The sequence below is a fragment of the Rosa chinensis genome, chromosome 1 (genome assembly GCF_002994745.2).
Source record: "Rosa chinensis cultivar Old Blush chromosome 1, RchiOBHm-V2, whole genome shotgun sequence".
In the NCBI taxonomy this organism is placed as follows: domain Eukaryota; kingdom Viridiplantae; phylum Streptophyta; class Magnoliopsida; order Rosales; family Rosaceae; genus Rosa; species Rosa chinensis.
In genome coordinates, this window is record NC_037088.1 from 23756592 (window position 1) to 23828680 (window position 72089).

At 41.0% G+C, this 72089-nt stretch overlaps 1 long non-coding RNA gene and 3 pseudogenes across 3 annotated transcripts; 1 reads left to right on the forward strand and 3 right to left on the reverse strand.

The window, feature by feature from the left end:
• The window catches only part of LOC112203861, a 3717-nt pseudogene extending 3237 nt beyond the window's left edge, over positions 1–480 (reverse strand).
• Positions 481–4928: 4448 nt separating this feature from the next.
• Positions 4929–8896, reverse strand: LOC112198041. Of its 3 annotated transcripts, none has more exons than XR_005804626.1 (9): positions 8826–8896; positions 8500–8542; positions 8114–8188; positions 7792–7953; positions 7531–7609; positions 7342–7450; positions 6943–7081; positions 6316–6403; positions 4929–5308 (listed from the first exon to the last, which is right to left on the reverse strand). It is a non-coding gene; the product is annotated as an uncharacterized LOC112198041 (long non-coding RNA). The 3 variants fall into 3 exon arrangements; XR_002935832.2 differs by having other exon boundaries at positions 4929–5313; XR_002935833.2 differs by having other exon boundaries at positions 4929–5313; positions 7342–7460.
• A 1985-nt stretch (positions 8897–10881) lies between these two features.
• LOC112198032 lies at positions 10882–15241 on the forward strand (annotated as a pseudogene).
• Positions 15242–15347: 106 nt separating this feature from the next.
• Positions 15348–28054, reverse strand: LOC112203869 (annotated as a pseudogene).
• Positions 28055–72089: the final 44035 nt, after the last annotated feature.

Below are 72089 nucleotides of genomic sequence, written 5' to 3' on the forward strand. Positions count from 1 at the left end.
CTAGTGTAAAAGGCAAGGAGAAAATTTAAGTTTTTATGTTTTAAATTTTGCCTATTTGCTTTGCTTTTCTTGCTTAGTACATAGGCTCTCTGAAATAAGTGAGCATGACAATATTCAGATGCGTAGGTTTAGTCTATGTATCATTGTGGCTTGTCCACAGACTTTTTGTCTATCCATTGTCGGTAGAGGGAGAATATGTAATGACCTATTCTGGCTTGAGAAATTTATATAATATTGACATGATATTTATTAAAAAAAAAAAAAACACACACACGCGAGCTTTTTGATGAGGCCTAACTGTTCCTCAGCACTGTTCGTATCAATAGTAAAATGACGCTTTTGTCCATGAGGTGAATATGCAGGGAGAAAAGGGTCAGTGTATTTTGCACGTTCAGGAATCCTCCATCGATTGTAGCTATCAAGCTATGAGATACAGGCGTAGAAGCGTAGCAACATCGACTGTCCAATCTCACTGCCCATCTTTTCTTCTGCTATTTCCAATCAAAACCCGTTTAAGAGAGAATCAGGCAGACAAGGTAGCCTTCGAAAAACCCTACCATCGATCGCTTATTTTGATTGAAATCACTATCGTTATCATTATTATCTGGTTCAAATAGTTTTTATTTTTCGGATTGTTTTCATTTGCTACGGCTTTATCTTCAATCTGTTTTGAGGGATTTGATTGTGTGTGGAGTGGAGCTCTGTTTGGTTAGTGGCTAAATGAAGGAATAGAAATATGGGTTCCAATGATATGTAGGGGGTGTATTGTATATGGAATTAGTGGAACTTTTTAAAAAATCTATGGAATTTAAAAGTCTGGGTGTATTCAATATAGACTTTCAGTAGTCCATGAAAGTCTTGGGGTGTTCAATTAGGATTTTTAAAGACTTTATAAATTCTACCAAAATCTAGAGGTATTCATTTAAGACTTTTAAAAATGAATAAAAATTCAAAGGTATTCAAAATTTCATTCATACTTATGGAATTAGAAAATCAAGGATAATCATGGACTTTGTAGTGTTAACTGTACATACCAAATTCCAATAATTTTTTAGCCACTAGACCAAAGATTTGAAAATGTCTATCAAAGAATTTTTTTATTTTTTTTAAATCTATCAAAGTTTTCTCTCTGTGCGCAAAGAGGTTGGTTATTTATCATCTCTCTATCTTATTTCTTCTTATCTTTTCTCTAATCTTACATGATATCAATATTTTTTGATACCCAACATGTTCATTGTAGAATGTGATTTTTTTTTTTTTTTGTTCAATTGTGATACTTGGAACCCTAATAGCAATAAAAAATGATTTATGAAACCCTAATATTGTGGTCGACCCCTAAAATCTTGAATCGTGTTGCTATGAAATACTAGGTTTTGTCTTATTAATTATTCTCATCGATTTGAATTTATATCATGGTTCAAGGAAACCTTGAACAATTGAATTTTGATTGATTGATTATAGATCAAGACATTGATCAATATTTTTATGATATATGTTAATAGGTGAAAACAAAATTGATGAGAATAATTAACCATAAACATCAAGTGATCTATATTATATCTTTAAGTTGATTGGGAGATTAGAAATGAGAACAAACTAGCTAGACAAAGTAATAATCATTCATTTGAGTCAAGTTCTACTAGAAGAAACTTGACCATTGAAGAGGCAACGAGTTATTATCTTGCTTTGCATTTAGACTGCATTGGTTGTGTTTTTTGTTTTTTATTTTTATTTACTAGAAAATCTATAGAAGCCATTCATAATAAATTATATAGATTTTCAAGAATCAATAAAAAGTCTGTTGCTAAAATCAATGGTTTTAAGAAATCAATAGCAGTCTATCAACTTTTTAAAAAGTCTGTGGACTTTTCAAAAAAAGCCTATCATTTAAAAAAGTCTTCCCAAATCCAAATACAATACACCCCCTGTAGTAGAGGAATGAAAGCAGGGGCGGATCCAGCCATGTTTGGGTTGGGCTCAAGCCCCACCAAGCTTTTTGGGCCCAAAAAAAATAAATTAGGTTAATTAATTAATTAAATTTTTTTTGGAATGGTTCTTTCCTCTCAAGCCCCACCGAAGTCGGGGTTGGAGCCCTAAACCCGAACACAGCAACCCAACTGCGCCGTTTCTGACTCCCTCCGTGTCTCCGTCTCTGCCGTTTCTGACTCTCTCCGTCCTCGCCTCTCCGGTCTCCCGTCTCCGAGCTTCAGGTATCTCTCTCTCCGTCTTCTTCTTCTTCTTAATCTGATTGAATCATGAATCACCCATTTGAAATTGAAATTGAAATTGAATTCCTCAAGAGTAATGAAATTGTGTGTATGAATGTATCCTGATAATCTGAATATGTTGGTCTGGCCCAGATTGGAGCTACTTTCATTGCTTGATTTGCTTCGGTCAATCTCGACCAGATGACCACGGACCACCTCAATGAAAATTGAAATCGTAAGTTATTTCTTTTTGTAGAATTCTAGTTGTTGAATGTTGAATTGAAGATGTGTTGATGAGATATATATTTATATAGATTATATAATATTTGTGCTATTGCCGATTTACCGATTATATTTACACCTTACAATGAGATTGGCTATTTACAATGCTATTTCGATAATTGTATATTTGTAGATTGGCATAATGGCCGATATAAGTGTTATCTATGTGATATATGTGGCATAATGGCCGATATAAATGTTATTTATGTGGCAATTGGCATTGCTCTCTGTAATTTTAGGTGATATAATTGTGTGAACTATATATGTGTTATCTAATATAAGTTGTCTCAATTTTGTTATATTGATTGCACGTTTATTTTATTGTTGAGTTTGTTCTTTAATTTTGTATACGCATTTGAGGGGTAAGGCTCATTATGTCCTCCGCTGACTAGGTGTATATTTTTTTTCAATTAATAAAATTCTCTCGCACCGTCGAGATTCTCTACTATTTAAAAATTTCCTTTATTAAGAAGTTCAAGCCCCGCCGAGCTTGTAATCCTGGATCTACCCCTAAATGAAAGTGTTAGCTACCCAAACCAAGTTTGCTCCTTTTCCATGATAAACTTGGAGGATGAACTTGCTTATTTGCTTTTGGTTGTCGAGCTACCAAACTGGCCTTTAGGGTTCAGTCTTCAATCATTTGTACTTCTGGCTTTTGATTATTTTGGAATTTTTTTAATTCTATGTTACCTGAAACTATGTCCCCATTTTGTGAAATTTTGAGGCCGTTTCTGTTTATTCGTGTTAAGCAAGTTGTCGTTGTTCTATGAAATTGGTTATTGAAATTTTGATGTGCCATGGTCTGTAATTGCTTAGAATTGCCCATCATGTGTTTGCTGAAATGGTTCTATTAAAAAAGCACATGCATATGCAAAGTGTATAACAGAGTTAACTTTATTCTTTCCGGATTGTTAAGTGCATTATTTTGTTTTGTGGAAGATACTTTTGTTGCTGGACTGCTGGCACATTTTGTGACATTGATTACCTTAAGTTTATGAGTAACTATATAGGGGAATTGAACTTAGCTATAAAGGTTTTAGGTTTTCGTTTTGTTTTGTTGGGGTATTCGTTTGATTTAGGTACTTTGCTAAAACATAAATTAGTTAGTCTTAGTATGAGACTGGTTTAATGTGTTATTGTGATTCCTGTTCTGATTAGTGTTTCCAAGTAGATGTGGTGAATGGTGGTTCTGTATATCACGTATAATTGTTACTTTCATAATTTTGTTTATTTACATCTTGATTTTGGATGCTGGTGGTTGTCTCCTAGGTTATGGACCATCAGATAGCAATGACTCAAACCCTAAACCCTTCATTTTCAGTTTCTCATTTATATCAGAGTCAAATATATTGCCTCCTCAATTTACACCTTTCAAATACCAAACTTCATTTTGTGTTCAAATTTCAATGTGAAGATACAGATCCTAATCGTTTATTATTGCTTTACCAGAAACTATGGCTTTTTATTGTCAACTGTTTTCTTTGAAGGTGCAAACTTGATTTCATGTCCTTAGTAGGTTCTTTGAATTTCTTTTATTTCCTGTATTTGGTTAGGTTTGCTGTAATGAGTTTTTGATTATGGTGCTTCATTTTTCTTTTTTAAAACGAAATTCTTTCTCTTATGCAGTATTATCAATTGAATTCAGAAAGTGATGTATTTGATTGTATACACTATGCCAAAAAAGCAATCAGACGACAGAGGAGATCTGTCGTCTGATGAAAAAAATTTATGTTGTCTAGTACGGTGCCGTCTCTTGGGGCATCAGACGACAGATTTCCTCTGTCGTCTTATTTATCAGACAACAGAAATTTGTTAGGTCTTCTGTTGTCTGATGAAATCAAGACATGTGCTAACTGTTTGTACTAGTGAATTCAAACGACAGATAAATGTCGTGTGATCTGGAAACAAATAACAGTTCCTTATAATTTGTATGATCTAATGCTTATTCCAAAGACAGAAAAATGGTCATTTCTGTGGTTTGAATGCACCAAAGTAGAAGATATGAAATCCTATCTGTTGTCTGAATGGAATTATAATAACAGTTTAATGTTGTTTTATTCAAATTCCAATAACAGTTAACTGTTATTAGCATTCAGCTCAGATTACATTTATCTATCGTCTTTAGTAGCCTACAATAACATTTGTCTGTTGTTTTAGTGCACAAGTAACAACATATTTTTTCTTGTATCTGTTGTTCTTAGACATGTCCAACAACATATTTGGATTTCATTTTGTTGTTGCTTTTTATTTCAAACAACAATTTTCTGTTGTTTGAGTGCACAAGTAACAACATATTTTTTCTTGTTTCTATTGTTCTTAGATATGTCCAACAACATATTTGGATTTCATTTTGTTGTTGCTTTCTAATTCAGATGACATTTGTATTCTCGTTGTGCCACAATTATGTAAATCTGGAAACTACCCAATGCATTCATCAAATATGGAATCCATTCATAAAAATACCAACATTCATAATGGAGCTAAACTTAGTAAACATCAGTTCAATAACCCATAGCAGTTGGCATGATCAACAAATGGAACCCAAAAAACACTGATATCTCATACTATTGATCATGTTTGGTGAAGGCAGATTTGAACTTGAAGCAACTCTGGCAGATCAGCACATCTTGGTGCAGCAAAACACACACTGGATATTGCTTCTTTCAAGTGTAGGGGGCACTCCTTATATCAGATCAAAGTTTAATTCTTAAATATCTAAAGATTGGGAAGTAATCAATAGCCTCCAAAAAGCAACAAAATTTACAGCAACTGAAACCATGGTTAAATCGACCATGCGGCAATGATTAATGATACCACATCTGTCCTGCAGAGTAAAAAGTAAATCAATATTTCTGCTACAGAGACTTTTGAAGATCAAAGCAATTATCCCATATATGCCACAGCGTAATCTTCTGTTAACCTTTTAGAACAAGATCACACCATATAATGCACAACTGAACAAAAAGCATGCTAGCTGAAAACAATGGTATTTGAAATCTCCCTTGTAAAACAAAGAGCGCCATTCTAAAATAGAAATTAAATTTCAAACAGCACTAAACAGCGGTATATATTGCCATAGGTAAAAACAATTTTAGGATGATTTTGAAGGCCTCTAGTCAATTGATGACCCCAAAGTAACAACCAATGCAAATCCAGAATCTCGTCCTTGAGAAGCTAAAAACAGAAGTTGTAATTTTAGTGTGAAGGAAGAAACATAGCAATAATCTTCTAAAGTTGAGGAGTGCAGGCTATGCAGCAAACAATAATGTCAGTAATTGCTCCTTGTGTCTATTTAGAAGGTAAAGATTAACAAGTTGAAGATAATTTGATTAAAAAGTTGAAGATAATATGATCATGTATGCATTGTATCCATATATGCTAGTGTTAATCAGCTCAAAAAGGTACTATATATGCATTAGGTGATTTTTTTTTCCTCCAAAGCAAAAGAGAAAGTTCATTGACGTTGTCTTTGATGGTTGTTATACATGGATGAGCTACCATCGAAATGCATTTGTTTTTTCCAATATATATATGATAAAAATTTCATTATGTTTTTCCTAGTTGGGACGTATTTCGGGATCTCCTGCAAGTGTGGTGTTCACTCCCATTTTTTCTCACATTACTCAATTTTTGACATGTTTGAAACATCAAAATATCATTATGAATGGAGTTGGAAAATTTATAGAATAGCATTAATCAATTACAGTTTTAATTATTCTTTGACTAATATCTAAACTTGGGATTATCAACTTCTACGGTTGTCTATGAAAAAGTTCTTAACCTCCTTAAGCATCAAAATTCTAAGAGAGGTAGAAAGAAATAGTACCAGCAGTATCCCAGAGACCCAGATTCACAGTCTGCCCATCAACCAAAACATTAGCACTGAAGTTGTCAAATACAGTTGGAACATAATCCTGTCAAGAAAAAGAAAAAGTGAATGAAAACAGAAAGAACAAAGATCCTTCAGGAATTAAAACAATGAAGAAAACAACAATAAGGGAAAAGACATGAAGGAAAGAAACACAGTGCCATTAACAGAAATGACAGGACTGGGATTTATATGGGAGTTGAAGGTGAGAAACTTTATACAGTAGGAAAAGTGTTGCTAGTGTAAGAGATGAGAAGGCAAGTCTTTCCAACAGCACCATCTCCAACTGTGACACTGGATATTGAAAAAGCAGAGAGCAGATATTTTGACAAATTCTCTTTTCAGTGTGCCACATAAGTTTACTAGTCAAACATATAACAAAGATGTTTAAGTACAAGTATTCAATTGCCCCCCTACTATATATATATATATATATATATATATATATATATATATTAATCTTAGTGCATTTGCAAGATTTGTGTCATCAAGATCATAACATTTTCTTTGGATATTCCAGCATGTATTCAAATAACTCTCTAAACTGACTATTGTAATTAAGGGTATATAACACCAGAATAATACCTTTAAAATCCTAAACCCCCAAATCTTCATCCCAAAGGAATATGTAATCATATCCTAAACCCCCAAATCTTCATCCCAAAGGAATATGTAATCATAAATGGACACAACATCTGGATGTAGAAATCGTTTTGCAAACCACCTACAAAGACCCAAAAAGAAGAGAAATGAGAAAATCCAAGAACAGCAAAAGTAGGACCTGCTCTTTGATAACTCCAACTGTAAGAGGAGACAAATTGCATTATTTTTAGATACATTACCACATTTCACCAAGATGATTCACACTTGAAATATTCAGACTGCTGCTAAACTTCAGATAAAACTAATATATATAAAGAATAAAAAGAATAGTTGCTTAATGCCAGAGAATTTCACAGAATCATGTTGCAACTGCTAACATACCACTTTGTTTGGTTGTGGGCAACTATGTGTATGGCCTGGTTACTCCACTCAAGATCCCACCACCCTTTAACATTCCCATCATAATGGAATAGTATAATCGTAAAGTTTTCTGGAAGAAACTGAAATTGGTAAATTTAGGTCAAGCATGTCTCTTGATAGCATTTTAAACAGTGTAGAAAAATCTATTACCTTTTGCACAATATCATCAACACTATGTTTCTGCTTAATACCAGCTGCATAGCCAGTAAATTGTGATTGCTTAATCAACCTGAATCATTATAACCACCCCAAAATCAAAGAAGTGTCATCATCAGCACAATAATTACAATAAAGAAATTTCTGTTTATCCATTAAAGCCTACCAATCTAGCAATTATCTACTGGTGTTCAATTAAAGAGAGTACGCAGACATGCAAGAAAAAACATAAAAACAAGACAATTAGAGTATTACCGTTAACTTTGAACTAGTCAGCCATAAAGGCCTCTAGATCCGACCTAGCTTGTATTATGCCACGAGGCAAACCGTCCAACTTTCTGGAGCTCAAAAGAATTTCCTGAAGGCAAGCATCAGAAGCACCTTAGAATATAATGAAGACAGACATACATCCAACATCTGATCGACATCCAAGAATTGTAATTGGTCTAGTTATTGCAGTGATTTGATATATAAGTCAATGATGAATAACTAATGAAGCCTTACTTTAAGGTGTTACAAAACACAGATGAAACGAAGCAAGAAAAATTGATTTGCATACAAGGATTTGAGCATTTACCTGATTAAAGGGATGCATTCTTTCTTCCATCCAATTCAGCAATGCTATAACAAGCAACAACACAAATCTGAATCCCTGAATTCATAAACCACAGCACCAAATCCATAAATTCAAAAACAACAAATTTCACTACCAAGACAAAACCCGAACACCTTAATCTATTTCAATATCCCCCAACCCAAATCAAAGAAAGACACCTAACAACTAAATGGAATTTTAGGAAACCCCAAATCAATTTCCAAAAAAAACCCTAAAATAGAAGATTGAACCCAACCAAAAATCCATGCTCGCATAAAATCTCCTTGATAAAGATTGTAGACTTAAAAATTCTATTGCTAATTTCACAAAGAAACTCATATAAAACAACAAAATCGCAACAGCCATACCTAAAAGTTAACAATGTTTTCCGCTACGATACTCAAACTTTTCCTGCAAAAGCAACATAAGAACAAACATAAATTACAAACCAAGCTAAAGTAGACAGGAAGACCCACCTTACCAAATGAAAGTGAGCAGAAATACCATAATACAGAAAGCAGTGACCATAATACCATAACACTTTCTAAATCTTACGTTTATCTGTCTGCAACATCCATTGCACACAAAGGTTTTCAATAGGCTTTGAACTTTCTCAAAGTTATTGCACCCATTCAAGCCATAAAACGTAGAAGCCAAAATCTAAAAAACATAAGAACCTACATACCGAGATTACCTTTTAATTCAAATATTGCAGCCGCTATTGCAGTGTTGGGCTCCAAGATCCGCAAACATAAACTGATAAAGACACCCAAATTTGCCCAAATCCGCACTGTAATCATGAGAAGAAGAAAGAATCGCAAAAACATTAACTCAGAACAAAAACAAAAGCAAAAAACTGAAAACCCAAACTTCTAGATGAAAATCTAATTTCGAAAATCCCTCACCTTGACACTGTTGAATAATTGATGATGCGAATTGATGGTCTGATATGATTTCCGAACACTCGATGCTTGGATAGTTGATGTCGCTCTACCTGGTTTTGGCTTACCAATAACCCAAACGAAAAAATAATAGTCAAGCCTCCTCTAATCTCCTGAGTCGCTGGTGGAGATCGAATTCCATTAAGCCAGACGCAAATGGAAACAGCAAGTATGTCGGGGTTGAGGGAGAGACTAGATTTGGGTAAGGATTCTCAGATTTGAGAGATGGCCGAGTTTTGAGAGATATCGATGGCTGAGTTTTCCTCGAGACACCGTGAGCTTCGAGTTTTTGGTTGATGAGAGAGTTTTAGACAGAGTTAATGTTTGTGGGAATGAAAAACACGAAGGTTTTGTGTTTTGCCAAAAGAGACTTAAAATCAAAACAGTCAAACTCACCTCATTCAGACAACACAATTTCTTAGATGTGTTGTCTGAATATCACCCATTGACTAGTCAGCTATAGAGTTTGGGCAATTGAGAGGGAAAAAACTTTAATTTGTTGGAGGGAAATCTAAAATTTTTGCTAGGGTTCATTTTAGAAAATTTCCATCTTTTCAGACAACACATAAGTGTTGTCTGAATCTAACCATATATTTGAAATGGAACAAGTATGGTTTCTCATTGTATTCAGACAACACATTTAATTTATGTGTCGTCTGAATGTCGTCTGAAAAACTCAAACGACAGAAAATGACCATTCTGTCATCTGAGCTCTGTTGTCTGATAGCATTTTTGGCATAGTGATAGATTCTTAAGATGACAATACTGCTTCTCAAAATTGCAAAGTTTGAGCATTTCTCAGTAATCGATTTGTCAAATTGTGTATATGTGTGTGACTTTAGATTTAAGATTCTTAATGGCAGGTCCCCTATATGTATTTTGGTTTGAGATAACATGTCTAATCACTTCTCCTTCCTTCAAATTGGTTTGAGATAACATGTCTAATCACTTCTGCTTCCTTATAACTGGTTTGAGATAATGCAGTGAGTCATTTAGCTGGTATTCCTTGAGCTGCAACTTTTGATTTGCCATAAACGTTTATTGGAGGAATTGGTTGGGATTGTTTTAATTGGGGTGTTACTTAATAATGGCCAATTAAGAAACCAGCCTTATGACAAATTTAGATCAACTATTTTTGTATCTTGCATTATTTACTATACAACTAATTGTAGACAATTAAGTCTTCTGAATTTTGATCAAATACGACTAAATGGATCAAACATATTTAAAATTTTGATATATTTGTTAGTTTATGATCATTTCAGAACCCCCAACATATTGCTTTCTTTGTTTGTTTTTCAATATAACAGTGTTCTTTAACGAAAAGTGCATATAACTTTTACTTACTAATATGGAGTAAGTAAAAGTTATATGTACTTTGTGTTGAGCATATTTGTTGAGCATTTTGTCCTCAATATGGAGGAATTTCAGCCTCAACATGTAAAAGAGATGTGATGTAACAGTTTACTAAGGGCAAAAATGAGCTTTTGAGTCTTGTTGAACATACTAAGGGCAAAAAAGAGATGGAAAAATTTGTTTGATTTCAGATGTTTGGTCATTGCGTCAGAAAATGAGTTACATGTCACTTACTGCACATTGCATTGATAGTCACTTACAAATCATATATTAGAAGAATAGTTGTCTTGACATATTTATAATAAAATATTTTCCATCTCTTTTAGAGCCACAGTCAATATATACTGTTTTTGTTTCTTTGCTTTTCGATAGCAAAAGCTCTAATTTTGAGCTGCATTCGTTTCTCTCCAATAGAATTCAAATTGTGTGAGAGTGCCATTTTGATCCTTGGCCATGAAACGAGGCTACTCAGAATCGTCCTCAATCGAGGTTCAAAGCCAACCCAGAAGGTAATATTTACATACCCTTTTGCTCCTTGGTTCAGATTTGTAAGCTTCATGTGGTAAAGTTTTGATCTTTTTGGTTAGTTTGAGGGGTTTTGGATCTGGGTCTTGTAGTTTTTTAGTCTGCTCTATATTGGGTTGCTGGGAAAGTGAGGGAAAGGGAGAAAGATGAAAGCTTTGAAGTGTTTTTCTGTTAATATTTTCGATTAGTGATTTATAGGTGTAGCATTGTTATGCTGATAACATCGAGCTGAGATTCTTAGTTTCCCACCTTGCATTGTTGGTAACTTAATTATCCAATTGGTACTCTTTATTGTTACTCCTTTTCTGAATCAACTACACTTTCTTGTTGTTAGAACAAAGCAAAAGAAAAAGGATATGTTAATAGACAAATGATGAAGAATCTGAATTTAAAAGCTTCATTTGTATTTCCTACAACACGTGCAATATGGTGAATGCAAGCATTTTGTTAGGGTTTTGTGTTAACCACAGTGTCATACATTGTGCTTTTAGAGGATTCAAATTTCTTGGAAGATGAGAGCACAAAGATTTTTGCACGAAAAGTGGCCGATCATTATAGTGCAAGGACAAATCAAACTCTGGAAGAACGAGAAGCTAGTCCGATCATCCATTTAAAAAAACTTAACAACTGGGTTGGTCTTTTAGTCCTCCATGTACTTGAATGGTATGATCACACTCTATACTTTTGTTGTTGATATGGTTCCTTCTCTTATCGAGCAGATTAAGAGTGTCTTAATTCAGCTCTATGCTCGCCGAGGAGATGCTGTTCTTGATCTTGCATGCGGCAAGGTATTGGTGGTCCATTTATCTCCCCCTCCCTTTTTGTTTCACTAAATAATTTCTAATATCTTATTTCGGTAGGGAGGTGATCTCATCAAATGGGACAAGGCCAAAATTGGGTACTATGTTGGTATTGATATTGCTGAAGGCTCTGTAAGTGCTGAAATCTTATTATAATTAACTCATTGGCTGACATTCTTTTTATAGATGATGTTTACAGTGATTGAATTATTTTTCATTGCCCATCTCTTCATCATAGTTTGTCTTTTTTTGTTTTTGAGTCCAGAATTTGATTGTAGAATAATTTTTCATTGTTTTGCCACGGCATTGCTGACATTTGTCTCAGAAGGTGTATATTTGTAATAATACTTGTAGATTTCTAGTTGGCATAAGTTAATAGCTATGATGAAGTATGTTGTATTCAGTTCTCTAGTTTGTGTCCTTGGTCAATATTGTAGAGTGCTTATTAGTTTCTGCTTTGGTGCGGTTTAAAAGTCTGTTTTTTTTGTGAAATAAGGAATGGGGTTGGGAGAACTATAACTTGTAGAAAATTCTAGTCATTAGTTTTAGTCATTAGGATGATAGTCAAATGATTTCTGGAGTCCTGAGTTGAGAAGTTCATAGAGGTGTTAACAGATCCTTATTGTTTAATATTAGAATTTGATCTTCCCCTCATGGAGGGTACTATTTTCTGAACTTTACTAATTTTGTTTGCTTGTTTGTTATTCACTTGTTTTCTTTTTTTGTCAACCTCATAATGTGCCAATACATCGCAGATCTCTTTGTAGCAGTAAATGATTTTAATTCTTCTCAGTACCACCCTTCCCAATTTCTTGTTTCCAAGTGTGGCATTTTGATTTCCTGAGGACAAACCAATAATTTATGACACCTCAGTGCTCAAGTCCTCATCAAGACATGCTGAAGCCTTTTTTATTTTTTATTTATTTTATATTTTTAAATGTGTCATTGACGATCTTATTATCATCCCTTAAACTGTTTACAGATAGAAGATTGTCGTACCCGTTACAATGGTGATGCTGATCATCATCAACGCCGTAAAAAGTTTACATTTCCTGCACGCCTTATCTGTGGAGACTGCTATGAGGTAATGGCTGTTTGCTAAACCAATATTTTTTCTCTAATGAGGTTGCCTATGCTTCACTCAGTCAACCATTAGCTATTAAGCAGTGTATGTGGACATGAATCCTAAGACTTGTTCTTTTCCCTATAAATATTAATGTCATGTTCATGTTTTCAGGTTCAACTGGATAAAGCCCTAGCAGATGATGCACCCTTTGATATTTGCAGTTGCCAGGTAATCTTTCATGCAACAATAGAATACATTTATATTTGCAACTAATTAAAATAGAAAGTGAGGATAGCCTTTGAAACGGAACCATCATAAGCCAAATCACATTTTATCGTGCAGTTTGCCTTGCATTATTCCTGGTCCACTGAAGCACGAGCACGGAGAGCCTTGGCTAATGTTTCAGCCTTACTTCGCCCAGGTGGAACTTTCATTGGAACAATGCCAGACGCTAATGTGATTATCAAAAAGCTGAGAGAAGGTAATTTCACACCTTAGAGCTTATGTTTTAGAGTGATGCTAAAGAAAGAAATGTTGCATCCATGGAAAAAGAAATCATGCTCTGGATTTAGAAATGGAACTCCTGAAGTTGAATGCAAGACATTTAGTTGAAAGGCCAAGAGGGAAGGCAGGGAGGCACATGGAAAGACCTGGTTGTGACTGGAGGATTGTTCTAACAAAAATCCGACTATTTCCTTTTCCTGTTATGTTCTGTATACTTCTGTTTAGTTATGTCTTACAAGCAAAATATTGTATATGATCACCTGATGAAGCTAATGGGAGCATTTTCTCCCTTGTATTTGCGCATAACATTTTTGAGTATCATACAAAATAATTTGTACATTTTTCCTTTTGGTCATTATTGATTGGTGAAGCTACTTTGTCTTTGATTGTTTAGCTGAAGGCTTATTCTTTGGAAATAGTGTCTACTGGATTTGACGAAGAATTTTTGGAAAAGGTATCTAAACTAATATTTCAATTATACGCTCTTTGATTTTCAATATTTAGTTCTTATCCAATCTGAGACATGATATTATAATTTTTTACCTTCTGCTCAGAAATTTAAGTCGTCAAGCCCCTTTGGTATCAAGTACAAGTTTCATCTTGAGGTATCTAACTTCTTTCTTTTTATCTCTTGCTAATTTTGGTTGTATATAAAATGTTATTCTAGATCATTATGTTTGAATTCTTTTCTTTGCAGGATGCTGCTGATTGCCCTGAATGGATCGTCCCTTTTCATGTATTCAAATCATTGGTAGAAGAGGTATAACTTCTTTTGAAATGGTTTTGATGTTTATCTCAAGAAAATGATCGTTATGCTGCTTAGCACATAAAAGAAGATTGAAGTGCATTCAGCTATTGACTTGCTTTTTAAGTCGGTTATAGTTCAAATTTGATGTTGTTGATACTTTAGGTGTTGCGCTCTCTTAGTCTTCTAATATGCATACAACTTTAAAATGTATTGACCTCTCGCAGTATGATATGGAGTTAATTTTTGTGAAGAACTCTCATGAATTTGTGCACGAGTATATGAAAAGACCCGAGTACGTAGAGTTAATGCGGAGGCTTGGTGCATTAGGTGATGGTAACCAATATCAGAGTATGTTCTTTACTCGTACTTGTTTGGCCCTTAACATTTATCACCATCATGATGTCTTAGATCAGTTTCGGTATTGATACATTTTTTGTTCTTGCTTTGTGATATCCAGGTACACTATCACAAGATGAATGGGAAGTAGCCTATTTGTACTTGTCATTTGTTTTGAGGAAGGTGAGTGCACATTGGTGCAAAATAACCAAATATAAATATAATTTTAGTTGCTGTCACCATTCTTATATGCATGTAACAATGAATCTGTGTTATTTTCAGCGGGGCCAACCTGATCGGACTCAACCAAATGGTAGAAGAGATAAAGGGAAGATGCATATATCAAAAGAGGACATGTTGAACATTGAACATTAGTATATTGTACAGCGAATATGTTCAAAGTTGAATATTAGGGTATTTGAACACTCACGTTCTTAATAATGATTGATTCAACAATGAATTTATCTGCACAAGAATGCTATGATCAGAGACACCACAGTTCAGTTTGATTCATTGCAATTGAGTTCTTTGTACATGCCGTAGTTGACTGATTCATTAAACGATAAGAAAATGAGTCAGCTGTCTGTGCGAGTCACCTTCTTTTAGGCTTCGCTGAACATGCTTTACACGTTAGTGACAACTCCAGCACTGCAAGAGGGGACTTTGATCGCGACAGGTTTGGGCATTTTGTCAGATACCAAAGAACTATTTAGATGCAATATGCAAAAGAAAAAACCAGAGTATTGGGTGTAATTGTAATCATGAGCATATGTAAATACACATCAGGATTGTATATAATAGAGGGGTTACAGGTTGTTCCATTTTGAAATATCATTGAATGGAGAAATTTTTTTTTATCTCAAATTTGTTAATCTTGCATGCAAGAGGCACCAACAGACCAAGAACAGGTTCCTCAAACAGGAAGCGCAAAATATGCCGTGCTTAACAATTTTTATAAATCTACAATTTATCAATTGATACCGTCTCAAGTGAGATATGTACAGTGGGTGATACAAGTCTATTCCTACGTGTTACAAACTCTAAATCCAAGTATGGGTATGAGCCATAATATATCTACCTTCGGCAATAGTTGACTGACTGTCGAAGTTTTGTTCTATGTTAACTACAGTATACAAACTTGACTAGTATTGATGCCAAGTATGCACAATAGATAATAACAAGTGTCTGATAATGTCGGATCACTTCTAGACCTTGATTGCCCCATCTCTACTGCTTGATATTAAGTGTCTTTGATTCAACTTAACAGAGGCCAATGAAAGGATTGAGTCACGATGGCAGCCAGCAGTATCAGTGGCAGCAGCTGCAAGAACTGCCTTGGCTGTCAACTTTGTTGTTAGAGGCCGTCTCTTTGTCTCCTACATTGTAAGCAACAGCAGTTTAAGAATTCTATGTGCAAAAGTAACAATAAACTATATATCTTTTTAATAGAAACAAGACTTCATTGCTAACATAAAAAAAGTGAGTACACAAAGCTTCAAACATAAAAAATAAAATTAAAATAAAATCTAAAAAAAGAGACCAAGTAGAGCAAGAATAGCGTAAATCCTTGAGTCCTAGACATATTACTGATATTAGTGTGCTGCCTTCTAGTCCATAATAAAGCCTAGAAAGAGAAAACCCTGACCACAGAAGTTACCACTGTAACGTCCTGTATCTCAATTATCCGTTTACTAGTCATTTGGACGGTAAACGACCTTTATTTTCACTTTTACTATCGTTTCAGTACGTTTAGTGGCCCTAAAAGTCGACTTTTTGTTTGGGTCAAAATTTGAGAAAATTTCCTTCATGAAAGTTGTAGAGGACGTTAAACCGAGCGCGTGCATATGTGGTACGTAAAAATCGGAGTTCGTGTGCGAAAGTTATGAGTGATTTAAGAAAGTTACTGTTCATGGTAAGAAAATTATATATATAAGGAAAATTACTGTGGTAGGTTTCCAAAACCAGAAACCCACCTTTCTCTCTCCTCTCCCCCGATTTTCCCCTCTTTCTTCTTCGGGAAATCCTTCTTCCCTTCGATTGGCCGCCGTCCGGCCATCACCCGGCAGAAAGCCGGCCACCACAGGGTCGCCTCCTCCCCCTGGTCACGCTGGTGCCCTTAGTTTTCGACGACTTGGCCGGAAAAGCTCGATTTCACGCTGGGAAGGTAACGGTTGCAGTTTTGGGGTTTTGCCGATTTCCGGCCATTCTGGCCACCTCCGGCCACCATATTCACATCGAAGGTTCGGTTTTTTCAGGAGATTATTTTGCCTAAGGTCTTGCTTCTCAATTTGCAGTGTAGAGGTCGAATCGATCGAACCCGATTCTAGGGTTCTTGAGCTTTTCTGGAAAATTTTCACCGGCTTGATTCGACCACTTCGAGGTAAAATTGGGTTGTGTTGTAGTTGAGAGAATCGATCAGTGTGTTGAGTAGGTGCTACTGTCAAAATATGGTGGCCATCGGAGGTAGTGGCCGCCGGCGCGTGGGGCCCACGCGCTGCCACTGTGGCGGCGCGTGGAGGCGTGTGTGGGCAGTGTTTTAATTTCAGTTTTAGCCCTTTAAATTGTATAATTGTTGTAGAGGTTAATTATGTGATTTTGGTTAAGTTTGGGAGAAGTTTGACATGGATTATGAATTTCCGAAGTTTGGGAGTTTCGGTTGTTGAATTGTGGGAATCCGACCTTCGGATTTCCCTTGTTCCGATATGGAATACTTTAATCGACGGATGGATATTAATGGTGAAGTTTGGTAAGGATTGGTGAAGTTTGATTGGGTGTGGAAGAGGATTGGAGAAGTTGAGGTTATGGGTTTTGAGATTAATTATTGATTATCGTAAATAGTTGTCAAATTGTTGTTTACGGATTATAATTGTGTACAGGACATGATACCGACCTATCGCTCGACGAGGATCCTTACGCTTGGATACCACGTTAGCCGTATATCGTGAGTGGACTTTTATTTTTAAAGATTGATGCATGCATATATATTTATTTGCTTCCGAGTTGATTATTTTATTTATCCATTTACCTTCTTGAGCATACGGTTATTTTTGGAAACGGTTTTGGTTAATTAATTTACTTGGAGATTTTATGGCGTGCGGGGTCACGTCATTGGATTACGCTTATCCTCTTTTATTTATTTATTTCCGATGTGATTTCCGGATTTATACTATTTATATTATACTTATATTCGGCAATTTGAGATTTCTATGAGATTCGATGAAGTTAATCTTTTTACTTATTTATATCCTATCTATTTTGAAGATGAGATTATCTTGGCGTGTGGGACACGTCTTTGGAAATTCATTTACGAGAGTTGGGGAAGTTTTATGGATTTACTTGGTTTTCGGATTTCCTTTGCCATACCTTGGGTGACTTATCATTGCTAGCATTGATTTTCCACCTTTGTGGCGCGGTGATGGGATCACCGTAGCCCTCCGCCTTTGTGTTGCAGGTTACTGTCTTTGTGACAGTAATTCTGTAGCTTGGTATCCTATCGCTACACTTAGTGGCGTAAGGGTATATTACGGGAGTCATGGGAGTATTTTTAGCCTGGGAGGCTATCACCCAAGCCTGGGAGGCTCACTCGTATGGCTATCGCCTTCCCCTACTCACTTTACTACTTAGCTAGCGGGGCTAGCTCGATTTTTGTTTAACCAGTGGGGCTGGTCTTATTTTCCGTAAGTATCGGAGTTCCAACTTTTTCTTTAAAATCGTATGTGATTAGCGGGACTAGTCGGTTTTCATGAGTGGAACTCCTCTTGTTTATTTGTCATTAATCATTGCATGCATCGGAAGTTTTTAGAGAAATAAATGTGGGAAAGTATAAAATCCCTTTTATTTGAAATTGTTTATTTTTGTCCACTCACGCTAACGTTTTTCTTGTACTTTCCCCTGGGCCTTTCGGTTTCAATTGCCCAGTTCGCAGTGTAGCTATTCGGCTTTAGGAGTTGAGGCTTAGCACCATCGCTGTCATCTATCCCTCGTAGGTTACTTGCTAACCTACTTTGTGTATCGTTATTTCTTTTAGTTCTAGATTGCTCTGATAACCTTGAGTATTTTGTACTAATATTGTAACCTATGACTTGGTTGTAATTTGAGTTATTTGGATAATTTGGTACTCTAAATTGTGAAGTTGTGCGGTTTTGGGAGCAGGGTGGCTCCAGGAGTTTTTGGGAGGGTTGTTTAGAAGTGAAGTTGAAATTCTACAGGTTTTGGGTTACCCATTTTTAAGGGAGGTTATGCCAAAATTTTTGGTAAACCTTCTTTAAAGGTGGATCCCGCGGGGCCACTTCGCATTCCAGGGTGGAATCCAGGGCGGACCCTGTCGACCACAGCCTAAAGGAAAGTCCAAAATTAACTCTCCCATATCAATTCTCACCATGCCCAACTTGTCGTAAAAAAATTCTCTGATTTCTTTCAAAATCCACATGAACTTGATAAGAGCAAAGCACCAAGCATCCCCATAAAATCCTTCTTCCCAAAAAGCCATGTTAAAACAAAGTAATAACTTTCTACACTAAATGGTCTGTAAAAAATGAAATATACTTACAGGAAAAAGAACACTGAGGGGAAGGCCTGTGATTGAACTTTGACCAGCTTAAATGAATATAACAAAAGCAAAGACAAATCGTTTGCCCCACTACACACATATTACTTGAAACTACCAAGTGATTGATCTCTGGTTTTCAGAAGCAAAACAAAAAATAGAAAAGAAATTTTCCACCCGAACCAAATCTTCTGCATGCATACACTACATGTGGACATGACCATACCCTCCAAGGAAGGTATTAATCCACGTAACTTTAAAGTTTCTAGAAATGATACCTGCAGAACTTGCACGCCAAAGCTAGACCGCGTTTCATAGAAAATCATCATTTCCAGCACCCTTCAAGTTTGGCCCACAAATACAGTAACTTCGATCAGGGCTGCAGTACATGAATAGAGACAATTAAATCAGTGTCTTTAGTAAACCAAGGAAATAATAATGAATATGCAATAAACCTGTAATGATCCCATCAACGTATCTTCAAGTCGGTTTCCCCAGTTAACAAATCACCCCCAGTTAAGGGAAGCAATGAACGGATGCCAGGAATGCGAGGAGGTGGTTCATTCAGTTCATCAACTCTGTAATGAGGATTGACATTCCGTCTCATGTCCACTTTGGAATTTTTAGTTAATGATCTCGCCAAGGCCCAAGGCATCTCAGACATTTCAGTATCACTTTCATAACTAGCAACCCTCAACACCTGAAAAACCAAAAGTTGAATGTTCAAAATGAATTGGGTAAAGTCAAATATCACAGCATCAACAATTGAATTCATGCAGAGTAAGAATACAAAAAGATAAACCAAGAGGCTCCATCCCACATATACATGAGCTCCTATAATGAAACATTAATGGACAACCTTCAGGCCTGTTACATTATGGTAAACCATATACTGAGAGAAGAAAGACGTGGCTTGCCTAAAAATAGCAGACGCCCAAAGTAACAATTTATATACAGTACAGTAAACCCTCTAGTAGACAAAACCTTACGGATTAGGATAAGACTACACTAGAAACACAATAACACTACAGAACTGAAAACCAGATATGAAACTAAATAAGACCACTACATAAGCCCAAAGTGGTGGTGATAGTATATCTGAATTATTAGAAATTTGACATCCTTTTTGAACTATTCAGCTATTCTGAAGAAAAGTTCAACAAGATACTGGTTTTTCACAGAATTAAACTCAAGGCCAATTTCCATCAACAATAAAATGCGTGGGAAAAAAATATACTCAAACACACACACCCTACTTTTTGACCTTTCAATTCATAATTTTTTTACCAAAAGTCATTCTGCCCCATTATAATGAAATTTGATCTTTGCTTTCAGTTTTCTTTATTACTTTTATAGAGGGCAAGCAGGGAAGTTTAATCTATGCATATATCTTCAAAGCTGTATAGGTGGTAATTTCTCTGCACACAAACTAATAAAATATTCCAGTGTACCTGGGGGCAGGTGCCATTTTCTGCATTCCAAAGAGAAACTTCATTGCAACCTGCAGCAACATAAACAAGGGGCCTTACAGCAGCAGATACAGAAGCATTTGGTGGAGGAAGGAAAAGACACATTTTCTCTATGGGGCAAACAGCAGAATACGGCCATGAATTCACAGGAATAAGGAACCTCATATCCCACAGAGTGAGCACACCCCTTGAAGATCCTGACACAAACCAATTTTCATAAGGGCCTGTTACTAGGGAAGACACATAGCCCTCCTCCGGAGTTGCTTTCAATGTCCAAGAATCTGAATTCGTTCTCATATCCCAAAGATGGATCCCACAATTTTGGGTGCTGTACATAACCATCTGATTTGCATAGTTGCAGCAGAGAAATTCAGAAGGCTAAGTATTGCCCTTTCTTTAATGTCGTTCTTCTTAATATCAGCAACACCTGAATATTTCTCAACTACATTACCGAGACCTCTGGAAATGTAATTCAACAGAAAACATATGTATCATTCCATCAAATGCTCCAACTACAACTTGAGCCTTGAAGCATTGCAGAACATAGTGCACGGGTTCCCTTCAGATGATAAGTCAATCTTGACCTAAATGAGATGTCCTTTTCCAACTTTCTCGAATCCCATACCTTGATCAGTGGAATCATCAGATGCACTCACAAAGAAGCTATGATCAGTTGATACGGCTATATCATTTACAACGGAAGGTGCTCTTGCAAGTGTACGACGAAAACCCCACGAGGCCTCCAACCAGAATCTGGAATTGATGAAGCTCTTGTAGAAGAGGGCAATCCTGTTAGATTCCTTGTAGAGGATGCATCTTCCACAGTAATAGAACTTGCTTTTGTAGCACTAGATAACCCCATATCTTGAAACTTGCTATTGACAAAGGTTGTTTGGTCATAATCCCTACCATCCGGTTCATGTACTACTCTGTAGAATTGTTTAGAACCATTGCTGATGTTGAATGATCCTGACACGAGCTTGGGTGCTGGAACAGAACTAGCTAAACTAAAAGATTTATTTACTGGATCCATCCATGCCCTCAATCTAAACAATGGGAAAGTGTGGATGATGCACCAACTCCTACAGAACTCACTTGTAATGAAGAATTAGATGGAGCAGGAGGAACTCCCACTGCTCGCCTGTCCATGCTAAATGAGTACGAAGGTATCCCTACTGATGATTTATCACACATGAAGCTATTCACAGTACTTCCCTGTGGCCACATAAAGCTCGAGTACTTTCCCATTGTTTAGATTGAGGCCAAGAATTGTACCATATCTTTCTCTGTCTTTCCAACATGTCTGTACTCCTTGCATTTTCTAGAACTTGATAAAATACTTGTCTTGAGACAGGAGGCTTCTGTTGTGTTTTTGGCTCATTGATACAATCTGAAAATTAGGATGCAGAATTCAAATCCAAGTCTAAAAAGGAAAGAGGTTTGCGCGCAGCTTTTCTATAAGTTCTAGGAAAGTTAGTCTTTCAAGTTCTATTAGGATTTGTATTAAAAGCTTAGTCTATTAGGATTAGGAATCCTAATTGTATATTGTATCAGCAGCTTCCATGCCCTATAAATAGGAGCTGCAGTCAGTTTTCTGGAAAAGAAGACAGAAAGTGCAGAAAACTGAGAGTGAAGGTGATAGAGAGATAAGAACTAGTCTGAGGAGTTTGAGGGATCTGCAATAAGTACTTGTAAACACCTAAATTCTTCATAGTGCTAGTGAATCTCTCAAGAGAGATCACGAAGTGGACGTAGGCTAAAGTTTTGGCTGAACCACTCTAAAATCTGCTGTGTTGTTTCTGTTTCCAGTTCATTTATTTTCTGATTTTGCTTTAGTAAAACACAAAGATCCTAAAGGGGACTTACACAATAAGTGGTATCAGAGCCAGGTTCAAGGTGTTTTACGATGGTGAACGGCAAAGTCATTGTCGAAGCAAGAGATGTGAAACCTTCCATTAAGCCCTTCAATGGCAAGGACAACTTCACGCTTTGGCAAAGGAAGATGAAGAATGTTCTGGTTCAGCAAAAGGTTGACGAGGCAATTGGAGATAAGCCTGCAACAATGACTGAAGCAGATTATATGAAGAAGAATAAGAAAGCAAAGAGCTCCATTGAGTTGCATCTTGCTGATAATGTCTTGCTTCATATTGGTGAGAATATAACTGCAAAGGAAGCATGGGAGAAGCTTGAAAGCGTCTACAGGGGTAAAACTATTAGCAGCAAGTTGCTCTTGAAGGAACAACGCTTTGGCCTCAAGATGGAGGAAGGGGATGATCTTAACGATCACATATGCAATTTTCAGAATTGCATATCAAACTTGGAGAAGGTTGGAGCAAAGATGGATGACGAAGACACGGCTGTCATGTTACTTCATTCGCTTCCACCTTCATTCAAGCACTTCAAAACCACAATGATATTCAAAGATCCTAAAGGGGGCTTACACAATAAGTGGTATTAGCCAAGAAGGCATGGTAGTGAAGTGTGACAGTCAAAGTGCCATTCATTTGGCAAAGAATCAAGTGTTTCATGCAAGGACGAAACACATTGATGTTCACTATCACAGAATTAGAGATTGGGTAGAATTTGGAAATATCATTGTGGAGAAGGTACACACAAATGACAATGCTGCTGATTGTCTTACCAAGCCCATTACTGTAGAGAAGTTCAAGCATTGCTTGAACTTGCTCAGTATCACAACATGCTGAGTTGTGGTGGAGCACCTCCTCACTTGAGGTGCGTTTAGGCAAGAAGAGTCTTGCCAAGGTGAAGGTTCTTGAAGGTTTGTTCGGGATTACTTCAAGAGGTTCAAGACATCCTGAAGGTTGCAGCAATCGTTTTGGTATCAACTCACCAAGGTGGAGATTGTTGTGTTTTTGGCTCATTGATACAATCTGAAAATTAGGATGCAGAATTCAAATCCAAGTCTAAAAAGGAAAGAGGTTTGCGCGCAGCTTTTCTATAAGTTCTAGGAAAGTTAGTCTTTCAAGTTCTATTAGGATTTGTATTAAAAGCTTAGTCTATTAGGATTAGGAATCCTAATTGTATATTGTATCAGCAGCTTCTATGCCCTATAAATAGGAGCTATAGTAAGTTTTCTGGAAAAGAAGACAGAAGTGCAGAAAACTGAGAGTCAAGGTGATAGGGAGATAAGAACTAGTCTGAGGGGTTTGAGGGATCTGCAATAAGTACTTGTAAACACCTAAATTCTTCATAGTGCTAGTGAATCTCTCGAGAGATCATGAAGTGGATGTAGGCTAAAGTTTGGGCTGAACCACTCTAAAATCTGCTGTGTTGTTTCTGTTTTCAGTTCATTTATTTTCTGATTTTGCTTCAGTAAAACACAAAGATCCTATAAGGGGCTTACACAATAGCTTCAAACATGAAAGGAGAGCCTTCTCAGAAGCTAGAGATGCTGGCTGTCTACAAGAAAGGGACGAATAACAGGAGCAAGGAATACATAGGAATCTACTGCACTGAAGCAATCACTGCTGGCTACAATAAAACTGACAGCCGACCTTCTTACCCATTGACTAGGATAGCATAACAATGGAAATGCACGCTCAATCATTTCCAGGAGTATCCTCTTGTGCAAGTAACTACTTTTGCACAAAATGGCCAAACAGTCCAATGCATTGACAATAGCAGCCTCTGTAGCATCACTTGCAGCCTGCTCAATATAAGGTAAAAGATATTCTTCCACACTTCTTTGACCTACAAAGAAGCATACATGCACAATTTTCCTGTAGAATACTGCTCTTAGCCGCTCATCTCGATCATTCAGAAAAGCAGGGAGAATGGGTAACAAAATTACTCTGCCTTTGGCCAAAGAAGCAGCATAGATTGCTGATATCCTGAAGGAGTGCTCTCCTGATATTGGGAGTTTGCTTGGGACCCATAACAAGCTCTTGAATGACTGCAGCTAGGGACTTCCTCAACTGGGCAAGCTGTGCATCATTATTTACCTTGTGGAGCTGACCAGATGTCTCACTAGATGATGACAGTAGCTTCTTTGGAGAACTTAATTCATCAAGCACACTAGCCTCACTCAAGGTTATTGAGTGAACTAAGAAACCATAAGCAGTTATTGCCAGCTTAGCTATAGTACTGGCATAACATATACTCACACTTTCTCTGTATCATCAGGAAGCATGGAAAGCATTGGCAGAATATACTCCGGAATTTTTTTTGCATCACTAGGAGGAAAATCTCGAACTAAAGGGAGAATGTCACATAATATCTCCAAGGCTGCATAATGCACAATTGCAGCTTGATTTGAAAGCATTGCAACAACATATGGAATTACACGCTGCAACCGGTTTTCATCATCAATATACAATGCAGATGACTTCAGCAAAAGTATCGCCCTCCTCCTTAAATAAGGCAATTTGACATTGCGTATGCACGAACATAGCAAAGAGGTAATCAGGACAATGCCCTCACATCTCAAACTGTCTTCAGGTAATGGTAAAAAAGGCATACCAAAGGTATCTGACTGGCTGTCATACTTGGATATCAATGAATTCAAATCATTCATTGTAATCTTTTTTAGAAAAGGATGATCATTTCTCCTAAACGCATGGGAGATAGTCTGAAGTAATTCACCAGGAGATTGCATGCCATAGTTTCCAAGATTTTGGGGAAAATGCAGACTTGGTGTTGTCCTCCACCACTGGCTTCGTATTAGAATAATGATTACTTTGTTTAAAATCCCTAAAAAGGGTATTGATATCACCGAGAAGTTCAAATTGATCGCGTTTGAAACCTTTATCCATCTCTACTTTCTTTCCCAGTGAGCCCTTTGTCAAATTCATGTTCTGCATTGCAATCATGTCCTGAGAAGATTTACCTCTAACAACATGGATGTTTGAAGGAGTTCCATGTCCAGTGCTAGTGTCCTGAGTTGACCTATTGCTCATCATTTGTTTCAGTATCTCAGGAAAAACACTCTGGCAAAGTGCAACCTGCACACAGTAATTACATGGTGAATTACTATAACATAACTACGTGAATCAAAAAATAGAAATGGCATCTCATATACGTAACAAGATTGTCTAGCCTCATATCAGAATGAAATGGATTCCAGAAACAATGAAAATTATGCAGAAACGGAGAGAAAGAAGTAACTCGGAAACACAATAGTTGTATACTCCTGCAGGTAGCTATTAGCAGAAAGTCGCAACTCCGGTTCTAACTGAATCATATGAAGTATCATTTTACGGATTCCACAATTTGGTATCTGCGTACAGAGCATACAATAGGACAAGGTACGACACTAAGCATGAAGAATGTAAAAGATAACTACCATTAAACATGGTAGTCATAACATAATCATGTAAAACCAGTAAACAGTTATGTTGAACAAAAGTGACGTGCAATATAATGCTCAAGATTAAGAGGCAACATGATCAAGAGGACATAGTAGAGAGAGAGAGAGCCTTTTCAAGAAGTTGACTAGGACCATATTGCCCTCTACGATAAGCGAGAAGTTGAGAGAGTTCAAATAGTGGCCGACTCTCAAGAAAAAGCTCAGCAATCACACACCTAAAAAAGTGTCAAGAATAAATGATAAAAATTCCAAGGAACAACTTGATACATCTACTGGTTTTTGAGATAAACTTTGCAGTGCCACATGAAAATATGAAGTATGAATATATAAATGGTTTATATGTTAATTTGCAGGTTAACAAACTGACATGCAACTAACTTTCTTCTAAGAAATGTCCAAAAGCCGTTTCGACCATCTAGTTTTATATCTGAGATTTCAATTTCAAAATTGACATAAAAATGAAATGGTAATGCTTTTAAAAAAAGAGATGCTAGTGCCACGAAACCTCACCCTACAGCAAAGATATCCATAGATGGTCTTAATGGTCCATCTTGTGCAACTTGCATCTCACCTCCATGCTCATAAAATCTCTGAAAGTTGTGAAGAGATTAAAAGTAGATATGGTGACGACTGGTAAGTATCAGAAGCATAAAAAATAGATAAATAAATAGATAAATAAATAAATTGTTAACTTTAATGGTGATTGGTGAAAGATTCATTAGCTAACTTCTAAATAAGAGGACCAAATACATAAGCAAAATTGTAAAGAAGGCCCGAAGTGTTATAAGTCTTGTAGCTTATAAAACTGCTTAAGTTTTTCTTCCAGCATTCCAGGACGGAAGCCATTGTATGAAGTCCACAAACAAGATATATTACGATGACAACCATACCCTAACACTTCAAAACCTACATATATGAATAAGAAATTCTTACGGCTTTCCAAACAAATTAAAAGAGAAAATTGAGATAGATATGTATCTTATTAATCGAAGAAAGCAAAGAAAGTGAACGAACAAAGCTCGGGAGAAATCATATTGTCGCACAAGATGAGCTGCTTTATCCGTCTCTTGCCAAAACTGCAGGAAAACGAGAAAACTGAATTAGAATTTGAGTGTTGAATTTCAGAATTGAAAGGAATTGTACCTGGAAGGGCCAGACGTGAGGGTGATCGAGGGCGCGGAAGGTCTAGGATCTTGACCAAATGTCTAATTTTAACTTATTTACTCCGGTAAGAGATTAGTGTGCCCACTTACCCAATTTAAAGATAAAATGTCACTTTTCACCTTAAAAAATTATGAAATTACAAATAAAGAAACACGTTCTCTCCCCCCCCCCCCCCCCCCCCCCCTCCCCTCTCCGACCTCTTTCCGGCGAGGAAAGAGATCTTGCTCTGACTGTTAGGTCCATAATTATCTAGTAATTATTCCCCTAATCTTGCAGTTTTGCTTAACATTTGTGTTTATTTGTATACATTTATTATGTTTTCCTTATCATGCTAGGAAATGATGGAGAAACTTGGAAATGCCCTAAAAAGTCAACATTAGCACATTTTCCTACTCCGGCTATGAGAATCCGAGCTAAGCAAGGATGGAGGAGCGGAAGCCTAACCAAATGAACTCCAAATGAGTTGAAATTTTACAGAGACATTAAAGACATCCTAAGGATTATTTCTTGTGAAGAGTTGGAGTGGAAGGCCTTCAAAAGATCGGTGCAATTTTCTGGACTTGAAGACGAAAACTGCAAAACCAGACCTGTAAGGATTCCGCCAGCATTTTCAGCCACACCATGGTGAGCTAAGCTCTGTAATTTTACCAGGATGATCTGCACTCATGGAAGAACATTTAGTATGAAAAGTCAAAAGCCACTTCCAAAGTCTTGGTGGCGATTCAATTGAAGGAAGAATTGAGAAGAAAGTGTACAAACGGACTAAAAATGGGTCAAGGGAGGTTAACGCCGGATTCAGACCATTTCCGGCTAAGTTGGCGCCCAGAAAATGTGTGGAGGACAAGAAAGAGCTGTTGACTAAGGTTAGGGACTTTAGGTGGGAAGACTTTAAGTGTAGGTTATTTTGAAATTCAAAATTTGAAAGATGACAAGTGGTCCCCTCTTATATCTTACACCATTGTCTCCCATTTATTGCCTTGTTCCCTTGCACAGTGACCCTTCTACCCATACTTTATCTCCTCCACCAAAATATCTATAGGCTTTCTAAGTCATTTTCATATAGAGTTAAAGATTAGATCCACATTTGTGCTTACACATTTGTCCACCACATCCAACCATTCATTTTCTTTGATCTCCACCATCCATTCATCACTTTTGGCCTACATATAGACCCTCCCCTCACTTTGGACGTTTTCCATGTCTTCCTTCATCCATTTCATCTCCTTTCTCTCTCCATTTTCCTTAGGTCTCGTTTGGTTCACGGAAGGGAAATCAATTCCCTTGTTTTTCCCATGGGGAAATGAAACTAAAGTTGCTGTTAGGTTTCCTTTCCTCTGTTTGGTAAAGCAAGGAAAGTATTCAGGAAATGGCATTTAATTTCCCTTCCGGTGTTTGGTTGGTGCAGGAAAGGAAAGTAAAAATATATCAATGTTTCAATAATACCCTTGTATTTTAAAATAAAAACAACATCATAAAAATTCAAAAGTACACCAATTTTTTTTATGTAAGAGAGGGTATTGTTGTCCAAAACTTTTGTAATAAATGCTAGGAAATGGGAAAGGAAAATCAATCCCATGGGCTCTGAGTGGAATGATTTTCCCCCTACTTTCCCCTCCGTCAGGAAAGTGTTTCCGGAGTTTGTGTTTACCAAACAAAGGAAAGTAATGACTTTTCTTTCCTGAGTCCTCAATTCTGTGAACCCAACGAGGCCTTAGTTCTTCATCTTGTAGTTCATAGTTTTTAGCTTTTGTGCAGAGAAAAGTGTATAGCTTCTTGGGTTTTGTTCTAAAACCGAAGAGTCTATACATCTTTGATCAATCACACTCTAGTTTCCATATATACAAGCCTTGTTCTTCATAGCTTCTAAGAGTTTTGTGGATTTGTATGGCAATTTGGGTTTGAGAAAACTGAAATTTCCATACTTTGAAACATCTCTCACTAGTTTTGCATCAAGGGGAGCTAGTTTGGTAACCAACCACTTTCTCCGCTCTTCCTCTCTTTTGCTTGATGTTATTATGTTTATGGGTTTGATGTATGTAACTATGTGATAAAACAATGTGATCTCATGTTTTTGATGAATATGCATGTTTTGGATCCTTTAGCTACTTTACTTTAATGCTTTCTTACATGTGTTTTTGGATTTGTCACTGTAGATACCTCCATTAGTATGGAGAAATAACTATGTCACCAAGCATATGTAACACCCTCTTTGGGGGCCCCACAAGCTATGGTGGGACCCAACGGCGATATGCATCCCGTAGCTCGATGTCCAAGCTACGCCGTGGTAGTCGGAAGTGCTCAAGAGCTTGCCAGGAATCCAACTTCCCAACCATGCCAATATGCCTTCACAACATGCTTTGAAGACTAGAAGAAGGACTTCTGGTCCCACATTGAAGAAAATGTAAAGGAGAGTGGCTCCTTTCCTTATAAAAGGGATCACTCCTCCCACTTAGAATTATCCCATTACATCCTCCATGTGATGCCCCGAAAATTCGTAATTATTTTCCGAGGATTTTCCAGAATTAATTTTATAACTATTGGACGGTTTTGTGGCTCGTGGATGAAGCGGAAATGTTTCGGGCGAATAATTAATTGAAGAATATGGTTTTAGGGGGGTTGCCAAAGGTTGACTTTTTATTCATTGGGATTCTCCGAAAACTTCCTTCACGAAAGTTGTAGAGCCCGTCGATACGAGTTCTTGGACATGTGGAACGCGGAAATCGGAGTTCGTAAGAGAAAGTTATGGCCATTGGAAAGAATTTCCATTTTGGTATAAATAGAAGTTTCCCAAGTTGGAAACTTACTATTTTCATTATTTCCATTTTCGGAAGTTTACTTTCTCTCTCTCTTCTCTCTCGGCTGCACCTTCAGAATCGAAATAATCCGACTGACCCGACCCGGACCCGGTCGATCCGACCTAACTTTTCCGGCGAACTGCGGCGGTCTCCGGCGACGAAACTTTCCAGATAGGATCGTCTCCTCCGTCTGGTCGTCCCTCTGGTGTCCTCTAGCGCCGATTCTCCTCCACGGCGGCGCTGCAAGGTAGTTCAGTTTGTGGATTTCGGACCCAGTCGGAATTCCTTGTTCCGACGTCGGCAAGGCTTCAAGTCTTCTTGGTTGAACTCAGAGCGGCCTCGTCGATTGATCATTGGTGGTTGTTTGGATCGATTCACGTGAAACTTCGATCAACTCGGATTGGATTACCGTTCACGTCTTGTGAGGTAGTTTTCGACCCCTTATGCTTGTTTTCTGACTTCGAGCTAGTTATGAGAATTCACAAGCATGCTTAGATGAAAAACTTTGATGTTGGGAGTTTTGTGAAATAATGAGTTTTTGGCCGGCGGCGGTGCACCACCGTCTGTGGGGGCGTTCCGGCCGTGTTCCGGGCACTTAAGGAACTGTTTTTGGTATTCTATATGTTCTACTCGTTGATACGAGCGTTTCAATATATAATATGTAAATTTTGGAGTTCGTATGGAATTGTTATGATTTTTGCAGTTTCATACCGATCGATTTATTCGATCCTTGAGGATTCGAGCGTCCGATCGACTTGTGGTTTGGTCACATCGATCGTGGACGTGTTCCGGGGACTTTGGGAGGTCTCGGATTTGGTTTCGCCTCATTTGGCGTTACCTTGGGAATTTTGGTTCGATTTAGGGTTTCGAACGTTATCCCTTTTGATTCGTTGACTGAATGAGAGCTGTAATTCCTTAGGTACGTGACGTAATACTCCTCGGACGGCTATTTTGTGGATTGGTTGCCTTGTTCTGTATTGAAGATGCAGCGGGAGATTCAAGGTGAGTAATCTCACAAGGTTCATTAGTGAACGAATTTCCGTTATCGTTTGTTGAGTATGATCGATATGTGTTATGAGCAGGATCGATATTTGTTATGAGTATGATCGATATGTGTTATGAGTAGGATCAATATTTGTTATGAGTATGATCGATATGTGTTATGAGTAGGATCGATATTGTTATGAGTATGATCGATATTTGTTATGAGCAGGATAATATTCGTTATGAGCAGGATCAATATTTGTTATGAATATGGTCGATATTTGTTATGAGCATGACTACCCTATTGTCTTGGAGTTATTAGGTTAACTACGACTATAGTTGCTATTGTGGCATTCTGAGTGGATGATTATGTGTGTGTATATATATATTATGGGATGTATATATATACATCTGTATTCATGTATTGGTGGGTTCGTGATGAATCTATGTGATGATCGCTATCTATGTGATGACCAGCGGAATCTATGTGATGATCGCTATCTATGTGATGACCAGCGAAATCTATGTGATGATCGCTATCTGTGTGATGATTGGCGAGATCTGTGTGAATCTATGTGATGATCCTTGAAATCTAGGTGATGATCAGTGTCATGATTGCTCGGTAGCGGAGCTGAGTTGTTATTAAGTTAACAAAGACCGAGAGGACTGCTGTGATGGTTGGGGTTACCTACAGATGTCAAAGTGTAGGATTACTATGATTTGAATTGCTTGACTTAATGTGACCTCCTGAACTAAATTATATGCAGGGGTTACTATGAATTGTTTTGCTTATTTTGATATGTGATTGCCTTGATTTCTCCTTGATTGTATTGATTGATGGTTTGATTTACATTAGGAGCCATAGTGGTGATGAATTGTACTCTGTGGTGAGGATAGGAAGGTGATTCATTGTTTTTCACCTTTGATGTCATGTTGATGACAAAAGCTCCTAGGGGGGGAAATGGGAAATGAGTGTGATTATGAAATTCGCCGTAGTGCGTTAGGATGGTGTCAAACATTGCTTGAAGAAGTCTTGTTTGGCCTAAATTTGTGTAATTGGATGCTAGGATTGAGGTTATGAGTAGGAGGCTTTTGTGAAATTTGTGTAATTGGTTTTGAGTTACTCATACGAGCTTCATAAGCTTACCGGGTTTTGTTGTGTGGAAACCCGGTGCACTATTCAATAGAATGGTGTAGGGGTTAATCCTGCAGGTCAGGGAAATCGTGGCTGAAGCTGAGGTGGCGTTTTTGCAGCTTTACGGTAGGAAGCCATTTTTGTGACTTTACCGTTGTTAAGGACTTCCGTTGTATAGTTACTTTGAGCTGCATTTACGTTTTATTTTGTTGTTGACAATTTAATTCGTAAACATTGTAATATATACTCTATGGGGCGAGTGTATGTTAACTTTGAGGGTTCAGGGCATCAGTATGTACTTGGTTAAAAGGAAAAAGATTCCAGGTATTTTGTATTGATGACTGAACATTCACGCATGTATAATTATGGGATTATATATATCGATTTTCTTGTGTGTAAAATCAGGGGCGTGACAGTTTGGTATCAGAGCGTAAGGTGCATATTTGGTGATAATCAATACTCCTCGAGTGATGGCCCGTCTGCAGCGGATCCCCATCTGATGCTCTTCGGTATTGATATAGTCATTGGGTATGCAATGAGTGTTGGAATGTGAGTCTTCAGGGTAGTGTTGGCTCAGTGAATAAGTTGTAGGAGCTTAAGGTAGCTTTTAGGAGTTATAGTCTTTTGAGGAATGAGGACCTTTAGATTTAACTCTTGTTTACGTAGCGGATAGAATTGTATCTTCTGACGTAATGTGTGGTTGATTTAGTCATAGCGATAACTTATACTTGTGTTTGAAGATTTTACAAGTATTAACCAAGGTTGCTATGCTCCTTAGGTTATGGATTCACAAGGAGGACGAGCTAGGGGTCGAGGTAGACCCAGAGGCAGGGGTAGAGCCAGAGGTAGGGGCAGGATTCCTCCTCCTGTTGAAGTGACGTTTGAGAATGATATCGAGGCATCGAATGTTGGGCTGCCTATCCCACCTGTTGTGGAGGTTGTGAATGTTGAAGATCCCACTCGTTTGTCGAAGTTGGCAAAGGAGGTTTCGAGGTTGGGAGGAGTTCCATTCCAGGGTGGTACGGATCACATGTTGGCAGACTAATGGATCGAGAACATGAAGACCTACTTCGAGATGGTCGTCTGCGATGACATTGAGAAGAGAAAGATTGCCACGTTTATGCTCCAAGGGGATGCACGAGTGTGGTGGAATGGTACACAGAGAGTTATGGATGTGTCCACCCTGACTTGGAATGAGTTTGTGGAACTGTTCAGGAAGAAGTACTTTCCGCCTTCAGTAAGGGAGCAGTTGGAAAGGGAATTTATCTCGTTAGTCCAAGGGACTAAGAGTGTAAGGGAGTATGAGGCTGAGTTCTCAAGATTGTATCGCTTTGTGCAGCGGATGGATGCTGAGAGCTTAGCCATGAAGTTTCAGTGGGGACTGAATGCTTCAATCCGGCGCGATGTCGCTGTTCTGGAACTGAAGACTGTGGAGCTCATTTTCGTAAATGCTATGGCCATTGAGCAGGAGAACTTGATTTTCCAGGAACAGGAGTCGGCTGAGAGGGACCTTCGAAGGAAGGGAAAGGCAATTGTTGTGAACAATGAAGGGACTATAATCAGGGTGGGTTCTGGAAGAGGCAGAGGACTCATCAGCAGACACCAGGTAGAGTGGCAGCTACACCTACTGGGGTTGCACCTAACGGGCAGGTGGCACCCTTAACATGTTATAACTGCAAGGAAGTGGGCCATATGGCAAGGCAATGTTTGAAGCCGAAACCTAGGTCGTGCTATAATTGCAGACAAGTAGGGCATTTGGCTAATGAGTGTACCCGACCTCGGGGTATGAGACAGAGGGATCAGCAGAGGCAACATCCTCAGGGACATGCGAGGGTGATTGCTGTTGGCCAGCAGAATGCGGGGGTGCAAGGTACCTTATCTGCTTGAATTTAATCTTGTGTAGATGAAGTGCTTACCTGCTTGAAATTAATCTTGTGTAGATGAAGTGTGATAGTAGAGTACCGCATCTCTTTGTGCTAGTGTAGTGATAGGTTTACCTGACGTCTATAGTTAGACCTTTGTGTATGGTATCTTTTGGGAAGGGGTGATCGTTGAGCATTTTGTATTGCGTGTTGCATATTTCACTTTTGTGGTAGTTGAAATTCTTTGCAAACTCTGTGCGCGCGCAATACCATATGATGATTCATGCGTGAGTTGATTTAGGCTGAACCTTATTCTAAATGTGTTTTGAGGCGGTAGGACACTGTGTATAACGATGCATGCACCATTACTTTTATGGTAGAATGTACTAGGGTGGCGATACTAGGTGGGTTACCCGTATCCATTTTCGAGCAAGGCAGGTGGTACTTGAGAGGTGGGGACTAGTCCTAAATGCACATGGATCACTCAAAGTGCGAGTGCAACCATCGTTGGTGGTTGAATTTCATTCTGTATGGTTGACTAGCTCATTGTTGTGTGGAGGCTGTATGGAGAGAGCAATTCTTGTTGGGGATCGAGAATTGGATTTGAGCTTGGTTTATGCGTACTTTTGGGAGTAGTACGTTTAAATTTCGGGACGAAATTTCTTTAAGGGGGTAGAATGTGATGCCCCGAAAATTCGTAATTATTTTCCGAGGATTTTCGGGAATTAATTTTATAACTATTGGACGGTTTTGTGGCTCGTGGATGAAGCAGAAATGTTTCGGGCGAATAATTAATTGAAGAATATGGTTTTAGGGGGGTTGCCAAAGGTTGACTTTTTATTCATTGGGATTCTCTGAAAACTTCCTTCACGAAAGTTGTACAGCGCGTCGATACGAGTTCTTGGACATGTGGAACGCGGAAATCGGAGTTCGTATGAGAAAGTTATGGCCATTGGAAAGAATTTCCATTTTGGTATAAATAGAAGTTTCCCAAGTTGGAAACTTACTATTTTCATTACTTCCATTTTCGGAAGTTTACTTTCTCTCTCTCTTCTCTCTCGGCTGCACCTTCAGAATCGAAATAATCCAACTGACCCGACCCGGACCCGGTCGATCCGACCTAACTTTTCCGGCGAACTGCGGCGGTCTCCGGCGACTAAACTTTCCAGATAGGATCGTCTCCTCCATCTGGTCGTCCCTATGGTGTCCTCTAGTGCCGATTCTCCTCCACGGCGGCGCTACAAGGCAGTTCAGTTTGTGGATTTCGGACCTTGTCGGAATTCCTTGTTCCGACGTCGGCAAGGCTTCACGTCTTCTTGGTTGAACTCAGAGCGGCCTCGTCGATCGATCCTTGGTGGTTGTTTGGATCGATTCACGTGAAACTTCGATCAACTCGGATTGGATTACTGTTCACGGCTTGTGAGGTAGTTTTCGACCCCTTATGCTTGTTTTCTGACTTCGAGCTGGTTATGAGAATTCACAAGCATGCTTAGATGAAGAACTTTGATGTTGGGAGTTTTGTGAAATAATGAGTTTTTGGCCGGCGGCGGTGCACCACCTTCTGTGGTGGCGTTCCGGTGGTGTTCCGGCCACTTAAGGAACTGTTTTTGGTATTCTATATGTTCTACTCGTTGATACGAGCGTTTCGATATATAATATGTAAATTTTGGAGTTCGTATGGAATTGTTATGATTTTTGCAGTTTCATACCGATCGATTTATTTGATCCTTGAGGATTCGAGCATCCGATCGACTTGTGGTTTGGTCACATCGATCGTGGAAGTGTTCCGGGGACTTTGGGAGGTCTTGGATTTGGTTTCGCCTCATTTGGCGTCACCTTGGGAATTTTGGTTCGATTTAGGGTTTCGAACGTTATCCCTTTTGATTCGTTGACTGAATGAGAGCTGTAATTCCTTAGGTACGTGACGTAGTACTCCTCGGACGACTATTTTGTGGATTGGTTGCCTTGTTCTGTATTGAAGACGCAGCGGGAGATTCAAGGTGAGTAATCTCACAAGGTTCATTAGTGAACGAATTTCCGTTATCGTTTGTTGAGTATGATCGATATGTGTTATGACCAGGATCGATATTTGTTATGAGTATGATCGATATGTGTTATGAGGAGGATCGATATTTGTTATGAGTATGATCGATATGTGTTATGAGCAGGATCGATATTTGTTATGAGTATGATCGATATGTGTTATGAGTAGGATCGATATTGTTATGAGTATGATCGATATTTGTTATGAGCAGGATCGATATTTGTTATGAGTATGATCGATATGTGTTATGAGTAGGATCGATATTGTTATGAGTATGATCGATATTTGTTATGAGCAGGATAATATTCGTTATGAGCAAGATCAATATTTGTTATGAATATGGTCGATATTTGTTATGAGCATGACTACCCTATTGTCTTGGAGTTATTAGGTTAACTACGACAATAGTTGCTATTGTGGCATTCTGAGTGGATGATTATGTGTGTGTGTATATATATTATGGGATGTATATATATACATATGTATTCATGTATTGGTGGGTTCGTGATGAATCTATGTGATGATCGCTATCTATGTGATGACCAGCGGAATCTATGTGATGATCGCTATCTATGTGATGACCAGTGAAATCTATGTGATGATCGCTATCTGTGTGATGATTTGCGAGATCTGCGTGAATCTATGTGATGATCCTTGAAATCTAGGTGATGATCAGTGTCATGATTGCTCGGTAGCGGAGCTGAGTTGTTATTAAGTTAACAAAGACCGAGAGGACTGCTGTGATGGTTGGGGTTACCTACAGACGTCAGAGTGTAGGATTACTATGATTTGAATTGCTTGACTTAATGTGACCTCCTGAACTAAATTACATGCAGGGGTTACTATGAATTGTTTTGCTTATTTTGATATGTGATTGCCTTGATTTCTCCTTGATTGTATTGATTGATGGTTTGATTTACATTAGGAGCCATAGTGGTGATGAATTGTACTCTGTGGTGAGGATAGGAAGGTGATTCATTGTTTTTCACCTTTGATGTCATGTTGATGACAAAAGCTCCTAGTGGGGAAAATGGGAAATGAGTGTGATTATGAAATTCGCCGTAGTGCGTTAGGATGGCGTCAAACATTGCTTGAAGAAGTCTTGTTTGACCTAAATTTGTGTAATTGGATGCTAGGATTGAGGTTATGAGCAGAAGGCTTTTGTTAAATTTGTGTAATTGGTTTTGAGTTACTCATACGAGCTTCATAAGCTTACCGGGTTTTGTTATGTGAAAACCCGGTGCACTATTCAATGGAATGGTGTAGGGGTTAATCCTGCAGGTCAGGGAAATCGTGGCTGAAGCTGAGGTGGCGCTTTTGCAGCTTTACGGTAGGAAGCCATCTTTGTGACTTTACCGTTGTTAAGGACTTTCGTTGTATAGTTACTCTGAGCTGCATTTACGTTTTATTTTGTTGTTGACAATTTAATTCGTAAGCATTGTAATATATACTCTATGGGGCGAGTGTATGTTAACTTTGAGGGTTCAGGGCATCAGTATGTACTTGGTTAAAAGGAAAAAGATTCCAGGTATTTTGTATTGATGACTGAACGTTCACGCATGTATAATTATGGGATTATATATATCGATTTTCTTGTGTGTAAAATCAGGGGCGTGACACTCCACATGTTGTAATCAACTTGGGCCGCAAGGCCCAACACATAGTAAAAACTTCAAGTGGATGTAGTCTCCCCCAAAGTGGGAGATGAACCACTATATGTCTTGTGTCTTTTACTCTTTCTCTCTCACTCTTTCTTCTCTAACGTTAACTAGACTCTCGTAGATTCAATCAACGTTAACATTGGCGCTGTCTGTGGGAAGCCAACACAAAGGCTTCGTCACTTCTTCACACACTTGAGCTAGGTCAACGCCAAATCAAAATCAGTCAACGCCAACATTTTTCTCTGGCAATTGTGCTTCGTCAACTTTGCATGCTGCTCTAGTGTCAACAACATTCCATCCTTAGCGGTAAAACGCACACAAAAGGTACTTGGCGATAACACAAAGAAAAAAAAGAATTTTTGGGTGCCTATTTACTTTGGACACCCAGGAATATACTCTTCGCGCCCAGCTTCCTTTATCTCCTTCATCAATATGGTATTGACGACCGCCAAGCTTGTTAGGTCCATAATTACCTAGTAATTATTCCCCTAATCTTGCATTTTTTCTTAACCTTTGTGTTTATTAATATATATTTATTATGTTTTCCTTATCATGCTAGGAAATGATGGAGAACCTTGGAAATGTACTAAAAAGTCAACTTTAGCACATTTTCCTACTTCGGTTAGGAGAAACCGAGCTAGGCAAGGAAGAAGGAGCAGTAGGCTGACCAAATGAACTCCAAATGAGTTGAAACTTTCTAGATCCATTATAGAAATCCTAAGGATAATTTCATATGAACAGTGAAATACCTAGTTCGGAGTGGAAGGCCTTCTAAAGATAGGCCTAAGTTTCTGACTAAAAGATGAAAACTGTAAAACCGGACCTACACGGATTCCGGTATCATTTCTATCCAAACCAAGGTGAACTAAGCTCTGAAATGTTACCAGGATGATCTACACTCATGGAGAAACATTTGATATGAAGAAGTAAAAGGCCAATTCTAAACTCTCGGTAGAGATTCAATTGAAGGAAGAAAGGAGAAGAAAGTACGCAAATGGACAAAAAATGGGTCAATGGTGGTCAACGACTGATTCTGGACATTTCCGGCCAAGTTGGCCGGCCGAGAACATGTGTGGAGGACAAGGAAGAGCTGACTAGGGTTAGAGACTTTAGGTGGGAAGACTTTAGGTCTAGGTTTTTTTGAAATTCAAAATTTGAAAGATAACAAGTGGTCTCATTCTTACACCTTACACCTTTGTCTCCCATTTATTACCTTGTTCCCCTATACAATGACCCTTCTACCCTTACTTTTTCTCATTCACCAAAATATCTATGGGCTTTCTAAGTCATTTCTATATGGAGTCAAAAACTAGATCCATAATTTGTGCTTACACATTTGTTAATCACATCTAGCCCTTTATTCCTTTTGATCTCCACCCTTGATTTGGATTGCCTTGGCCTTTAAATAGCCCTTCCTCTCTCCCAAAACCGTGGACCCCTTTGGATCTCTCATTTTGGAGCATCAAAATCTCTCTTTTCTTTAGTTTTAGGTTAGTTTTTCATACATTGTACATAGTTCTTTGAGTTTGTGGGAGAAATAGGTGTGTAGGCACTTGGGTTTCACCAAAACTGAAGTGACTTCACACTCTAAATCAATCACAACACTTTTTTTCACACATCCAAGCCTTTGTTCTTCTTTGTTCTTGAGTTTTGTGGATATGTATGGTGTATTGGGTTGTAAAACCGAAAATCCCATACCTTGAAACAATTCTCTCATCATTTGACATCTTTGAGAGCTAGGTAGAAGGTTGGGTAGTTCTTCTCTTTTTCTTTCCTTCTCTCTTTAATTTGATGTTCATGGCTTGTATTTGTAATAACATGTGTTGTGAGTAGTTGGATTTGAGCCCTAGCCAAACTTATGTGCAAATAATGTAAATTTCCATGTGTTTTGATGTTTATGCATGTTTTGAATCTTTTGGCTACTATACTTTCATGTATCCTAAGTGTGTTTATAGATTTATCACCTAGAAGCATGCTTTAGGAAATTAATGAATCGGAAACATGAACTTGATAAACTCTTGATTCCGTGAGCATGTGTAGCTAAATAGGTGGTGGCTTAGCCTATTCTTACGGGAAGAACTAAGTTGCTTGAATTTCTTACCTTGAAATTAAAGCATGATATTGTGAGTTTAAGTTATGGAAGAATTTACGCTGATGACACCATAGGCTATTTAGGATCCGAAAGATTTGAATGGTATAAAGGTTCTGTAATTTAGCTTTGCTTCGGAAGAGATTGTTAAATTGCATGACTAGTTGGTTTCTTGGTAGCTCCATCAAAGCACTAAGGAAAATTTATCAAAGCATATTGTTACATTAATTTTGGGTTACATTTTGTGCATGAGTAAGGTTAGGTGCGATGCCTAAGTCTCTATTCTTCTCATTGATTTGGTCTCTACATTTTTATTTGTTTATTTTATTTTATGCATTGATTTGTCTTTATCCAAATTAAAATCAACCAAATCGTTCACTACCACAATTGTAAATACCTTCCTCACGATCTTTAGCTTCCAAAGGGTTAAGGTTGTGAATTTGTAAAAAGATAGACTTTGTATGTGTTTTCTAAGTTTATTTTCTCGGTAATCTAGCTTAGGGTAGAGTTACTCAATCTCTTGGATATGATACTCTTACCTTTTCCCTTTACTAAAACTTGACCTCCTAATCTTGGGAGTAAGACATATCATACACCAAATTTGGACTTATTTTATACTCAATGTTGTCCCCAACAAAGCTCCAACATCTAATTTGGTCAGCGTCAAGTCCCCGATGTTAGTCATTCTCAAGCTTATCTGACTAAGCTTATGGGACCAAGGGCATCCACCAACAGCCAAGCAAGACTCCACCACAACTCAAAGGTTATCACTAGGTGTCAGCGCCATGGAGGTCCTCAAACACAAACTCCAACTGATTCACCGCTAAGTTGGCACTGCAATTAAGCTCCGCCACAAGCTCCGTCAATACAACTTGACGGATAACTCTTTTCATCTAGGGTGTTGTCGTATAAAGCTCCGCCAAGCTTCAATCTCCTTAACGGAGCTTCAATAGTCTTAATGTCATTTTCAGCCTCAGTCAAGATAACCGAGTCAGAGTCATTCTCAATCTCATCAACTCAGGAACATTGCGTTCAACGCACTTAGCATCTTTGACGCAACCTTAACCTTCTTGACGGAACCTCATAAAACACCATCTCCCTTCTTTGTCAGATTGTGATTACTCTCTCAACACCTAGAAATTTAGTCTGGGCAAAAGCTTTGACGCACCTCTAAGTCTTGCACCGCCAAGTTACGCCAAGCCTCACAAACTTCGCCAAGCCCCGCAAACTTCGTTAAGACTTGACGGAAGCCAAGCTTCGTTTACTCCGTCAATACAATCTTCTTATCACCAAATCTCCAAGATAATCACGTACTGCCAAAGGCTGGCAAGGAAGCCCGTCAACATAGGGACTCCGACTATTTAATCATCAAGGCATCATAGCGTCAAGCCAGCCTAGTGGCAGGGCCAACCCAAGCATGGCGGCCCGTCAAGTTTCAATCAATGTTGCAGTCAGTCTTGATTTAAGGATTTGATCAACATCATCCCATCTCAGCCAATTCATCACCGTCAACCACGGTGATTGCATATTTGCTCAAGCTGCCCAATTGCAGCAATCATCAATGCAAGGTGCGCACAGCGCTAGGCGCCAAGCACAACACCAACGCCTCTAGCACCATGAATAGCGCACAGCGCTAGCCCACAGTGCCAATCGCAAGCCCCAATCTTTTGACCACAACTAGCAATCTGCTCTCCATCTTCTATGACGGGCATCTTTGGTTAAGCCACCAGCCATGAACCATCGAGCCTTAGCCTCACAATATCGGAAAACACTTCAAAGATTTCAGTTAGCTTTTAGCAAGTGAGATGAGTTTTCAATCCTTACACTGATTGTCTAAAGTCAAAGCATGCCTTATATGCCTGTATTGCTCACTAGCTTTCACAACTTGCAAAATGATATAGCTACTATACTTTTGTGCAGACGCACTTATCATGCTTCAAACACGTACATGGTCTGCTGTACTCTTATGTAATGCCACGTATACGCAATGTTATACACTTGTCGACTGCTACACTCTTGCATCTTTGTTTACACTGTGTGACTATCTATATGTACACAAGCGTGTCAACATGAAATTGCTCCTTGAATTTAGCTGACCTTACTTCATTTTGAAAGTCCATGATAACATATATATAGATACATGTTGAGACTAATTTCTATTACATTTTTAGTACATTTCTCTCTACATTTTGCTTAGTTATCTCCTTACCAATGTCATTTCTAACTTGTTTTGTGTTTTTAGGTAGTTTTGAGTCAAAAATTGGAAGGCAAGGAGTTATATGCGCAGAAATGGAGAAATGAAGTTTTCCTAGTTCTACCAGGAAAAGGAATCCCAGTCGAAGTAGGAATCCTAACTCAACTAGGAAGGAGCTCGAAAAAATGATGTTCGGAAATGAAGAAATGACAAAGTCCCAGTTGGACTAGGAAACCTGATGATACTAGGAGTCCTGATGCTACTAGGAGACCTGGTGAGACTAGGAGATGCTGTGTCTTGAAGATGACTCAAGATCGTTCAAGAATGTTCTAGAATAATGGAGAATTTCAGCAATCATAGAGATGAGCTTTTGAATTGGATTTTGAGAAGCCTGGCCCGAAGATTGAAGCATGTGACTTGCACATGAATTCAAGGCCATCTCCGCCAATCCATGGCCCATTATTATTGCTTTAGGCCGTGACATATAGAGGAGATATTCAAGGAATTTCGACAAATCCATTTTGGGATAGTTTTGGATTTCTATGGAATTTTGAAGAAAATGAAAGAATAAATATTGAATTCGGATTTCTGATTCCATTCTACATACTTGGATGCCGAAATATGGTCTAGGTACAAGGGAAAAATTCGGCAATTACAAGGTGACTTGCTCTCTGATTCTCAAGGAATATTTTCATTGGCTGGATGATGTCACAAGTAGATTTCAACCTTGATACCCTAGTTGATAGGAGCATTTTAATGCGACATTTTAAATGTTATTCCTCATATAAGAAAGTTTCTATTTTTAGGAACCATGGAGCATAAATGAGCTTAAAGAAGAAAGAGAAGCAAGAAAACGTTGGAAATAGCTAAGGCAAGGCACAAGGGCTGCAAAATTGAGCTGAAATGAAGAAATGAAGTTTTCATGGTCCGACCAGAAAATCCTAATCCAACCAGGAAATCCTGTTCAGAATAGGAAACTTTGGCAAAGCAAGACTCCTGAGTCAACTAGGAAGCATGATCGGAAAAATAAAGGAAAATGGCGAAAAATGAGGAGTCTTGATGACACTAGGATACCTGGTGGACTAGGAGAGCCCAAGAACAAGTTCAAAACGTCCTCTACAAAGGTGATATGGGTTGGGAGTCATTTTTGACAAGAAAAGATGGTTAAAAATCAAATTTGGAGTCCGTATTAGACATATACTGATTTTGGCCGAATTTAAAGAATATATCTGGATAATTACATCTCAATTAAATCCTAAATGCATCTAGACATGATCATGGCCAAAGGGAGACTTCTACAGATAATGAAGGAGAATTCAAGGGATTGCAACAAGAAACTATCCAAAACAAGTCCAGATTCATTGTCTAGGTTCATTCCTATTTCTTTGGCCGAAAATGAAGGGAAAAATCAGATAAATCCTTGAAAAATTCGGCAATAATATATTTGAAGGATTATGGACTTTATTTTGGAGGCTTTTGATTGGTTGGATGATACAACAGGGCTTATGTGGCATCATTTGATTGGTTGAAGCTGCGTGGAGTAACCAGATAATTCCTAGGAAATTAAAAGAAGATTCATGAAGCCTTGGCCACTATGTGGGAGTAGCTCATGCCAAAATGGATTTCGTCTCTCGTGTTCGCCCTCCCCAACCTGGCCATTTCAGTAAGGTTGCCCAAAGGATTTGAAAGGGAATTTGTGTCTAGGCGACTATACTTGGGCCGTATGTCCACCTTGATGTACCGCTTGGAATTAGATTCGATATCAACAATATCTATAACAAAAGAAAATGTTGTGATACACTAAGGTATATTGGATAAAACATAGTATTGAAAAAGGGTAGCTGTTTCAGTCCCATTGCACATCGAGACTCCCTGTTCCCGCACCTAAGTGTTGGAAATAAATTGAACTCTTTTTGTATATAAAAAAAAAAAAACACTTGTAAAAATACTTTTCATGTTTTATACTCACTTGCATGTGTACTTAACTTGTGTCTTGTGTGAGAAATTATGTACAATATACTTGTTAATTATACTTGTATTTTGTAATTCATAGTTACTTGTTTTTTATAACTTGTATTTCTTTGTTAATTATAGTCACTAACTTTATTTAATGTAAGCACCGTTTGGCTAAAAGACGTTAAACTTAAGCGCTGCTTGGGAGACAACCCAATTCAGAAGTAGCTGTGAAGGAGTCTACAAACTTAGATTTGCTATCTCTTTCCCTATTTCTTTTTATTTTTCAATTTTTCTCTTTTGTTTTTATTATAGTATTTATTTTCGTAAATTCCATCCCTATATGCTTATTTGTTCCATTGCATGCTTATGATTGATTACATTGAGGACAATGCAATATTTAAGTGTGGGGGAAGGGATTTATATTTTTGTCTTGAGTCATATATATCGGAAAAAAAAAATTGAAAAAATGTCACTAGCCCTTGCTGTTCACTATATATAGGGGGTTTGTGAAGTCATTCTACACACCACAAAATTCTGAATCAAAAGCTGCAAACACTTCCCCTTCTCTTCTAAGTTTCGGCAATTTCAAGAAAATCCAAGTTCAAGGCCGTGAGAAATCCTCCTCTCAATTCAAGAATCCCCTTTTGAAGCTTCTTGCATCCTTGAAGATCAAAAAAGTGTAACCATGAACATCTTTATTTGTGTTTGATTTTGGATTGTAAACTATTTCGGGTTTTATATAAAATTGCGATTTGGTTTTATGAATTGCGATTTCTTGTGATGATGAAGTGTTGATTTTAGATATGTGATTTTCGAATACGATGAAGCATGTTTTAGGTTTTAAGTTTTTGAATTGAAAATTTGCGATTTCATTATATGTTTGCATGATTGTTAATTTCGAGCATCAATCCCATCTTTTATGTGTTAATTGAACTTTGGATGCATACTTAGGTTGATGAACATGTAGTTGAATCCATATTAAGGTGCTAGCATTCTAGACTTTGATAATTTAAGTGGAAAACCTATAATTACTTAGGTAAATTAACAATGAGTCTTGCATACTTGATTATAGTTATAACTTGTGTTCTTGGCTTGAATTGATCAAGCTTCCAATATATTAAATGCGTTCAAAGTGTTTTGTTAGTGATTAGCTACCACTAGTAGTTGCATGATTAATAGGGTTAACTATGGTGCATTCATCTAGTTAATTTAATTAAGGAAAGTAAAAAGAACTTTGTATGCGTTCATCTTAGTTATTGATTGATTCTATGCTTTGACATATTTTTTTCATGATTTGATGTTTGAAACCTTGCCAACTTGTTAATAGTAGTTAATTCTATCTAATTTCGTTCCATCCATATAATTCTACTTGATTTTGTGTTTTGATGTGTCACATGTATATAATTACTTAGTTGTTAAATTAGAAAATAAAAATCATAAATCCCCTTTACGTGTAATTTTCGTAAATAATGTGTATATTATATAGTTTAGTTTTTCTAACGTTTTATTTTTCAGGAATTAATAAGTCCCTAATCCTCGGTTAAGAACGATCTCTAATTCTTACTACATTGATAGGGTTTTAAATTAACCACTAACTTTGTGCAGGTCAATACATTGTCAGAAAACGCATATAGATGCTACACCCATATATAGACGAAGTCTCTTATCCCAAAAGCATGTATAAACTCCATGGTATATATGCTTCTGTCATCCATTAATCCTAAGCATTAGCACACTTTTTGACTAATGGTCATGCGGCAATACCTTTTGAATTCTAGTGTTCTAGAAATATGCATGCCTACACCTCACTTCAATTGGACCACCTAGCTACGTTAGCCAATCACATGTACATATATTGCTCGCTGCACATTTCCATGTACATATTTGATAAGTCATTAGCTTATTTGCCTTTGTCATTATCAAAATTGACATTTATCATTGCCATGCCTTTACTTTTCAGTAAGCCTTAAGTCTGTTTCACAAACAACTTAGGCCAATCAATATTGGCTACTATGCCAATCAAAATATATTAATTTACCATTAATATAAATTACATTGCACCCCTGCAATTCACTGCCATTGCTATCTAGTAAATACATTTTACAAGCATTTAACACTATTACAAAATTTTCTTGTTAAGGAGGCAAACCGAACACTGTTGTGATCAGTGAAGCATTGGCCATCTATTACGGTACACTTGCCGAAAGCAATGGAGCGTCATGTTTGGACAACTCCAACATGATTCGGGTACTTATATCAATTCCAACTCTAATCCACTCCAAATCGGCATAAGATAAATAAAATACCATATCTTAATCCATGCTCTTGCAATTAGAGCCATTGTCATGCCTTTACATGGTTTTACTACTTTTAAGCATGCCTATAATATATCACACTTGATATTCATTTACATGCTTTTAATAACTTTTAAAGCATGCTTACAATATGTATCAATTTTAGTAGCTCACCCACTATGCTTACATACTATTGCCATGCCTTAACATGTCTCCATGACCCTAAAGCATACCTACAAAAATACAAAAATGTTATTAGCAACTTTGCTACAAGTACATGCTATTCACATACCATGCTTAAGTCAATTTAATGTGACAAAACTATGCCTTGCTTAGAAGCTTTTGACACTTATGACTTAACTAAAACTTGCTCGGATTATGACTTGCTTGGATTACGACTCGCTTGGGTATCGAGTATGGCCACGACTTGCTTGGGCCAAGCCCTGCATGCTCGAATAACGCCAACCCACTCAACTTGCTCGAACACAACCCAACTCTCTCAAACATATCCAACATGTTTTAGTTAAGTCCTAATAGTTCACCATGCTTCATACTATTCATGGGGCACTTACCCTCAAATTTTATATGGACACTCATTGCAATTGCAACTATCTAATATGCATGTTACATGGTCATAAGATCCAAATAATATTACTTGCTATGCTTATTTTTCATTGTTCATACAATTAGCAAACTTTACATGTACTCTATATGTAAGCATATTTTGCCATGCCTCCGGGCACCATATTTTGTCAAACTCTCCCTATGGGAAAAAGATCTAAATAGGTCTAGATAGTCCACGACCAGCCGCCATGTGGTAAGGCAACGCCTCATAATGACAATGACCTTTATGCGGCATTACAGTCAAGCTTTTCTCCTACGGGAAAGAGTAAAGGGATCGGTTAACGCAGCCCACAATAGCCATTGATCTGGCAGTTAACTCCCAATATTTGGGTATCAAAGATTAGGTTCTCTACCTAACGCCCACTGCTTTAACGAAGCTCCCCTCATTAAATAATTTTCCGACCATACAGAGGTCTATAGCCAGGAGGCGGGAACTAATTGGAAGGCCTAGCAGGGGCCCACCCGAAAGGGCATAAAGCTTTCGCTCCGACAAAATTCTAGATGGACAACACACTTGCACTAATTATGCTCGTTATACGGTACAAAACCATTCTTTGGTATCAACCCCGTAAGAATACCCTCCTTGACTGGGGACTTCAGGGACTTATACATACAACCCAGCATAATTAGCAACGGTTATGCTCATGCCTCAGGGCGTCACCTTCAAACTACCCGTTAATGCCTCATGTCATCCTCGAGGTTTAACACTCTTGCCTTCTTGGCAACCCCGAGATTTAATGCTCTTGCCTTTTCGGCAACCCCGAGCTTTAATGCCCTTGCCTTCCTGGCATCACCGAGCTTCATGCTTTTGCCTTCTCGGCAACCCCGAGCTTTACACTCATGTCTCCTTGGCATAATGAACATTAATGGAACATTGAATTCTTTTACCATTTTGGTATCCAACAATCGAATTCTTTTCATGTTCCATTAACACGAGCTAAAACCAAACTAACACATGCAACAATACCCATGAGTCATAAACTCTTGCCTTCACAACACTCATGCAACAACACCTCACTGGCGTAACCTCGTCAACTCGACCTTGTTCGTTTTCATCTGCAATCCATATGCTCATTCTTGGTATACGCACACAACCATGTACATTTTTGAACTCATAAGCCTGCCGTACTCGGTGCCATTCACATATATACATCATCATGTATCATACGCCTCATACATTCATGCATGCTAACACATATCGACGCAACTCTCATACGTTGCCCAATATAACAAGCATTCTACATGCACGTGCTTCTATCTTTGTTTTGCAGGTTAAAGAGTCTCTTCTTCCTTATAGAGTTCGGGGACTAGTAGAGGCTGTGCACCACCCGGACGTCACTTATGCTTGATGACATCATGTTTATAACTCCCCAACTAAGAAGCTCCTCTTACTTAGGGATTTCGGGGACTTGTAGATACCTCCATTAGTATGGATAAATAACTATGTCACCAAGCATATGTAACACCCTCTTTGCGGGGCCCACAAGCTATGGTGGGACCCAACCGTGATATGTATCCTGTAGCCTGATGTCCAAGCTACACCGTGGTAGTCAGAAGTGCTCAAGAGTTTGCTAGGAAGCCAACTTCCCAACCATGCCAATATGCCTTCACAACATGCTTTGAAGACTAGAAGAAGGACTTCTTGTCCCACATTGAAGAAAATGTAAAGGAGAGTGGCTCCCTTCCTTATAAAACGGACCACTCCTCCCACTTAGAATCATCCCATTACATCCTCTACATGTTGTAATCAACTTGGGCCGCAAGGCCGAACACATAGTAAAAGCTTCAAGTGGATGTAGTCTCTCCCAAAGTGGGAGATGAACCACTATATGTTTTGTGTATTTTACTCTTTCTCTCTCACTCTTTCTTCTCTAACATTAACTAGACTCCCGTAGATTCTAACGTTAACAGTCACCTAGAAGCATGTTGTAGGAATTAATGAAATCGGCAATTCAAGCTTTACAATCTTTTGTAACCGAGAAGCATGTGTAGCTAAATAGGGTGGTAGTCTAGCTTATTTTTACGGGAAGAACTAGATTGCTTGTGTTTCTTACCTAGAAATTAAAGCATGATGTTGTGGGTTCAGATTCCAAAAGAATTTAGGCACATGACACCATAGGCCATTTAGGATCTGGAAGATTTAAATGGTATAAAGGTTGTGTAATTTAGCTTTGCTTTGGAAGAGAATGTTAAATTGTATTACTAGTTGGTTTCTTGGTAGCTTCATCAAAGCACTAATGAGAAATTTATCAAAGCATGTTGTTATTTGAAAATGGGTTACATTATATGCATGAGGAAGGCTAGGTATGAGACCTATGCTCCTATTTATTTCATTGATCAAAGTCTCTATTATATTTTTATTTGCTTACTTTATTTTTGTGCACTTTAATTTTATTTACGTAAAAATTAAAATCAACCAGGCCGTTCACTACCACAATTGTTAATACCATCCTCATGATCTTTAGCTTCCAAAAAGCTAAGATTGTGAACTTTGTAAAAAGGTTGACTTTACATGTGTTTTCTAGGTTTCTTTTTTCTTGGTAATGGTAATCTAGCTAGGGTAGAGTTACTCAACCCCTTGGATACGATACTCTTACTTTCCCTTTACTAAAACTTGACCTCTTATACTTGGAAGTAGGTAACATCATGCAAATTTGCACATATTTATCATAATCGTGATGCACCCAACACTGACCCATAAGCAAAAGCAGTCTTGGCAGTGATGATGATGACGACGACGACGATGTGAGAAGTGAGTCGGTGTGGTCTAGAGCGATCCGGATCTTGGCCGGGTCCTACTTAGAGAACCTAACGGCCACAAAGACATGTTAAGGTGATGGAGGTTAAGGTCGGCAGTGATGAGGTGGAGGAAGAAGCCGCGGGAGTTGAGGTTGGTTGGAGATCGAGTAATTGTTGGTTGGGGAATGCCACAAACGGTGACATTTTGAGGTGGAGCGGCGGTGGATGTGGTGGTTCTAAGGTGGAGATTTTGACAGGAAGTTGCTGAGTCCCAACTCCTGAAGAATAAAACTAAGATGCTAATGCAGCTTCTGGGCTTCTCAAGAATGTGAATTTGTGAAGGCTGAGGAAAAAAAGACCAGAATTGAAAAGAAAGATGAGGAAGCGACACCTGCAATAGCCAAGGAGAAGGAGAAGGTCACTAAGAGTGATAAAGCTAAAGAATCTTCTGACTCAACTTGAATATAGGTGTTTTGTGATATCCATATTTTATGACGGTCATTGTTTATGTGTTCAATGCTGTGTGTCTTTTTTAGAGTTTGGTTTTTTTTTTTTTTTTTTTTGGTCTGTTAGAGTTTGGTTTGTTGTCAAGAGTCTTTTTTTTTTTTCATTGAATGAGAAATTTCATAAAGCTCAAGAGTAGGCAAAGTACAACTGGAGCAACTAAGACACAAATGAGAAAAGGGAAGAATTGTTGTCAAGAGTCTCTCCTAGAGTTTTTCATTGTTAATGTCTAAAAGTTCAGCGGTAGCTGAACCTCGGTTAACGCTGATCCAATGGGCAGACCGCTACTTATGATATTCAGAGCTTCCGTTTACCTGTCAAGTAAAATACAGAGGGCGTCAGAGGGAGACCGCGTTGGGCTGTCTTCTCTTCTCCGATGCCTAAGTTAGTCAATGTATTTATGTTGACAAAGTGACAGTAGGTGAGTAGTAAATGCGTAATTAATGAGGAGAGAGGAGAGAACCTTTTATAGGTGACGAGGGAGCTGATCTTCTCCATGTTTTCGATGCGGGACTGATGTACTTCAGTCCCCAGCTTCTGGAGCTTCTGATGCTGTCTTGGCGCGGTGCTTGGCGGCGCGTCGGCTGTGATCTGGGGGTAAGCCGGGGCTCAGGCGGTAGCCTGCTTGGTTGTGTTCCTGTAGGTCACTCCCTTGGCGGGAGTTGGTACTGCTGACGGTAGTATGAGCGTGGCTCATTGTAGCTAATTATGCTTGCAAATGCCTATGTAAGTACATTCATATTAGGAGTAAGTTGCAGGTTAGCGAAAATTACTTCTTATTTAATAATATTTTTTTTGCGCAACAGAGAAAGTAGTCTTGACATCATCCCATATCTCTTTAGCTGTCTCCAGTCCTTCATAATTTCCTCGTACATCTCTGTGCATAGAATTGAGTAGCCAAGCTTGAACAAGACTATCTTCTTGTACCCAAGTCTCATAGCTGTCTTCATCTTCTTCCTCTGAAGGTGCCTTTTTCTTGCCAGTGAGATAACCAGGTTTACCTTGACCAGTGATGCTCAATTTGGCATGCTTAGACCAAGAAAATTGGTGCTATCCAATTTTTCAGGAGCAATGGGACCATTATCATTGGATGATAATCGTCCCATAACCTTAGGTGACTTCTCAGATGCCTTCTCGGATGCCTCATTATCAAGAACCATAATTGCTGTTTTTTTTTTCTCTCTCTCTCTTTTTTATTTTATTTTTTTTCCTCTCTCCCTTTTTTCTTCTAAAACAGAAGTGGGTCAAGCTTTAAAAAACTTAAATCAAGTGGACTCATCAATCACTATGTATTAGTTTAATAATACAATTAAGCAAAGCAACCTAAATGATACCACCAGGCCTAGTTGATACCACGTAAGGCACTGATGCTCTCAATTTCAGGAGGACTGATGCAGGCGGGTTGTTGACGTCGAAAGGTCTGGAGGAGAAGCTGTCTCAATCCGATCTTGAAGCGGTGCGGATTCTCGTTCGGCGTCTAGATTGAGGTCTGGGAAGTTGGGGCGATCTTGATTGCAGCGGTCTAGAGACAGCTACTCCTTGATTGGATTTGAGCAAGCGTACCCAACGTTGGTTGAGACACTTCTGGTATTAGTATGAGTACGAGTATGGTCTGGGTAATTTGTATGAGTATTCGTTCTGGGTATTTGTGATAGGAGCATTTTAATGCGACGTTTTAAGTGTTATTTCCTCATATTTACTTAGTTATTTCCTTAAATAAATAATTTTGGTTTAGGAAAGTTTCTATTTCCTATTTTTAGAAAGTTTCCATTTCTTATTTGTAGAAAGTTTCTATTTTTAGTAATAGTTTCTATTTTCAGGTCCTTGGAGCAAATAAGCTGAAATGAGCTCGGAAGAGGAAAAGGGAGCTAGTCAACGTTGGAGGGAGTTAAGATAAGACACAAAGGGCTGCATAATGAGCTGAAATGAAGAAATGAAGTTTTCCTGTTTCAACCAGGAAATCCTGTTCAGAAGATGAAACTTTGTCAAACAAGACTCCTGAGCCAACCAGAAAGCATGATCGAAATAACAAAGTGAAATGACGTTGAGAGAAGATTCCTGGAGGCACTAGGAGACTATAAGGCTTAAAGATGACGCAAGGAGGCCCAAGATCCTTCTAGACTATTGTGGATTTCAGCAAAACAATGAAGGCCCATTAGAATTAAGGTTTGTGATGCATGAGAGATATTCTTGGAAGATTTATATGTGTTTGCCATGAAATACCAAAAGGAATAGAAGGATCCAACGTGAAAATCAAGAAAATATCAAGAGATTACGTTGGAGATTTTCAAGAGAGAGTTTTAAGGAAAGAAGAAGTGTGTGCAACAAGAAAAGGTTCAAAACAAGTCTAGATTCGTTCCCTAATTTCTCTAAAGATATTTTGGCTGAAATTGGTGAAGAAAATCAGAAAAAAAATCCTACATATTTCAGCAATAATATATTAGGGACTTATTTTGAAGACTTTTGATTGGTTGGACAACACAATAGGGCTTACATGACAATTTGTGATTGGTTGGAGTTATGTGGCATTTTCAGATAATTCCTGGGGAAAATAATAGAAGATTCATGAAACTTGGAGACCAAGTTCATGTCCCCTATATATACTCGATCCCCTTTCTTAGACGTTAGACATTTCCTCTCATTCAAAAAAATTCTCCCATAAACGTGAAAGCTCTCTCTCCATTCTCTAGTTCAAGTCTGCGATTTCAAGCAAGGGAGGAAGAAGGAAGAAGAAGCCGTGAGCATCCCTCCATAATCCACCTTGAAGCTGTGAGTTTTGAAGCTTGCTTGCAACATTCAACAGTTCAACGTTCAAGTTCTTCATCACCATCTCCATTCACGGTGTAATTCAACCTTTTTCCTTGTAACCTCTTTTGGTTTTCCTTGTTTGAATTCGTATGAACATGTTCTAGTTAACATATAACGTTTAGGGCAAAGTTTAAGCCCAATTTCTATGATTACATAAAGTTTTCGATTCCTATACTTGTGATTCTAAGTTGCTTGTGTGAGATTGTTCAATTGAATTTACTTGATTGATATCTTTTATATGTTTATTCTAATTGGTTCGAAACTTTTAGGGTTTATGTATAATTGGTGCTAGATTTAAGTTAATGATTCACCTAATAGTTTTGTGAACTTAAATAAAAAGTAGTAAAGGTTTTGGACAAAAATCGAATTCAATTGAAAAGGATTGCAAATAGATGAACTTATTCATACTAGGTTGTGCACTTAAGTTGATAACCTTTCTCTATATATGTGTTTTGCGTTGAACATGTTCTGATTAGCTAGCTTTCTAGACTTTGATTGCATGTTTAATAGGATTGATCTAGGTGCTTTCACTTAGGTTAATTAGTAAAGGAAAGTAAAATATGGAAAATCATTTGCTTCAAATGTTTTACATGATCAACTTCTTTCTCATGACTTAGATGATCAATTATAGGTTCTAATCGAATTTGATTATTTGGAATTGGTTTTGATCTTTGTTTCTTACGTTCCACTTTTGTATATGTGTTTTTGTATTTTCTTTGTTTTGTTTATTTTAGTTTTCGAAAACCTAAGTCTAAACCCCCCTTAATTTCGTTACTTGTATATATTTTTGTAAATATTATACTTTGTTTTTATTTTAATTCTTTATTTGTTTTATAACGACAGGTGTACCCTCAATCCCCGGATTTGAACGATCCCTATTTACTATGTACTAACGATAATATTTTCAGGGTTAAATTATGCGCTTGCTTTTAGCGTATCGATTTGGTATGGGTATAATCTGTGTATTGGTATGGGTATAGTCTGGGTACTTGACCCGCTAAAAGTAAGCGCGCAATTTAACCCTGCAAAATGTAGTTGTTAGTATATAATAAGTAGGGATCGTTCTAGCTGGGGATTGAGGGTACACTTGTAATTGCATAAATAAATAAAGAATTAATAAAAAGTATGAATGATTATTTACAAAAATAAAACAAAGAAAAGAAATATATACAAGTAAACACAAATAAGGGGGTTTTAAGATTATAAAATTGAAAATTAAAATAAAAAAATAAAGAAAATGTAAAAACACATATACAAGGGTGGAACGCAAGGAACAAAGATCAAAACCACGTCCATATGAATGAAATCCAATTGCAATTCCTATAGTTGATTTTTTATGTCATGAGAAAGAAGTTGACCATGTGAAATGTTAGTAAGCAAACGATTTCCCATTTTTTACTTTCCTTGAATATTTAATCTAAGTGAAAGCACCTAAATTAAACCTATTGAACATGCAATCATAGTCTAGAAAGCTAGCTACTCAAGAACACATTCAATGCATGAAGAACAAAGAAAGGATGTCAACCAAAGTGCACAACCTAGTATGAAAAAGTTCATCTATTTGCAATCCTCCTTAATTGATTTCGACTTTTGTCCAAAGCCTTCACTACTTATGATTTAGGTTCACAAAACTATTAGGTGAATTGTTTACCTAAATCTAGCACCAATTGCATGCATATATCCTAAGTTGGCCACCAAAGAACATAAACATGCAAAAGTTTTCTGTAATCCAAAATCAATCAAGCAATCTCACATAGGCAACATAGAAATCAACATATAGAATTCACAACTTTATTTCAAAACATATAAACAGGCTTTAAACTTTGCCCTTAACGTCATGTTAACTAGAATTGATAACTCTACAAATCAAACAAAGGAAAAGAAAAGAAAGTTTGAAATACACCGTGAAAGATGAATGACAAAGCCTTGAGACGAAGAACTTGAAGATCCTTGAAAGCAAGCAATCTTCTAGGGACAACACAAGGGTGGATGGTGGCTAGGATCTTGATGTATTGCATGACTTCTTCTCCTCCTTGGTTGAGACGTAGAGCTTCTGAAGACTAGAGAATGGAGATAATTTTTGGTGTTTAGAAAAGAATGGGAGAAGTGGTGTGTAGTGGTGGTGCCAATGATGCTCCTATTTATAGGAGGATGTCCAAGCCTTCTGGATCCTTCTTTTAATTTCTAGGAATTATCTGCTTGCTCCACATAGCTCCAACCAATCAGATAAATCCACGTTAGCATTCTTGTGTCATCCAACCAATGAGAAACCTCCAAAATAAAACTTTGATTTAAGGGAGATTATTTTTGCATTAATTACATGATTATTTTCTGATTTATCTCCTCAATTTCAGCCAGGAATGAATGTGGACATCAAGGAATGTATCTGGACCTGTTTTCAACCTTTCTGCTTGTTGCAATCCCTTGAAATTCTCCTTCCTTATCTGTCGAAGTCTCCCTTTGGCCATAATCATGTCTAGATGCATTTAGGATTTTTTTTTTTTAGGGCAACGGAAGACTAATCCATTGATGATAAATCATACGACCTCACTAGGTCAAGCATGAAGGGTACAGAACACCCCTCATATTACAATGCAAGCTCATGAAGTGTACTAAATCCAAAAGAAATCCAAAGAAACCTAAAGAAACCTAAAATCCCTACTCCAAGAAGACTAAAATCCTAAAGGAACTGCAGAAAACAAAATACAGAATTTGAAAAAAAACTCTCTAACCCTACACTGCCCTAACATGGAGCTACTGTCTTGAGTATCTTGACGCCTAAGACCCTCGTGGTGTACGTCGCAACAAACAACACAGCCACATCAACACGCTAGAAGCAAAAGTAGGACTAAGAGCAGGACAAACCACCTCCCAAAAGGCCCAAACCAAACCCAAGTGAGAGAGAAAAGGGGAACTGGACAATCAAGGCCCAGTTCACCGGATTACAGCCGCAGCCCAGAAAGGCAAGGGCCCAAAGCCCACTGTCGAAGCCCTACGTCCTCATCACCCAGATTGGCCTGGTTTGATCCTTTAGGGAAGCAACCCCTACCCATCACTGCTCCGGCGGCCGACCCTGGCTCTCCACCATCAAAAGAAGCTGGAAGAGACCTCGCATTGGGTCTAACCTGGAAGACAACCATACTTGCTGTCGAAGGAACCCGAAAAACCTAACCAGCACCGCTTGCAAGCACCTCCTCCGACCACACGATCAAAACCTTGCCCCTAAGAAAAAAGCCATACACCCCGACGCCGAGTCCTTGATCCTAGGACCCTTGTTCCGACCAAAACGATCAAAGACCGCTGCTTCCCAATCTACACCTGAGATTCGAACTCGAAACCTTAACCCTCCGGTTCCAAAGCCATACCACCAAAGCAAAAGCAACCCAAGCAGCAGGTTATCACCCACCCTGCAAGACCAGTGAGCACCGATCATCATTGCCGTCGTCGCCTACCACGCAACACCAAGATTTGCAGAGAGAAACCCTAGGGAGTGGCTATAGATGCTTAAGTTCAAGCATATGAATTTAGATGTTGGGAAGATGGTTTTCAGTTAAATGTATTGTCAATTTTCAACTTTGACCAGTTTGGTGTTGACCACGCTCGTGGCTTTTATGCATTTAGGATTTAATTGAGATGTCATTATCTAGATATATTCTTGAAATTCGGCCAAAATCTGTTTGTGTCTAATACGGACCCAAAATCTAATTTTTAACCATCTTTTCTTGCCAAAAATGACTCCCAATCCATATCACCTTTGTAGATGACGTTTTGAGCTTGTTCTTGGGCTCTCCTAGTCCACCCAGGTATCCTATTGTCATCAGGACTAGTCCAATGAGGACTTTTCACATGAAATGTTCTTGAACCTTTCAGAATCTTCTTTTGCTTTCCTAGTTCAACTGGGACTCCTTGTGTCATTAGGATTCATTTTCCTAGTAGGAGTAGGTTTCCTAGTGGAACCAGGATTTCCTGGTTGAACCAGGAAAACTTCATTTCTTCATTTCAGCTCATTTCTGTAGCCCTCGTGCCTTTCCTCTATCATTTCCAACGTTCCCTTGCTTCTCATGTGCCTTTAAGCTCATTTTTTCTCAATTTGCTCCAAAGTACCTAGAAAATAGAAACTAAATTAAAAATGATTAAGTAAAGGAAATAACTACGCAAAATATGGGGAGTTATATATTAAAACGTTGCATTAAAATGCTTCTATCAGTACTTGGTATGGATAGGGATAGCAGTGTTTGGGATATTTGTTTGGGTACGAGTACTGTTTCTGGGCAGCTGAATTTAGGTATGGGTTAGGTCTCAAGAGCGTATTGCTTTGATACCATGATATATATTGGGTAAACTTGTGCGTTTCTATTCATCTTACACTCAGGTTTATATAGGATTACAGATTGTATACAAAAGGAAAACACTTAACACCTACACTACTCAACCCTATGATTGCAACAGCTCAGCAACAGATTTTCCATGAGATGATCATCTTGAGTTCCTCTCAGTTTTATAGTTTCTGTTGCTTGTTCCATGTATTTCAATCCAATTATGGCTTTTGTACTCATTTTCTTCCTGACACAATAATGAATAAATTGTCTATTCTTCCTCTGAAAGTGTTCCATCTGTCTGGAGATGTGGGGGGTTAGTAGTATAGGGAGTACATCACTAAACTGCAGTTCTCACTCTGCACTGTTTGTAGGAATAAATGATGGATACTGATACACATGATTTTTGTGCTTTTAGATCTGATCAAAAGTTCAATATTAACGAACCTCTTATACCTAGCAAAACTATCAGATTTCTGAATTTATACAATGTGTTCTTACATAACAATTGAGAATACATAATAATTAATTGTCTGTGAGTCAAATTAAAGACAGACCGTCTGCTTACACACTTATACTGCAAGACCAAACTAGGTATAGGGTTTTTGTCCATTTACCCCATTTCTAAGGATTTTTTTCCCACTTATCCCATTAAGTTTTTTAATTCCCTCTTACCCAAAACACTCTAAGGGGGTCTTCTCTAATACCCCATTAAGGTTTTTTTTTTTTAATACCATTTTACCCTCACTCCTTTGTTACTTAGAGAGAGAGAGAGAGAGAGAAAATGGAAGAGAGAGAAACCATAAGAGACTTCGCTGGAGTTGGTCACCGGTTGCCAGATTCCGGCCAAATTTCGCCGGATTCTGGCCAACTTTCTCCGGATTCGGGACACCTGTAGCGCCTACCAGATTTTTCTGAAAACCTCACTGGAGATCCCCAAAGAGGTCGTCAGAGAATTCATAAGTCGCCGGAAAGGTTTATTGCCCCAATAGGCGTCTATTGCTCCCCATTGCCCCCCAATAGGCGTCTATTGCCCCCTAATAGACGTCTATTGGGGACAATAGACCTCCATTGGCCCCCAATAGAGGGGTAATAAACCTCCATTGCCCCCTAATAGAAGTTTATTGCCCTCCAATAGAACTTTCGGTAGCTGGAATGAGAACTAAACTTCCTAAAATTGAACAAATAAAATTTTGATTAAAGAAAATGTACATGCATGTCCATTTGCAAGCATAATTAGCTATAATGAGCCACGCTCATGGTACCACCGGGGGTACCAACGCCCACCATATGAGTGACTGACGTAAAGACAGTTAGCCGGGTTACCGCCTGAGCCCCGGATCAACCCCAAAGCACCGCCGACGCGCCGCCACGCGCCGTGTCAAGATGGCATCAGAAGCTACTGAAACTGGGAACTGAAGCACCATCAGTCCCACATCGAAAACAAGGAGAAGATCATCCTCTTCCTCACCTATAAAAGGTCCTCTCCTCTCTCCTCATTTATTACGCATTCAATACTTACCTACTGTTACTTTGTCAACATAAATACATTGACTAACTTAGGCATCGGAGAGTTGAAGACCGCCCGGCGCGGTCTCCCTCTGACGCCCGTTGTATTTTATTTGACAGGTAACGGGAACCATTCACAACAAAGGTATCGATCCGCCTGCCGGATCAGCGTTAACTAAGGTCCAGCTACCGCTAGACTTTTAGACATTAACATTGGCGCCGTCTGTGGGAATCCTTGAACGGAAGGTCATCCCATCACAGTTACCATGACTAACGGTAGCGGGGGAAATATCGGGGAGCAGGCAGACCAGTCCGCCGTTCCCCAACCCGCCCGCCCAGCGGTAAGCATCAACCGCGCACTATTCAACACCCCGGTCAACCCAGGCGGTGAAACAAATCCAAGCAGCAGCCGTCCCCCAGGTCAGGACCTCACCGCCTTGTATGAATTGGCGCTGGCGGACCTCCACAAAGCAAACAGAGAGCGCGAGCAGGAACGCAAGGAGAAGGTGGAGGCCCAAAACCAAGTGGCCACGCTGATGACACGTTTCGACGAACTAAGGCGAACGCTGGACGCAAACGCCAACCCTGCACGAAGTGAGCAGTCACACAGCACCAGACACAGCCGGCCTACCGCTGGTATAGGACCCATCGTGCAAATGCAGGTACCGCTAAGCCCACCTGAGCTGGTAGGAATGGGACCACCCCCTATCCCACAACTGCCGGAGCAGGAGGCGGAGTCATCGCTGCGCACCCACCACTCGAGGACTAGAACAAGGACTGAGGGTAATCTACCCATTCCCGGGCGGGGGTTCGCTCCGCGGAACGCCCGAGCGGGCCCCGCTGGCGATGCAACCACCCAAATTTTGGAGAGGATGCAGCAGTTAGAACGGAGATTAATCCTGGCGGAGGCAGGCACCCCGGCGCCAGCCCCAAACCCACTCTTCGCGTCCAGGCCAGGCCCATTCACCGCCACAATTTTGCAAGCCGTCAGACCAGCGTTTGCAAAGACCCCAAAAATGTCACATTATAGCGGTAAGACCGATCCCTTCGTCCACATGGACACGTTCAAGAAGGTCACCAACAACAAGGGATTTGATGACCCCACCCTGTGCCACTTGTTCAGCGAAACGCTGGATAGTGAGGCAATGAGTTGGTTTTTCGAGTGTCCGCCAGGGTCCATCGACTCATTCCACGCATTATCTCATGCTTTCCTCTCTCGATTCATCTTGTTGTCCGCCGGTCATCACAACACGAGCCAGTTGTTTGGCGTCAGACAGGGAGGGGACGAATCATTGAAGGCATTCGTCACAAGATGGCGAGCGGCAGCATCTCAGTGCCGCGATCTCGATAAAACAATGGCTTCGGCGGCTTTCAAGCAGGGACTCCTCAAGGGACCATTCCTATATCACCTCAACTACAATCATCCAAATGCGGCGTATGATCACCTTATGAGTGAGGCGGTCATTCATGCCCAGGCAGAGTTTATCACATATGGAGAAACCCCACCGCCACCAGCAACACCAACAAAGTCATCTCAACCCTCCTCCAGCCATCAAGAGACCGCCAGCAAAGCCCCCACTGCACCGCCAGCTGACAAGAAGAGGGAGTGGCAGCAGGGCGGTTACCAAAGCAAGAGGCAGAAAGACAACCACTACAAGGGCAACCGCCAATCCCAGGGGGACAATCGCAACAAGCAGACGGAATCCTCTCAGCGGTATGCAGTGTTCACCGTCCTCACAGCCTCGTACGAGGAGATTTACAATCAGTGCAAGGATCAGATACCACCGCCACCCTCGCCGAGATTCCCCAAAAAGGGTAAGCCAAGAAACACCGGCATGTGGTGCAAGTACCACGAGGACAGCGGTCACAATACCAACAGTTGCAACGCTCTCAAAACAACCATTGAGACCCTATACCGGGACGGCAAGATGGATCAATTCAAGGTGCGCCAACCGCCACCTGTGATTGCCAACATTGAGCCACTGGGCCGCATCAACACCATCGACGGCGGGGCTCCAATCACCAACATGTCTCACAGGGCAAGAAAGCGTTACGCACGCGCCAATCACCCAAAGGAAGTCTGTAACATCCGCTACGAGAGATCCACCAAACTCCCAAAGTCTGGTTGGGAGCCCATCACCTTCTCAGAGGAGGAGGAGCGAGGAGTGCATCTACCCCATGACGACCCATTCCTGATCGATGCCATTCTCGACAGATGGTCAGTAGGAAGAATCTTGGTGGATAGCGGATCTGCTGTCAATGTCATATTCAGCGGTTGTTACAACAACCTTAAGCAGAACAAGAAACTACTACAAGACCATGAGCCGTTGCTTAGCTTCTCCGCCGATATCACTCAGCCGCTGGGCTCTGACTACATGCGGTTAACCATCGGCTCCAGTCCATGTATGGCGGAGGTACATACCGAATTTATAATTGTGGACTGTTTCAGTTCGTATAACGCCATCATAGGACGGCCGGCACTCAACAAGCTCAAATGCATCATCGCCGGATACATGCTTCTCATGAAGTTCCCCACACCCAACGGCACAGGCTGTGTCAGGGGAAGTCAGCAACTGGCACGAGAATGCTACTCTACCACCATTGCGCGGTCAACCCGCCGCCACGAAATCCTAACGGTAGGAAATCAGGCACCGCCACCGGATATCTTCGAGGATCCTAGGGATGAGGAGGAGAAATACGTAAGGAAGGAACCGGTCAATCCTGAAACATCGTTGAAGGTCATCAGCATCTCTGACGAGCACCCAGAGCGGACAGTCCGCATAGGAGCTCAGCTAGACCCAGAAGTAGCCGCAGAACTTACTCAATTCCTGCGGGACAACGCCGCCGTTTTCGCATGGTCATATGCGGACATGCCAGGTATCTCTCCCGAAATCATCACACACAAACTAACCATTAAGCCATCCTTCCATCCCATCAAGCAGAGGCGAAGGGCCTTCGACGAGGAGAAATACCGCGCCATAGGAGAAGAGGTCGCCAAACTCCAGGGCATTGGATTCATCCGCCAGGTAATCTATCCCCAATGGATCTCCAACCTGGTCATGGTCAAGAAGCCTAGCGGCAAGTGGCGGATGTGTGTCGACTTCAAAAATCTCAACAAGGCGTGCCCAAAGGACAGTTTCCCTCTCCCACGCATTGATCAGCTGGTTGACGCAACCGCCGGGCATGAACTCCTCAGCATGATGGACGCTTTCTCCGGTTACAATCAGATCAAGATGCATCCCAGCGATCAGGAGTGTACCACCTTCACCACCGACAAGGGCCTCTATTGCTACAATGTTATGCCTTTCGGTCTGAAGAACGCCGGAGCAACTTATCAGCGGCTGATGAATGCTATGTTCGCTGAACATTTGGGCAAGATAATCGAGGTCTACGTGGACGACATGTTGGTCAAGAGTATAAAAGCCAGCGGACACGTGGCAAACCTCAAGATCATAGTTACCATCCTCCTGGCCTATGGCATGCGCCTCAACCCAGAAAAATGCTTCTTTGGCGTCACCGCCAGCAAATTTCTGGGTTATATCGTCAGTGAACGAGGCATCGAGGCTAACCCGGACAAGGTGCAGGCCATACTCGACCTGGCAGACCCTGAGTATAAGGTACACGTCCAATGCCTCCAAGGCAAGTTAACCGCCCTCTCTCGATTCATCTCCAGGCTCACTGACAGGTGTGCCCCATTTTTCAAACTCCTCAAAACAACTCACAAGAAAGTCATCAACTGGAACCCAGAATGTCAGGCGGCGTTTCAGGGCTTGAAGGATTACCTGGCGGCAGTCCCACTACTCTCTATCCCTGTGCAAGGAGAGACACTGTTCATATACCTAGCGGTATCGGTATCAGCGGTGAGTTGCGCCATTGTCCGGCGGGAGGGACAGGACGAGCTCCCAGTTTTCTACGCCGGCAGGGGCATGAACGGGGCAGAAACAAGGTATCCACCCTTAGAACAGCTAGCTCTTGCACTCATCGTTGCCGCCAGGCGCCTCCGCCAGTATTTTCAAGCGCACACAATCCACGTGCTGACCAATCAACCACTGAGACAGGTAATGCAGAACCCTGAACATTCAGGGCGCCTCAGCAAGTGGGCCATCGAGCTCAGTGAATTTGACATAGACTACAAGCCAAGAACCGCCATGAAGGGTCAGGCGGTAGCGGACTTCATCGCCGAGCTCACTGAGCGCCAGCCCAGTCCCAGCACGGAGAATGAGCCCGGGACGGAAATGGTCACCGCTAAGGAGCCAGCTCCCCTACAATCAGATTGGAACCTGCATGTGGACGGATCCGCCAGCGCCAAGGCCAGCGGCGCAGGAGTCATCCTCACAGGCCCTGGGGGGCTGAATGTGGAATACGCACTAAAATTCAACTTCAAAGCCTCCAATAACATGGCGGAATACGAAGCACTCATTGCCGGCCTACTCCTCGCCATCGATTCAGGGGCTGACAGCGTCAACATCTTTAGTGATTCCCAGTTGGTCGTTAATCAGGTCAATGACAGCTTCCAGGCCAAGGACCAACAGTTAGCGGCATACTTGGGGTACGTTAAGACACTCCTCAAGAAATTCAAATTTCATAACATCACACAAATCCCCAGGGAAAAGAACGCCAAGGCTGATTCACTGGCAAGGCTAGCAACCGCCCAGCCACATCAGAGTCCAGCGGACACAAGAGTGGAATGTCTTGACAAGCCAAGTATCACAAAAACCCTGGCGGAGATCTTCAACATTGAGGTCAATACCAGCTGGATGGACGAAGTCATCGAGTACAAGCGCAACGGCACATTGCCGGACGACAAGGTTAAGGCGCGACAACTCCAGCGGAGGGCAACCCGCTACAACATCCAGAACGGCAAGCTGTACCGCCAGGGATTCACCCATCCCAACCTCCGCTGCCTAACCCCAGAGGAGGGAAAGGTCGTTCTGGCAGCAATTCATAGCGGAGAATGCGGAAACCATTCAGGCGCCAGATCCTTAGCCAATCGCACAATGCGACAAGGCTATTTTTGGCCTACTCTCGGCGACGATGCCCGCCAGGTAGCAAGATCATGCCACAAGTGCCAACAATTTGCTGACATCCCGCATGCACCGGCGGAACCACTATCGGTCATCGTCGCCCCATGGATCCACTCAACTTGGGGCCTGGATCTGATGGGAAAATTTCAAACCGCCAAGGGCCAGTTCAAGTACATTATAGTGGCTATTGACTACGACAGCAAGTGGATAGAGGCGGAACCACTAACAGCAATAACTACCGCCAAGGTAATTCACTTCCTCTGGAAGAACATCTACTGCCGTTACGGTGTCCCACACACGATAATCACCGACAATGGCACACAATTCAACAACAAGGAGCTCATCTCTTTCACCGCCAACTTGGGTACTAAGATGAGTTTTGCATCTGTCGCCCACCCCCAGACCAACGGTCAGGTCGAAGCAGCAAACAAGATAATCAAAAGGCTGCTGAAGAAAAAACTCGACAAAGCAAAGGGTCTATGGGCGGAGAAACTCCCGGAAGTTCTATGGGCCATCAGAACAACCCCAACTTCCGCAACAGGTGAAACTCCCTTCTGCATGATGTTCGGAACGGAGGCTGTCCTGCCCATTGAGGTCTCTCAACCTACCGCCAGAGTCGAGGGCTACCGCCCAGAGACCAACACTGACGGCATCAACCTGGACAAGGACCTCCTGGAGGAAAAGCGACACAGGGCCCACCTATGCAACCTGCAAAACAAGCAGCGGGTATCGCGTTTCTACAACGCCAGAGTCAAGGCCCGGAACCTCCAACTGGGGGACTGGGTAATGAAGGAAGTCATTCCACCGCCAACAAAGCTTCGCCCAACTTGGGAAGGTCCATACAAAATTGTGGAAGTCGTTAGCCCAGGCACCTTCTACTTAATGGACAAGGATGGCGTCACAACGACCCACCCTTGGAATACCGAACACCTTCGGTATTATTACAAATAGTCATGCCGCTACCCAAGAGCATCTTGACTTAGCTAAATTTTTGTTCAATATTTAGCTAAGGGAAGCTACCCAACGGGTACTACCCCTCTTTTGTAAACGCTGATCAGTCAGCTATCAATGAAACGAGGAATTATTCAAACCATTGTTACCAAGTCTAGCACTGAGGGCAACTGGCAACGCCAGGAATCGTCAGCGGACCACGTCCGCTACGTGGTGCACTTGGACCAATTTTAATTCCTTTAATGTTTCATTGCTTGGCAAAAGAAAAATCTCTACGTCAAAACTCTAGCGGTACAAACACATCATGACAAACGTCAAACTCTGAAATTTCATTTCAGGGCTGGGACTCCCCACCCAAAATAGTTCATTATTACAGTGTAAAAAAAAAAAAAAAAAAAAACCCTATGGATGTCTCAGCTGGCTTCAGCGGTTGTCTTCGGCTTCTCCGGCTTCAACTGGCGGCGGCACGACCGATCGGCTCGCCTGATCGGACCCTCGAGCTGTCGGACTGGGAGTCTCCATTGTACCATCCGCCCGGGTGTGTGCCTCCAGAAATCCGGCACGTGACACCTCCGACGGGGTCTGCTGGGGAGTCTGCCGGGACCTTTCCGGCGGATGGGAGCCACTTTCCCCGCTGCCCGAATGGGTACCTGCCGCAGTGGGAGGCACGACTTCTGTCTCCGGCGGGACACCCTCGACCACCGGCACGTCGGGCTGTGACGCCTTTACAAAGTCAATGGCGCCCTTCCGCGTCAACATGTCTATATTTGCCCGGGCCCCAGACTTCGCCGCTTCGGTCAATGTCTTTTTATACTCCGCCGACATCTTGAACGCTTCAACGGCGGCGGCTGCAGAAGAACTCTGTTCATTTTTCAGGCGGTTGACCTCCCCGTCCAGCCGCTGCATCTCACCCAGTCTGGCGGCAGACTCCCGCTGCACAATGATGAGCTTCTTATCTTTAGCGGCTATCCGCTCCTGCAGCAATGCGATCTCCTGCTCCAACTGGGAGACGCGTTCATTCCTCTCCAGGTCCCGCCTTATGGCCGCATTAAGCTTGCCGCGGGCGTCCGCATAGTCACACTCCGCCTTGGCCAGCCCCTGCTCGGCCTCCGCCAATCTCTCCTTGGCCTCCGCCAGCTCCCTCTGGAGACCTCCGATCTCCCCCCTGAGCTCTTCCTCAATCCGGGGCTGCTTAGACGCCGCCTCGAACATATCATGTAACCCCGCAGATATTTGACCAAACGCCGAGCTGAAGGGCGATTGGTCAATTGCCGTCGGGCGCGATATGCCCGCCAGACCCCCGAACCCCAGCCGCTCGCACAAATGGAAAAGGAACGCCCGCTCCCCTTCTGTCATGAATGGCGCATACTCGGCAAAGGAGTCCAGATCACTGACGGCTGCTGCCTCCCCCTCCGCCACTGCACCCTTCGACGCAGCTTCTCGAGCCTTCTTTTGTTGGCGGACTCCGATCACCACCTCTTCTTCCTCTTCCTCGACGGGGGAGTCAGGCTGCCGGCGTTTTTTCTCCAACGCCCGTTGTGTCCCAGCAGCGGTCCTCGTCACCCGCACCGGCGGCTCACCCCGGGACTCGGTGGCAGTCCCCGTCGGCTGCACCGTCTTCTTTTGAGGACCGCGCCGGGTGGTAGGCATCCGCTCCCGCGGCCTTGTACCAACATTCCCCCTCTCCCCGCCACCCACTTGGGTGTCCGCCTGCACTACCGGCAGGCCATCCTCACCCAGATGGGAGTGGTGCGGCATCGGCAGCTCCACCGCAACCTCAGACTGGCTCAGCACCAGCGTCTCCGGGTTCACCACCGTCTGCTGGGCCGCCAACCCCTCGGCATACATAGCCTCCAGAAAATTTTCTATCTCGGCACGATCCATTGCTTTTTCGAAAGCGTCGCGACTAGATTTGTTACCGGGCGGGGTTTCTGAAAAGAAAAACACAAACACCCGTCAGTCCGGATCAAAAAAAAAAAAAAAAAAATGATGAGGTGTGGCGGAGTGGCTCTCACCAATAGAGCGAGTTAGCCCCAGGTCAACCAGCAATTCCCAACCGGTCAGAAGACGGAAGTCAAGCAAATTCCGGTTCCGCCAGCAGCCGCGGATCCTCGCCACGCGACACTCCTCTTCGCGCGTCAGAATATACCTTAGTCCCGCTGCACAAACACAATAATCATTAGCAAAAACCGCAGGTTTGCAAAAGTTTGAAACCGCCAGTTAGTTTTAGCGGAAACCAGTTGCCAACCTCGGATGGGCTGGAATTCCGACTTAGTCTTAAACGTCGGCCCCTCCACATTCGACCTAGTATGGTACTCCCAGCCATCTGTGGCGACGCAGAAGGTCCCCCGCCAGTAGGACATTGAGTCCCTTAAGTTCTCAATCAACTTGGGCGCTCCCTGGCGGCGGCTTAGGTTCACGCACCCTCTGCAACCTCGGCGCTTCACATACACTAGCTCGTAGAAGTGAAGCACTTCCGCCACGGTAGGCCCCTCGCACCCCGACAAGCGCCACAGGGAGTTCATCGCCAACAGCAACCGCCACATGTTGGGACAGATCTGCCCAAAGGCAAGCCCAAACTCGCACACAAGAATTTGGAGATTGGGCACTAGCGGGAATGTCACTCCTTGGCGGAATATGGCCTCGTGCACGGCAGCACATCCCGCTGGGAGCATCGAGGCCTTCTCATCCGCTGTCGGGGGGCGCAGCTTCACCGAGCCCGGCAACCGGAACGTCCGCTTCATCCGGTTAACAGCGGCGGCATCCATCCGCCCACCTGCCTCGTCGACGGCGGTGCCATCTGAGAGGTACCACGCCGACTCGACATTTTGGCCCGGCGCTTCCCCTTCGCCAGCGGAGCCGCTAGCAGCGCTATTGCTCGCCAAGCGCTCGTCACGCCTAGCCAACTCACCCGCCCTAGAGCTCTCTGGACGCGAGCCACGATCCATAGCTATTTCCCAGGGGATGGTCCGAAGTGGCTCAACTTCAAGCGGTTCTGGCAGTGAGGTTCCTGCATGGGCAGACGGACGCAACGAGTCAATAAAGGTCATATCCGCCACGCTGAACGACACGTCAGACCCGGAATCCTCACTGCTCGAAATATCTATGACGTTGGCCATCCCAAACCCTAAAACCCACATCAGTTAGCACAAATACAGATCTAACCTACTCTCACATCAGATACAGCCAAAGATGCCAAGAACAACTACCCACAAAAATACCAAAACAAAAACAACCGCACGCTCAACCCAGATTAGACCGTCTAGCAAAACCCAAAACCCCAACTTTCTGTCAAACACCATAACCTCCCTCAAATCTCTCCCTACACCCTCCGAAAACAGCACAGAGGCAATATCATACCATTAACAGAAATACCAAAACCCAGAAACCACCATTGCAGATTCAATGAAACAGGAAGAGGATCCGAAATACCAACCTCACGTCGAAGACTTTGGAGTGCAGTTCGTCTTCACTAACAGTTTTCGTCCTCTCCAGTCCGACTACTCCACGCAAGCCCGGAGATCTCCTTCGCAATTCGCAGGCGAACAAGGCTCGAAGCAGGCAACTCAGATTTGAAGATTTTCCAGAAATGTCGAAACTCGCTCAGTTCCCCCCTTTTTATGTCAACATCAAATAATCCTGAGCCGTCCGCTACAAAACTACATCACGTACCAACCGTACACGTGTCCCACGTCTTCATTAACTCCCTGGATTAACCGAGGCGTCGCCTCGGTTACGAGATCCATCATTACTCGCATTAATGACGAGAAGACGGCTAGGCTTAGGAGGCAAGCCTCCAGACGCTAACCCTCTCAGAGTTAGCCACGTGTCCACCGTCATCATTCTTTGGCTTCCAAGGGAAGTCACCACCTGACAAGTAAACCCCCCAACCATGGCAAGTCTCCGCTGAGCTAAAACCCCGCCCAGCGGATCCATCCTCACTTGTCATCTCCCAAGTGACGGAGTCTCCGCTGAGCGAAACCCCGCCAGCGGATCCTCACTTGTCATCTCCCAAGTGACGGAGTCTCCGCTGAGCGAAACCCCGCCAGCGGATCCTCACTTGTCATCTCCCAAGTGACGGAGTCTCCGCTGAGCGAAACCCCGCCAGCGGATCCTCACTTGCATCTCCCAAGTGACGGAGTCTCCGCTGAGCGAAACCCCGTCAGCGGATCCTCACTTGCATCTCCCAAGTGACGGAGTCTCCGCTGAGCGAAACCCCGCCAGCGGATCCTCACTTGCATCTCCCAAGTGACGGAGTCTCCGCTGAGCGAAACCCCGCCAGCGGATCCTCACTTGTCATCTTCCAAGTGACGGAGTCTCCGCTGAGCGAAACCCCGCCGGCGGAGCTTCTCTCCTCATTTGGTAAACGGGGCGTCCTCCGCTACACAGCGCACCGCTGGCTGACCCCATTTCTCATCTGACAAGCTGCGTACTTTATTCAGCGCAACACCGCTCAATAAAATACCAAGCACGTCTACTTGACGCTGCTTCCTGCTACATCTAGCGGGGGACTTCCGCCAGCGGCGGATCCCGAGGCCACGCCTCTCTGACAACGCCGCCACGCGGAGTTACGGTCAGAATGTCCCTACGGGACACGGGGACTAGTCAACAGTCTACGACAGCCCTGATCAGGTACGTTGACCCCCGTCACCTGGGTGCTAAGATTGGGCTCGCAACCCAACACCCTCTGCTCCGTGCAGCGCTGCTCCGTGCAGCTCCCCCTCAACAAACAATAACAACGACCATCCGGAGGTCCATCTTAGCCGGGGAGTGGGGGACTCCCTGGGGGGCCTAGCAGGGGCCCACCCGAAAGGGCACAAAGCGTTTGCTCAGTAAATCCATGGTTGACAACGCACTGACGCTAATTATGCTTCTGCAAAGTCTAGCGGGAGAAACGCTTCAAACCGCCGATCAACTCCCCAACCAAGATTGCCCTCCTTGACTGGGGATTTGGGGGACTTGTACATGCATGTCCATTTGCAAGCATAATTAGCTATAATGAGCCACGCTCATGGTACCACCGGGGGTACCAACGCCCACCATATGAGTGACTGACGTAAAGACAGTTAGCCGGGTTACCGCCTGAGCCCCGGATCAACCCCAAAGCACCGCCGACGCGCCGCCACGCGCCGTGTCAAGATGGCATCAGAAGCTACTGAAACTGGGAACTGAAGCACCATCAGTCCCACATCGAAAACAAGGAGAAGATCATCCTCTTCCTCACCTATAAAAGGTCCTCTCCTCTCTCCTCATTTATTACGCATTCAATACTTACCTACTGTTACTTTGTCAACATAAATACATTGACTAACTTAGGCATCGGAGAGTTGAAGACCGCCCGGCGCGGTCTCCCTCTGACGCCCGTTGTATTTTATTTGACAGGTAACGGGAACCATTCACAACAAAGGTATCGATCCGCCTGCCGGATCAGCGTTAACTAAGGTCCAGCTACCGCTAGACTTTTAGACATTAACAGAAAAAAAGGAAGAGATTATATCTATTTTAAAACATCTATTTCCCTCTAATAGATGTCTATTGCTTCCAAAAAATTATTTGGGCACCCATGTCCTCTTCTCCCATTTTTCCAGCTGCAGAACCGGGACCGGAAGTGGTCTTCAAGCGAGGCAGGGGTGCAGATCGATGGGGAGGAGAGAGAGAGAGAGAGAGAGAGAGAGAGAGAGAGAGAGAGAGAGAGAGAGAGAGAGATGGAACGGAGGAGAGAGAGGGAGAGAGAGTGCAGATCGGCGAGGAGGAGAGAGAGAGATGGCGCGGAGGCGAGGTAGCTCCGACCGATGAGAGAGAGAGTACAGACGCCGACGACTTTGGGGAGAGAGAGGGCGCAGGGGCGAGGTAGCTCCGACCGGTGAGAGAGAGAGTATAGATGCTGGCGATGTTGGGGAGAGAGAGATCGATCGATCGATCTGTATAGAAAGAGGACAGTGATGTAGTTTATTAATTAGGTTGAGGGTAGAATAGTCATTTTACTTTAGATTGGGTTGGTGTGATGCCCCGGAAATTCGTAATTATTTTTCGAGGATTTTCCGGAATTTAAATTGTGGGTATCAGACGGTTTCGTGGCTCATGGATGGAGCGGAAGTGTTTCGGATGAATTTTTATTTGGAAAATATAACTTTAGGGGTGGCACAAAGATTGACTTTTGATACGTTGAGATTCTCCGAAAACTTCCTTCACTAAAGTTGTAGAGTGCGTCGATACGAGTTCGTGGATATGTGGAATGCGGAAATCGGAGTTCGTATGAAGAAGTTATGGCCGTCGGAAAAAGTTTCCATTTTGGTATATATGGGATTTTTCCGGAAAATTTTCAGAAAAATCAGATTTCTATTTTGGGAAGGATTTTTCTCTCTCCTCTCTCCCGAGCCCAGATTTCTTCCTCTCTGGTTTTACGGCCATATCTTCCTCATCCGGCCACCGATTGACGTGAAACAAAGTGGGCTTTTCTCGTCTCGACCCCCTTTACGAGTTTGTAGAAGAAATCGAAGTGAAATACGAGCTGTAGGAGGCGCTACAAGGCCGAGAAGAGAACCTCGTCGGGGACAAAATCGCCTCCATCGGTTCTTCTTTTTCCGGCCACCTTTTCCGGTGATTCTTGAGGGCTTTTGAATCCCATAGGACGTTGATGCTTCTCCCAAAGCGGCTTGGGACGATTTCACTTGTGGAGGACGAATTGAAGCTTTGAAATTCTAGGGTTCATTGAATTTCAGATGTTGCGAGGTAAATTCCGGCCAAACGGCTATGATTTAGACTTTGTTTTAGTTATGAAAGTTTAAATTGGAGTTGAGATGAAGAACTTTGGTGTTGGGAGTTTTGTCAAATTCCGACTTTGGTTCGGCGGCCATGCCGCCACTGTGGTGGTGTTTTCCGGCGGTTTCCGGCCACCTCAGGGATAGTTTCTGTTCCTAAGTTTGATCTACTCGTCGATACGAGCATTTCGATATATTGTTTGTAATTTTTGGAGATCGTATGATCATGTTAGGGTTTTTACGGTTTCGGACCGTTCGATGTTTCGATCCTTGAGGATTCGAGCTTCCGATTGACTTGTAGTTTTGGCATAGTGATCGTAGAAGTATTCCGGAGACATTGGGTGGTCTCGGATGTGGTTTCGCCTCAATTGGCGTCACTTTGGGGATTTTAGTTCAAAACAGGGGTTTCAGACTTAAATCGTTTGTGAATTGTTACTAAGTGGAAACTAGGGCTGGGCGTTTTGACCCGAAAACCCGAAAAACAGGACCGGACCGCAGGGTTTGGGCGGGGCTTTGCGGAAAAAAAAGATGAAAAATTGAGGCCCGGACCGTTTGTGAATAAAACGGGCCAGTCCCGGGCCTGGTATCCCTAATGCCTAAAAGCCCGGATAACAGCCCGTATAAGCCCATAGTCCCATTACTGCCATATGTCCCTCTGTGATAGGTCATTTATTTGAGTATACCGTGAAATTGACCACACGTGAACACAACCCCCACTTACCTAAACGACCTTATCTCTCTCACTCTCCGCCTCAAACCCTCATCCCTCTCACTCTCTGTCGAACCCTCACCTCTCTCACTCTCCGCCTCAAACCCTCATCCCTCTCACTCTCTGTCGAACCCTCATCTCTCTCACTCTCCGCCTCAAACCCTCATCCCTCTCACTCTCTAAGTCTTTGTCGAACCCTCATCTCTCTCACTCTCCAC